Raw genomic sequence first — 72,089 nt, 5'->3', positions numbered from 1 at the left:
TGTCAATCGTTAACTTAATATGCATGCAAGCACATTATTATATACTAAACCCTATCAGCTCACGGTTGGACAGGCCCAAACCAGAGTACAAAACATGGACTATTTACCGAGCCCAATAGACGCAATACATCAAAAATGCTACGCTACGCTACCCAACAGGAGTGAGGGAGGTCGACACCATTACTTGAGTTTGTCACAAACCCACTCTGATACCAACTGAAGGTCTTTATCGATCAGATACAATTCAAGTATTAAGAACATACTTAAACCAATCTAAGAAAAATAAAGAACAAAAGTAAACAACACAGGGAGTTCTCCAAATTCTTCTTTCACCAAGAAATGGTTTTGTCTTAACAAGAAAGTCAGATTGTCATAAATACACTCACAAAGACGATCTCTACATTAGGGTTTACCCTAATGTAGAGTATATACTAATCTATACAAGTATATCCATTGATTGAATATATTGCGTCTAATCTATACTAAGAACCGATCTTATCACAAAGGTACCAGATCTTTGATCTATTCTATACTTATCTTTATCATTTCCTAATATACAAAAGATTACATAGAATAACTAATCTATAACCTGATGTTGATATGCTTGATATGATGGTGTTGTCGATGTTGTAGATGATGACATTCACAATTAGTGTAGAGTGTTTGAGTCATCCGATCATAATGTGTGACCTTATAGTGTGTCTATTAGAAGTTGATTTCATGACTCAAGATTTAGGACTGAAGGTCCATCAGAGTATAAAGGAACATGCGTAGGTTCAAGTACCACAAATGGCAAATAATTTTAGTTCTATCGACTCTCACTAAGAGGATTAAGGAAGTTGTAATCATTGTAGCTAGTATAGAAAGGCACATATAAGCACCTTTCATGCATTTGCACTCAATATTTTTAGAGGTGCTTAGGAGGATGATCACAAGAAGGACAATCGATACACGACTAGGTGATTGTCCCAGAGAAACAAAAAGGATGGAGTGCATCCAACAACCGTCATTGATTCTAGTAGTTCGACTATGTTAGGATACCCACTGATACCAAATACACATGTGTGTGCGTTAGGTCTTGTCTAGATAACTTTGTGCTTATCATGACCTTATTATGTTTTGGTAATGCTATGCAAGAATTCCATTTACGGTAGGCACAAACAGTGATGCTATGATGATAATATTACGTCATTGGATATGACAACCAAGAGTTTCTTCAAATTCAAAGGGAGCTAAAATATATATAAAGAAAGCTAGTTTGGACTTCATTAGTTACGAGTAGCATCTTATTATGGGTCAAACCTAAAGGTGGGGAGAACCGACCCTTAATGCGAATGTGCAAAGTGCAGTTTGACTATCAAATTCATCGTCGAGGTACAGGATAGTTGCAACGCAAGTATTTGGAGGTTATTACTTTATGTTTAAGGTGAAAAGAAGAAGGAAGCCTTCTGCTAGAATACCAATAGACTATGATTTTCTTGGAGTGCTCCTCAAAGGAAATGTTGGTCATTCCTCCCAAGCATCTGGAAGGATCTAAGAATTGGCTAAATTGTTGGATGCAGCTCAGATAGCCAAAAGAACCATGAATATTCGTACCATCATGGATGAGGGATTTATACTTGTAGTAGAAGATTAGTTACACAAAGAATTTAGTAGGTTGTATAGTTTTCTGTTGAAAATGTTGAGTATTCAAGACATATACAATACTTAGGGGAGCTTGGTTAAAACCATAGAAAGGATTAACTTATCCCATGCCAAGGAATATAGTAATAGGATCCATGTCAAAGGAAAGAATGTTTCCATCATACGACCATTTTAAGTCTTCGTCTCATATACGTATAGGTAAAATAAGGGACACCTAGAAGAAGGTTATTCATAATGGACTATAAGAGAGATGGTAATACCTTCCAAGGGTTGTAGATGTATCAACAATATACATAATGGGATTGGTAGATTAAGTTGTTGATCTAGGTTCGACTAGACAGTCTGCATGTTATCAATAGTAGTTGAGATTAACTAAGAATCCCTAACATAAATTGGCAAGAGTTCAATATTAGGAGTGACTAAGTGTTAGAACTTGTGTAAGCATTATGAGTTGCTAGAGATTCAATTGTGAAGACGTCTTGTCAGATGTCAATAGATGTTTGACCTATGAAAAAAGTATCTAAGGATTTCCTCTAGGAGTTAGAGTTGTAGTAAAACGACAAGGTATTGTCAAGGATTTGTTTTAACTTTCAAATTTTAGGGTATAAGGTTTCAGTTGATGTGGAACAAAAAAGGATAGTAAGCAACTAATGTAAAAAAAATTTGGATACGTTCGGAGAAAGTGTGAGTTGATAGAAAACAATAGTAAAACTATAACACTCGTAGGTTCATATAGGACATTAGTAAGCTTTAGCATCCATACAATGTAGATTAAGGACCTCTAGGCTGGTGTAGCCTCAAAAGTTTAAATAACAAATTTATATTGTGATAAGTAGATATAAAGGAAGGATCATCACTAGGTTCCTTCAGGACAGTCAAATGATGGTTATGAGTCTGTTAGGACCACCGAAGGGTTGATCGTGAGTCTTAAGGCCTGATTGGGATGATGAAAAGAATGATTTGGCACCATAATCTCAGTAGTTGGATAGTATCAGGACGTATCATGAGCAGACATAGGAATAGATTGCTCGAACGACAGTTATACCTTAATATAGGTAAGGTACTCAGAGCCTTGCAAAAAGGATATTGGTGATCTTGTGTTCGTTATAATATAAGTATATTGGATGATAATCAAGCCCTGTAATGAGTATGTCACCAGTACTAGAGTATTGGTTCTAAAGTTTTTGAACCAGTAAACCCGATATAATAACTTTGGTTGAGTTTCAGGATGATTGGAACACCTGAACTAGGTATAGAAGCCACTTGCAATCTAGATTCATGTATGTTTTAAAGGATAAACCACAAGCCTTTTTAGAGGCATGATCAAGCAAGTGGCTTCCATTAAGAAGTCGTAGATAAATTTCCCCAGTTAATCGCTTTATAACGAATCTATGGTGTTCCTAGTCAAAGGAACAAATTGACATTTAACGTCTGAAGTCAATTCTCCATCGTACATCATAAATTTTGGGAGACCGGACCGATAGATTCCCTATTTTGGAAGACTTCGTGAGAAGTTCGGGAGTACGTCTAAGGTAGAAAGCGAAGTTCTACGACTAAATAAGTACATATAGAAGAATTCAATGCAGCAACGCCAGATACATCTTAAGTTGATCTCGTGAAACCCCATTATGATAGTGTGTAGGAATTATCAAAAGGAACGCTAGGAAATGGATTTTGGGGACGAAATCTTTGTAAGTGGGGGAGGGTTGTAACACGACATTTTCTCCTTATGGTAGAATTTAATAAGAAATAGAAATATAGTACTTATTAGTCTTGGTGATCTAAATAAAAGTCATAGTAGTTATAAAAGAGAAAGCAAACGTGTAAAGACCGTCCAAATCTGACTTCATATGAGGAATTTATGATTTTTCGAAGTTTCAACGCAACATTGTGTGGGACAAAAATCAAAATTCATATCGGTCGATCATTAGGCAATACAATCAAAACGATAGCTGAACATTTCGTAAATAGGAATTCTTTGATCTAAAGACAACTGAGAATAAATGTTGTATGGAAGACTTATGATTTTTATACAAGTTTTAACAATCTAAGCCCTTTAAAAATAAAGTAAGAACTAGTCGACGAAATCCAAGTGAAAGTTATAGTACTCATCGATAGCTAAGCAACGACGTAAACAACGCCGAAAACGAACCTGATATGAAGAAGTAATGGATTTTATAAAATATGTGTTTTGTCGAGTGTGTCCAGCGCATGTGGCGCATATACCTTTTAGAAGGGAGGCGTGGACCACACGAAAAGCGACACATGATAGTAAGGCAGATGAGAGACGTTCCCGTATCCAGTGGTGTGCGTGGTAAGTATATGTGGCGCATCTCCAAAATCTGCCTATAAATATGATGGTACCCCGTATTCTTCGCCATCCCAAAGTTTCTCACATATCTCTCTCTCTAGTCTGAATTTCTGAAGTATTTTCAGGATTTTGAAAAGTTATAATTTAGCATGGCTCTGGGTCAGCAAAGAATCGGGTAGAAAGAAATGATCAGTATTGAAGTCTTTCTCACGATGTTTTAGCTTTTCACTAGGTATCTCTGTAAGTTAGGCTACACTTGTTATGCTTTAAGTGTAACTTATATTTATATTCATAATCGTTGTTATGAATGCATAAATACGATTTATCAGTAATTGTAGTCATAATATTGATCAATCTACTTATGAGAGAGGTGTCTAGAATGGGCACATTAGCTTGGTTGTTGGATTTTAGGAAAGCTATATGCTGAAATGATGCTGTCTTCGAACTGTCATGTATGGTTGATTCTTATTTGATAGAAATTTCAGTGTTTGTTAGGATTAGTGAAAGATCTATCCATCATTAACAGATTGCCATATATATATATTAAATAAGTTATAGTATTATAGGTTAATACTTGATAGGTGCGTTACCCGCTAGTCAGATCATCAAAAGGATAACTGTTAATTGTCAGAGCGATTGTTCTTATGAGTTTTCTCACTATACTGTATAGTCCAATATGTATCATATGTATGTTAGGATAGTTGCCATGTAGTATGTTATTAAATAGTTAGACCAGCTTATTGAGTTGCATGTTGTGTGGAATTGTTTGTCTATTAGATATGTATTGATATATTATGTGGGAGTTGAGGCCAGTCCATCTTCATGCTGAAGGCCAATAGACTCGGGTGGACTAGTTTCATCTTGAAGGCTAATGGGCAGACCATATTTACGTTGAAAGTCAATATGGGGTATATAGTGTTGGATTAGGTGTCTAAGGCCATAACTATTATTGGTATGTACTTCACCCAAGAGTAGCATGGTCCATTGCGGGTTGCCTTCATCAGGACAATTTGATAGGATGGATATTTGAGTAAGAGGTTATTTGTGATTTATTAATATATTATAAGTATAATATATTAATTGAAAAATCATATTATTTAATTAGTATTGATCAAGAATTAATCTGAAATTAATTTAGCCATCAAAAGAGACTAACGAAATTAACGAGGACTAGTTAAGTCAATCAGTAATGTTTATGGTTTCGACCAATGATCCATATTCGTTAGGGTGGACTAATTCTATGTGGGAGTCCATGAAGAATTAGTACATAAGGCCCATCATATGGATTATTGGATTGCTTAAAGACTTAAGTAAAGGGACTAGGGTTTACAAGTTAAACCTTAGGAATTCGAAACTATATATGTGTAACCCCTTTAGCCAAAATCAGACCTAAGAGTGAAATTGCAAGAGATGGATGATTTTGAGCTTCATAACTTCTCTCTCATTTTTCTTCGAATTGTTCATGATGTTTGTGACTTGTTTGAAGCATAACACTTGCGGTGCTAAGCTCTTGAAAGACCAATTCCTACAAGCTACAACGAAGAGGTAATCTTGTAACTTACTTTTATGATCCATATGTCAAATTTTATGCTAGTTGTAGGTTTCTAGCTTTGGAAATTTTTTTTGCATGTATAACTAGAGAAAACATAGATTAAAAGTTATTAGGGTTGTATGTGCACCATAGGAGTGTTATAGTAGATAAAACCCAACAGTGGTATCAGAGTCATGGGTAGTTTTCTGTTATATTGTTGCTTGGTTTATTCTTTAAACTGAAAAAATTGAAAAACTATTGTCTAAGAGGGGGACTCGACGAGTCCATTAATGAACTCGACGAGTTCATAAGTTGAATCGACGAGTTCAGTAGCCTGTCTCCTGTTTTTCGGGTTTTTTTTGCCTCAATCGGACTAGAATCATTATCACAAACTATTTTGTATCATAAAATCTGTTTTTTCTAATTTGATAGTGATTATTCTCATCCGATTAAAAGATAAATTGTCAAGTTTTAAGATAATTACTAGTTTACATGATAAAGCTAATTATTTGTAATTTTTTAATTGAATATATCTTACTGCAAGAATTGTATTATGATCAAATTGGTAAAAGATAAAATTGGTTATTTTATAAGTTTATAAGTTGATCTAAATTTTTTTCAAGGGTTTCAAATTTTGTCATCAAATTTGGAACTCAAAAGTTTTTAAAGGAGTTACAAATAAATTGATCTTCATTTTTTTGAAGAGTTCCATAAGTTATGGAATTTGAAAAGTCTCATCTTCATTAAACAAATTAACTCTTTTAGTTATGATGTTCAAAAGTTTTCAATCATTACAAAATTTTCCCTCAAGTTTTAATAGTTGAAAAGTCTCAATTAAGAAACATTGAATTCATACAAACCCTACTAATTTGAAAAGTTTTCAAAACTGTAACTCATGGGTTCATAACTTAAAATTAATTAAGTAGTTTTAATTTGATTTAGCATATTGATGTGTTTTGAATGGTTCAATTATTTATTATGGAGTTTATTAATAGTTAATTAAATGAGTATTATTAAATCCACAATCATATGGTTTAAGATTAATTAAATTCAGAATATAATTTATTAATAGATTAAACCATCAAGTATTTTAAAAGTTTAAAATACACCCTTGTACTGTAAAATTAAAATTCTAATATATTATATATGCATAATGAAAATCAAGTAACTAAATGCTTGATAAATTCCCAATCTTAGTTACTTAGGAAAAATGTGAATTTGGTGCTATTCCATGAAATTGCACTTTGCACCTTGTTAAGTCGCTAGGGGGTTTACCTAGGCTTTAGGGGACTCAAAAGGGGCGAGAGAGATAAAGTTCTTAGAGAGAGAGAGAGTGAGAAAATTTGTGTAAAATGCGGAGACCCTCACTCCTTTTTATACCCAGCGAGGCCTCGAATTACGTTTGTCGTAGTCCTTGGCTACGCTGGGCGTAGTGCTCGGATAAGGGTGCCAGCGAGCCTCAACATGTCTTTCACTACGAAGGGATAAGAACCGAAGTACGTTGAGCGTACCCAGGCTCGGACGCGGGGCGTAGATGCGATACGACATGTCATGATCCGAAGCGAGGCTTTCTTCAGCGATGGACGGTTCAGAACGCGCCACGTCATCGATTTTGTTCCAGACTTCGCAATTTCGAATGCAATCTTTAAAAATTCGTAACACTTGTGTACTGTCTCTGTTTTCGACGTTCTTTATATCCACGCGAAGGTGGTAACGTACTCTACAACTTTCGTTTAGACTCCTTCGGCTAATTTTGAATTGATTTTAAATTTTATATTATTAACAGGCCGGGACACGATTGGTCCGTTAAAAATTCATATCTTCTCTATCCGACGTCCGTTTTTGCCCATCTTTTTCTTGTTACGCTACTCTTAACGAGATCTTCAATTATCGTTTAGGTCGTGTCGGCTAAAAATCACTCAATCTAATATTCGAATTTCGGGCTGTACACCGCTAATCCGAAACTTCGAAAAATCATAACTTCTTCATACGAAGTCAACTTTGGGCATTCTTTTTATCGATGTTCTTAGTTTAACATACTCTACGATGTTTGTTTATATGGCTAAGGATAGAACTCGCTCTATCGTAAATTCACTGTTTACGCTTCCCGGTGTCGTGCCTGTTCTGTCGCGAAACTTCGATGGGTGATAGCTTCTTCGATATAAATCGGATTTCGGCATTCTTTATATGTATGGAAACCTTGAGATGTATCCTAAAACTTGGTTATGATTACTCCTTCTAAATAATCTTCCATCAAAAACTCATTTTTGATTCTCATTGTTCCTAAATTGACTAACCCGGATCTACGGGTGTTACAATTATCTCCCCTTAGGATGATTACGTCCCGGAATCATCAATGAAAAAGGGCTCACCAGATGACTCCATACGTTATCTCTTCATCCTAGGTAATGACTCTAACTTCTATGTCACCTTGAACAAGGATCTAACTCTTGGACTCCTTGACCGCAGGCGGTGCTCGATCTTGCACTTGCTTCTTATCTCTTTATGACCTTCAAGTCACCATCTCGATCCTTACTGGAGACTCCTTCTTTTTCTTAACAAACTTAAAATAAGTTCTTTTATGGAATGATGTGTCATATTCTAATGAACTATCATCATGTGTTGCAACGCTTAGACTCAGGTCTCTTAGAGTCAAATTCTAGAACAGACTATATCTTCCTTCATGTTCTAATGTGATATAATCACGTCTTAGAAGGTAGCATTCCTAGCTACAAGCAACTATCGTGATACCTCTACTGATCGCTTTGATTGTCTTTTATTTCAAGCTTCTAGCTTAATTTAGATGCTACATCGGACTTGGTTCTCTGAGCCACATGCCATACTCACCGTAGTCGGACTCAGTTTGATATGACCACTAGGGTCGAAATAACAACAATCTTCTTAGTCATTACCAAAACGATGGTAATGACATCCTTGAATAAAACGGAATCAATTATTGGCTTCTTGGTAACCTTGTGACTTTCCTGGATCCAAGTGTGAGTCCTATGCTTCTGGTAGTATATGCATCTACTACCTTTCACACATACTCATACTCGTCCCAGGTATTGTCTCTCAGTTTTCCAAGTCACAATACAAGAAAATCACATAACAGTTTAACACATCATATAACAAAACAATGGTTTATTATTTCTTGAAACTATTACATAGGTGTTCAAGTTCACCCTAGATTATGCCTCTAGTAGGCTGCATCATACGATACTATGGCTACTGCATGAGTTGATCTTCGGATATGAAGTCCTCATCCTTGATTCCTCGCATGGTTTTCTGCTTCATCGTGGATCATCTGGAATGCCCTTGGCCTCGGTGGCGTTTCTGGTCTTGCTGCTTTATTTTTCCCCGGGCAGTCCCTAGAAATATGCCATTCTTTGTTACATCCATAACACACCTTCTTGTTGGACACACACTTTCTAGCGTGATGCCCTGTCATTCCACATTTGTAGCAAGTCACATCCTTGCAACATTTCCTGAAGTGCTTCTTTTTACACTTCTCGCACCACTTGGATTCACCTCCTCCTCCTTCTTCCGTTTTTGAGAATTTCCTTTCTTTGTTGGATTTTGAAGATCCTTCATGCTTCCTTTTTTTTTATCTTGCCTTGTCTTTTTCTAGACCCCTTTCTCTTATCTGGGTCTCTACATTCTTAGCTGCTCTCACAACTGTTTTCAAGGTAGTTGCCATTTTGACCATTGGGCCGAAGTCTGTGGGTAGTTTTTTAGCAAACCTATCAATCTTTGAGAGTTCAGTAGGAACCAAGTAGGGAAATAGCTTCATCCTCTCGGTGAATGCGGTGACATACTCATCAACACTCATCTTCCCTTTCTTCAGGTTTTGAAACTCGTTGTTTAGGTCTATCAGACACTATCTCGGAGATCCAATCCATAATCTCAACCGGATTTGGGCTTCCCGAGAGACTTGGTGGTTTCGCACCTAAGAAATTCTTGTACATTCTCCCATCCTTGTCGTTTCTACTTTCCGGGCCATCCCTTCGTTCACCTTGAGTCCCTACTTGAATCACTTGGCGGTTGTAGTTCCCTTCATCCGATTGCTCGGGAATCAGTTCGGGCTGCTCAATGGGCATAGTAGGTTCGTCCCTATTCAACATCTGACTCATTTCTTCCCTTTGTTTAGCTAACATAGCCCGAATCATGGCTTGAACTCCAGCCATGGTGACTGGATCAGGTACAACGTCTTCTACAACAGGTATTTGGTGAACCACTGGGCGTTGGTTCCTATTCTCATTTGCATTCACGTTTCCGCTACAGGTCCTTGCCATCTTGAACTTTACACCAGATAAGGTCAATCTAGACCTTTATTTAGGATTGATATTTAAATCATCCTTATCACTCCAAAACATTTATATGCTAGTTCTAACATCATATTTCTACGTTTAGAATCCTAACACACATAAGGTTTCCAGATCCGGTCGGCAACAGACCATAGATCCGATCAAACTATAGCATAACAAATCATTTAGCACATAAAAGCAATTTAAGCATCATTCCTAAAATAATCTAGTGCTCACACCACACAATCATCGCTTAGCATTCTAAGTTTAAGTCTAGAAATAAATCCATATTCCTAGTTCGCTTAAACTAATGCTCTGTTACCAACTGTGACATCCCCATTTTCACAGCCAGAAAAGACCGATTTTGTTTATGGTTTATAAAAATCAGAGTACTTCTTTTAAGAAAAATGTTGCGGAATTTGTTCCCAGAAAAACACGATAAATACGTTATTAAAACATTTTCGAAGAAACGTATCTTATTCATTTTAAAACATTTCGGATGTCATCGTTAATACAGAAACATAAGCATACATAGAACTTACATTTATTTACACTAGTGATCTACATCTCTTTAAATCTCCCAGTGTAATGTGATTTCATATCGACACCTGTGATATAAATAAACTGAGTGGGTCAGGTTGGGAAAGATGGTGAGTACATAGGGTTTTCAACCCACAATAATATAATTATTATGTTTAAACAATCAAACAATTAAACCCCATTACCCATCCCCATTATATTCTCTATTCTTAAGGATCTACCCTATGAATCAGCTATTCCTCACTTATTCATTACTAAGGATCATCCAAAGGAATCGGCAAGAAGTCCATCGTTGCCATGATTTACACAACGGGCACTAAGTCTGGATAGTCGCCAGGGTTTAGGCACTAAGTCTGCATAGTCGCCAGTGTTTAGGCATCAAGTCTGCATGATCACCAAGGTTTAGGCACCAAGTGTGCATGGTCACCAAGGTTTAGAGTACACCGGGTGAACACATCATTCACAACACCTACAGATTGCGAGCCTGCTAGTGTTCCACTGGACTGTCTAGAATAGTCCGTGGTTGTCATCCATACTCTACTGAATGACGGGGACATCGTTTGGGAAAAAGGCCTCTCACATCGTACACCTCTCACCCATACCTCATAGTCTATATCACCTCTCAACTCATCGTCCAACTCATATTTCATCTATTATATCTACCCATAGTTTACCCCAACATTTTCGTAGATATAAAATATATATATATATATATATATATATATATATATATATATATATATATATATATATATATATAGTTTAAATCATTTAAATCATGTATAAAATCTTTCACCGAGCATAGACAGCAAGTAAATAGACAATATGCACACATAGCACGTAGTAAATACTTCATATCTATGTGTAAGTTGAAGGGGGCCACGCACTCACTTGATAGGTGGTGACTCAGCACTCGGACAACGCTTCGATACTCTGAAAACAATTTCCTTCGATAAAACCTAGTATCAATACCACTAGGTTTTAGTCTAGCGATAACCGCGACAAATTAATATTCTGACTATTATTATTATATAAGCGTTAAATAACACTCAATATAACTCACAATAATAGTCCAAATAATTATTTTAAGGACCTAATAACATTACTATAATTATTTGGAAGCTATATTAAAAATTGTATAAGCGTAGCTCACTTACAGCGGATTTTAAAGAAAAATGGGCTTTGCTCGGAGCAGCGTTTCTGAAACCGAAAGACCCTTTTTTCTCGGGACTCTGGGAGCCTAGGGGCTTCGCTCGGGTGCTAGGGGGTTTACCTAGGCTTTAGGGGACTCAAAATGGGCTAGAGAGAGAAAGTTATTAGAGAGAGAGTGAGAAAATGTGTGTAAAATGCGGAGACCCTCGCCCCTTTTTATACCCAGTGAGGCCTCGGATTACGCTGGGTGTAGTCCTTGGCTACGTTGGGCGTAGTGCCCGGATAATGGTGCCAGCGAGCCTCCAGCTGTCTTACACTGCGAAGGGATAAGAACCGAAGTATGCTAGGCGTACCCGGCCTCGGACGCGGGGCATAGATGCGAGACGACGTGTCAACATCCGAAGCAAGGCTATCTTCAGCGATGGACGGTTCAGAACGCGCCACGTCATCGATTTCGTTCCAGACTTCACAATTTCGAATGCAATCTTTAAAAATTTGTAACTTTTATGTACGGTCTCCGTTTTCGACGTTCTTTATATCCACACGAAGGTGGGAACGTACTCTACAACTTTCGTTTAGACTCTTTTGGCTAATTTTGAATCTATTTTAAATTTTATGTTATTAACAGGCCGGGACACGATTGGTCCGTTAAAAATTCATATCTTCTCTATCCGACGTCCGTTTTATCCCATCTTTTTCTCGTTACGCTACTCTTAACGAGATCTTCGATTAGCGTTTAGGTCGTGTCAGCTAAAAATCACTCAATCTAATATTCGAATTTCGGGTTGTACACCGCTAATCCGAAACATCGAAAAATCATAACTTCTTCATACGAAATCAGATTTGGGCGTTCTTTTTATCGATCTTCTTAATTTAACATACTCTACGATTTTTTTTATATCGCTAAGGCTAAAACTCGCTCTATCGTAAATTTACTATTTATGCTTCCCGGTGCCGTGTCGGTTCCGTCGCGAAACTTCGACGGGTCATAGCTTCTTCGTTATAAATCAGATTTCGGTGTTCTTTATATGTATGGAAACATTGAGATGTATCCTAAAACTTTGTTATGACTACTCCTTCTAAATAATCTTCCATCAAAATCTCATTTTTGATGCTCATTGTTCCTAAATTGACTAACCCGGATCTACGGGTGTCACAATTATCTCCCCCTTAGGATAATTACGTCCCAGAATCATCAATGAAACAGGGCTCACCTGATGACTCCATACGTTATCTCTTCATCCTAGGTAATGACTGTAACTTCTATGTCACCTCGAACAAGTATCTAACTCTTGGACTCCTTGACCGTAGGCGGTGCTCGATCTTGCACTTGCTCCTTATCTCTTTATGACCTTCAAGTCACCATCTCGATCCTTACTAGAGACTCCTTCTTTTTCTTAACAAACTTAAGATAAGTTCTTTAATGGAATGATGTGTCATATTCTAATGAACTATCAACGTGTGTTGCAACGCTTAGACTCAGGTCTCTTAGAGTCAAATTCTAGAATAGACTATATCTTTCTTCATGTTCTAATGTGATATAATCACATCTTAGAAAGTAGCATTCCGAGCTACAAGCAACTATCACGATACCTCTACTGATCGCTTTGATTGTCTTTTACTTCAAGCTTCTAGCTTAAGTCAGATGCTACATCGGACATGGGTCTCTGAACCACATGCCATACTCACCATAGTCGGACTCAATTTGATATGACCACTAAGGTCGGAATAACAACAATCTTCTTAGTCATTACCGAAACGACGGTAATGACATGCTTGAATAAAACGGAATCAATTATTGGCTTCTTGGTAACCTTGTGACTTTCCCTGATCCAAGCGTGAGTCATGTGCTTCTGGTAGTATATGCATCTGCTACCTTTCACACCTACTCATACTCATCCCAAGTATTGTCTCGCAGTTTTCCAAGTCACCATACAAGAAAATCACATAACTGTTTAACACATCAGATAACAAAACAACGGTTTTATTATTTCTTGGAACTATTACATAGGTGCTCAAGTTCACCCTAGATTATGCCTCTAGTAGGCTACATTATATGATACTATGGCTACTGCATCACTTGATCTTCGGATATGAAGTCCTCATCCTTGATTCCTCGCATGGTTTTCTGCTTCGTCGAGGATCATGAGGAATGCCCTTGGCCTCGGTGGTGTCTCTGGTCTTGCTGCTTTATTTTTCCCCAGATAGTCCCTAGAAATATGCCCTTCTTTGTTACATCCATAAGGCACCTTCTTGTTGGACACACACTTGCTGGCGTAATGCCCTGTCTTTCCACATTTATAGCAAGTCACATCCTCGCTACATTTCCCTAAGTGCTTCTTTTTACACTTCTCGCACCACTTGGATTCACCTCCTCCTCCTCCTTCTTCCGTTTTTGAGAATTTACTTTCTTTGTTGGATTTTGAAGATCCTTCATGCTTCCTTTTTTCTCCTGCCTTGTTTTTTTCTAGACCCCTTTCTCTTATCTGGGTCTCTACATTCTTAGCTGCTCTCATAGTTGTTTTCAAGGTAATTGCCATTTTGACCATTGGGCCAAAGTCTGTGGGCAATCCGTTAGCAAACTTATCAATCTTTGAGAGTTCAGTAGGAACCAAGTAGGGAAATTGCTTCATCCTCTCGGTGAATGCGGTGGCATACTCATCAAAACTCATCTTCCTTTTCTTCAGGTTCTAAAAGTCATTGTTTAGGTCTATCAGATCTATCTCCGAGCAGTACTGCATTTTCAACTGTTCCAAGAACTCCTCCCATCACATCCTTAGAGCTTCTCCTCGTGGCATCGTATCTGCCAATACCTTCCACCAGCTCATGACTCCAGTTATCAGTTGTCTTACTACGAAGGCAGTCTTTTCTTTCTCGCTACAGCTGCAGCTCTCAAACACCATCTCCATCTCGGAGATCAAATCCATAATCTCAACCGGATGTGGGCTTCCCGAGAGGCTTGGTGGTTTCGCACCTAAGAAATTCTTGTACATTCGCCCATCCATGTCGTTTCTCCTTTCCGGGCCATCCCTTCGTTCACCTTGAGTCCCTACTTGACTCACTTGGCGACTATAGTTCCCTTCCTCCGATTGCTCGGGAATCAGTTCGGGCTGCTCAATGGGTATAGTAGTTTCGTCCCTATTCAACATCTGCCTCATTTCTTCCCTTTGTTCAGCTAACATAGCCCGAATCATGGCTTGAACTCCAGCCATGGTGACTGACTCAGGTACAACGTCTTCTAAAACAGGTATTTGCTGAACCACTAGGGGTAGGTTCCTATTCTCATTTCCATTCACGTTTCCGCTACGGGTCCTTGGCATCTTCATCTATACACCGGATAAGGTGAATCTAGACCTTTATTTAGGATTGATGTTTAAATCATCCTTATCACTCCAAAACATTTATATGCTAGTTCTAACATCGTATTTCTACGTTTAGAATCCTAACACACATAAGGTTTCCAGATCCGGTCGGCAACAGAGCATAGATCCGATCAAACTATAGCATAACAAATCATTTAGCACATAAAAGCAATTTAAGCATCATTCCTAAAATAAGCTAGTGCTCACACCACACAATCATCGCTTAACATTCTAAGTTTAAGTCTAGAAATAAATCCATATTCCTAGTTCGCTTAAACTAATGCTCTGATACCAACTGTGACATCCCCATTTTCACGACCATAAAAGACCGATTTTGTTTATGCTTTATAAAAATCAGAGTACTTCTTTTAATAAAAATGTTGCAGAATTTGTTCCTAGAAAAACACGATAAATACGTTATTAAAACATTTTCGAAGAAACGTATCTTATTCATTTTAAAACATTTGGGATGTCATCGTTAATACAGAAACATAAGCATACATAGAACTTACATTTATTTACACTAGTGATCTACATCTCTTTAAATCTCCCAGTGTAATGTGATTTGATATCGACACCTGTGATATAAATAAACTGAGTGGGTCAGGTTGGGAAAGATGGTGAGTACATAGGGTTTTCAACCCATGATAATATAATTGTTATGTTTAAACAATCAAACAATTAAACCCCATTACCCATCCCAATTATATTCTCTATTCTTAAGGATCTACCCTAAGAATTAGCTATTCCTCGTTCATTCATTCCTAAGGATCATCCAAAGGAATCGGCATGATGTCCATCGTTTCCATGGTTTACACAACGAGCACTAAGTCTGCATAGTCGCCAGGGTTTAGGCACTAAGTCTGCATAGTCGCCAGGGTTTAGGCATCAAGTCTGCATGATCACCAAGGTTTAGGCACCAAGTGTGCATGGTCACCACGGTTTAGAGTACACCGGGTGAACACATCATTCACAACACCTACAGGTTCCGAGCCTGCTAGTGTTCCACTGGACTCTATAGAATAGTCCGTGTTTGTCATCCATACTCTGCTGAATGACGGGGACATCGTTTGGGAAAAAGGCTTCTCACATCGTACACCTCTCATCCATACCTCATAGTCTATATCACCTCTCAACTCATCGTCCAACTCATATTTCATCTATTATATCTACCAATGGTTTACCCCAACATTTTCATAGATATAAAATACATATATAGTTTAAATCATTTAAAACATGTATAAAATCTTTCACCGAGCATAGACAGCAAGTAAACAGACAATATGCACACATAGCACGTAGTAAATACTTCATATCTATATGTAAGTTGAAGGGGGCCATGCACTCACCTGATAGGTGATGACTCAGCACTCGGACAGCGCTTCGATACTCTGAAAATAATTTCCTTCGATAAAACCTAGTATCAATACCACTAGGGTTTAGTCTAACGATAACCGCGACAAATTAATAGTCTGACTATTATTATTCTTATATAAGCGTTAAATAACACTCAATATAACACATAATAATAGTCCAAATAATTATTTTAAGGACCTAATAACATTACTATAATTATTTGGAAGCTATATTAAAAATTACGTAAGCGTAGCTCACTTACAGCGGATTTTTAAGAAAATCGGAATTTGCTCGGAGCAGCGTTTCTAAAACTGAAAGACCCTTTTTTCTCGGGACTCCGGGAGCCTCGGGGTTTCCCTCGGGTGCTAGGGGGTTTACCTAGGCTTTAGGGGACTCAAAAGGGGTTAGAGAGAGAAAGTTCTTAGAGAGAGAGTGAGAAAATGTGTGTAAAATGCGGAGACCCTCGCCCCTTTTTATACCCAGCAAGGCCTCGGATTACGTTGGGCGTTGTCCTTGGCTACGCTGGGCGTAGTGCTCGGATAAGGGTGCTAGCGAGCCTCCAACTGTCTTACCCTGCGAAGGGATAAGAACCGAAGTACGCTGGGCGTACCCGGCCTCAAACGCGGGGCGTAGATGTGAGACGACATGTCAAGATCCGAAGCGAGGCTATCTTCAGCGATGGACGGTTCAGAACGCGCCACGTCATCGATTTCGTTCCAGACTTCGCAATTTCAAATGCAATCTTTAAAAATTCGTAACTTTTGCATACCATCTTTGTTTTCAACGTTCTTTATCTCCACGCGAAGGTGGGAATGTACTCTACAACTTTTGTTTAGACTCCTTCGGCTAATTTTGACTCGATTTTAAATTTTACATTATTAACAGGCCGGGACACGATTGGTCCGTTAAAAATTCATATCTTCTCTATCCGACGTCCGTTTTGCCCATCTTTTTCTCGTTACACTACTCTTAACGAGATCTTCGATTATCGTTTAGGTCGTGTCGGCTATAAATCACTCAATCGAATATTCGAATTTCGGGCTGTACACCGCTAATCCCAAACTTCGAAAAATCATAAGTTCTTCATACGAAGTTAGATTTGGGCGTTCTTTTTATCGATGTTCTTAGTTTAACATAATCTACGATTTTTGTTTATATCACTAAGGCTAAAACTCGCTCTATCGTAAATTCACTATTTACAAATCTGACTTCATATGAGAAATTTATGATTTTTCGAAGTTTCAACGCAACATTGTGTGGGACAAAAAATCAAAATTCATATCAGTCGATCATTAGGCAATACAATCAAAACGATAGCTGAACATCTCGTAAATAGGAATTCTTTGATCTAAAGACAACTGAGAATAAATGTTGTATGGAAGACTTATGATTTTTATACAAGTTTTAACAATCTAAGCCCTTTAAAAATAAAGTAAGAACTAGTCGACGAAGTCCAAGTGAAAGTTATAGTACTCATCGATAGCTAAGCAACGACGTAAACAACGCCGAAAACGAACCTGATATGAAGAAGTAATGGATTTTATAAAATATGTGTTTTGTCGAGTGTGTCCAGCGCATGTGGCGCATATACCTTTTAGAAGGGAGGCGTGGACCACACGAAAAGCGACACATGATAGTAAGGCAGATGAGAGACGTTCCCGTATCCAGTGGTGTGCGTGGTAAGTATATGTGGCGCATCTCCAAAATTTGCCTATAAATATGATGGCACCCCGTATTCTTCGCCATCCCAAAGTTTCTCACATATCTCTCTCTTTAGTCTGAATTTCTGAAGTATCTTCAGGATTTTGAAGAGTTCTAATTTAGCATGGCTCTGGGTCAGCAAAGAATCGGGTAGAAAGAAGTGATCAGTATTGAAGTCTTTCTCGCGATGTTTTAGCTTTTCACTAGGTATCTCTGTAAGTTAGGCTACACTTGTTATGCTTTAAGTGTAACTTATATTTATATTCATAATCGTTGTTATGAATGCATAAATACGATTTATCAGTAATTGTAGTCATAATATTGATCAATCTACTTATGAGAGAGGTGTCTAGAATGGGCACATTAGCTTGGTTGTTGGATTTCAGGAAAGCAATATGCTGAAATGATGCTGTCTTCGAACTGTCATGTATGGCTGATCCTTATTTGATAGAAATTTCAGTGTTTATTAGGATTAGTGAAAGATCTATCCATCATTAACAGATTGCCATATATATATTAAATAAGTCATAGTATTATAGGTTAATACTTGATAGGTGCGTTAACCGCTAGTCAGATCATCAAAAGGATAACTGTTAATTTTCAGAGCGATTGTTCTTATGAGTTTTCTCACTATACTGTATAGTCCAATATGTATCATATGTATGTTAGGATAGCTGCCATGTAGTATGTTATTAAATAGTTAAACCAGCTTATTGAGTTGCATGTTGTGTGGAATTGTTTGTCTATTAGATATGTATTGATATATTATGTGGGAGTTGAGGCCAGTCCATCTTCGTGCTGAAAGCCAATAGACTCGGGCGGACTAGTTTCATGTTGAAGGCTAATGGGCGGACCATATTTACGTTGAAAGTCATTATGGGGTATATAGTGTTGGATTAGGTGTCTAAGGCCATAACTATTATTGGTATGTACTTCACCCAAGAATAGCATGGTCCATTGCGGGTTGCCTTCATCAGGACAATTTGATAGGATGGATATTTGAGTAAGAGGTTATTTGTGATTTATTAATATATTATAAGTATAATATATTAATTGAAAAATCATATTATTTAATTAGTATTGATCAAGAATTAATCTGAAATTAATTTAGTCATCAAAAGAGACTAACGAAATTAACGGGGACTAGTTAAGTCAATTAGTAATGTTTATGGTTTCGACCAATGATCCATATTGGTTAGGGTGAACTAATTCTATGTGGGAGTCCATGAACAGTTAGTACATAAGGCCCATCATATGGATTATTGGATTGCTTAAAGACTTAAGTAAATGGACCAAGGTTTACAAGTTAAACCTTAGGAATTCGAAACTATATATGTGTAACCCCTTTAGCCAAAATCAGACCTAAGAGTGACATTGCAAGAGATGGATGATTTTGAGCTTCATAACTTCTCTCTCATTTTTCTTCGAATTGTTCATGACGTTTGTGACTTGTTTGAGGCATAATACTTGCGGTGCTAAGCTCTTGAAAGACCAATTCCTACAAGCTACAACAAAGAGGTAATCTTGTAACTTACTTTTATGATCCATATGTCAAATTTTATGCTAGTTGTAGGTTTCTAGCTTTGGAAATTTTTATTGCATGTATAACTAGAGAAAACATAGATTAAAAGTTATTAGGGTTGTATGTGCACCATAGGAGTGTTATAGTAGATAAAACCCAACAGTGATATCAGAGTCATGGGTAGTTTTCTGTTATATTGTTGCTTGGTTTATTCTTTAAACTGGAAAAATTGAAAAACTATTGTCTGAGAGGGGGACTCGACGAGTCCATTAATGAACTCGACGAGTTCATAAGCTAAATCGATGAGTTCAGTAGCCTGTCTCCTATTTTTCGGGTTTTTTTTGCCTCAATCGGACTAGAATCATTATCACAAACTATTTTGTATCATAAAATCTGTTTTTTCTGATTTGATAGTGATTATTCTCATCCGATTAAAAGATAAATTGTCAAGTTTTAAGATAATTACTAGTTTACATGATAAAGCTAATTATTTGTAATTTTTTAATTGAATATATCTTACTGCAAGAATTGTATTATGATCAAATTGGTAAAAGATAAAATTGGTTATTTTATAAGTTTATAATTTGATCTAAATTTTTTTCAAGAGTTTCAAATTTTGTCATCAAATTTGGAACTCAAAAGTTTTTAAAGGAGTTACAAATAAATTGATCTTCATTTTTTTGAAGAGTTCCATAAGTTATGGAATTTGAAAAGTCTCATCTTCATTAAACAAATTAACTCTTTTAGTTATGAAGTTTAAAAGTTTTCAATCATTACAAAATTTTCCCTCAAGTTTTAATAGTTGAAAAGTCTCAATTAAGAAACATTGAATTCATACAAACCCTACTAATTTGAAAAGTTTTCAAAACTGTAACTCATGGGTTCATAACTTAAAATTAATTAAGTAGTTTTAATTTGATTTAGCATATTGATGTGTTTCGAATAGTTCAATTATTTCTTATGGAGTTTATTAATAGTTAATTAAATGTTTAATTAAATGAGTATTATTAAATCCACAATCATATGGTTTAAGATTAATTAAATTAAGAGTATAATTTATTAATAGATTAAACCATCAAGTATTTTAAAAGTTTAAAATACACCCTTGTACTATAAAATTAAAATTCTAATATATTATATATGCATAATGAAAATCAAGTAACTAAATGCTTAATAAATTCCCAATCTTAGTTACTTAGGAAAAAATGTGAATTTGGTGCTATTCCATGAAATTGCACTTTGCACCTTGTTAAGTCGCTAGGGGGTCTACCTAGGCTTTAGGGGACTCAAAAGGGGCGAGAGAGATAAAGTTCTTAGAGAGAGAGTGAGAAAATTTGTGTAAAATGCGGAGACCCTCGCTCCTTTTTATACCCAGTGAGGCCTCGAATTACGTTGGTCGTAGTCCTTGGCTACACTGGGCGTAGTGCTCGGATAAGGGTGCCAGCGAGCCTCCACAAGTCTTTCACTGCGAAGGGATAAGAACCGAAGTACGTTGGGCGTACCCGGGCTCGGACGCAGGGCGTAGATGTGATACGACATGTCATGATCCGAAGCGAGGCTTTCTTTAGCGATGGACGGTTCAGAACGCGCCACGTCATCGATTTTGTTCCAGACTTCGCAATTTCGAATGCAATCTTTAAAATTCGTAGCTCTTGCGTACTGTCTCTGTTTTCGACGTTCTTTATAACCACGCGAAGGTGGTAACGTACTCTACAACTTTCGTTTAGACTCCTTCGGCTAATTTTGAATTGATTTTAAATTTTATATTATTAACAGGCCGGGACACGATTGGTCCGTTAAAAATTCATATCTTCACTATCGGACGTCCGTTTTCGCCCATCTTTTTCTTGTTACGCTACTCTTAACGAGATCTTCAATTATCGTTTAGGTCGTGTCGGCTAAAAATCACTCAATCTAATATTCGAATTTCGGGCTGTACACCGCTAATCCGAAACTTCGAAAAATCATAACTTCTTCATACGAAGTCAACTATGGGCATTCTTTTTATCGATGTTCTTAGTTTAACATACTCTACGATGTTTGTTTATATGGCTAAGGCTAAAACTCGCTCTATCATAAATTCACAATTTACGCTTCCCGGTGTCGTGCCTGTTCTGTCGCGAAACTTCGATGAGTGATAGCTTCTTCGACATAAATCGGATTTCGGCGTTCTTTATATGTATGGAAACCTTGAGATGTATCCTAAAACTTGGTTATGATTACTCCTTCTAAATAATCTTCCGTGAAAAACTCATTTTTGATTCTCATTGTTCCTAAATTGACTAACCCGAATCTACGGGTGTTACAATTATCTCCCCTTAGGATGATTACGTCCCGGAATCATGAATGAAAAAGGGCTCACCTGATGACTCCATATGTTATCTCTTCATCCTAGGTAATGACTGTAATTTCTATGTCACCTCGAACAAGGATCTAACTCTTGGACTCCTTGACCGCAGGCGGTGCTCGATCTTGCACTTGCTTCTTATCTCTTTATGACCTTCAAGTCACCATCTCGATGCTTACTGGAGACTCCTTCTTTTTCTTAACAAACTTAAGATAAGTTCTTTTATGGAATGATGTGTCATATTCTAATGAACTATCATCATGTGTTGCAACGCTTAGACTCAGGTCTCTTAGAGTCAAATTCTAGAATAGACTATATCTTCCTTCATGTTCTAATGTGATATAATCACATCTTAGAAGGTAGAATTCCTAGCTACAAGCAAGTATCGCGATACCTCTACTGATCGCTTTGATTGTCTTTTACTTCAAGCTTCTAGCTTAATTCAGATGCTACATCGGACTTGGTTCTCTTAGCCACATGCCATACTCACCGTAGTCGGACTCAGTTTGATATGACCACTAGGGTCGAAATAACAACAATCTTCTTAGTCATTACCGAAACGATGGTAATGACTTGCTTGAATAAAACGGAATCAATTATTGGCTTCTTGGTAACCTTGTGACTTTCCTGGATCCAAGTGTGAGTCCTATGCTTCTAGTAGTATATGCATCTACTACTTTCACACATACTCATACTCGTCCCAGGTATTGTCTCTAAGTTTTCCAAGTCACAATACAAGAAAATCACATAACATTTTAACACATCAGATAACAAAACAATGGTTTATTATTTCTTGAAACTATTACATAGGTGTTCAAGTTCACCCTAGATTATGCCTCTAGTAGGCTACATCATACGATACTATGGCTACTGCATGAGTTGATCTTCGGATATGAAGTCCTCATCCTTGATTCCTCGCATGGTTTTCTGCTTCATCGACGATCATGTGGAATGCCCTTGGCCTCGGTGGCGTTTCTGGTCTTGCTGCTTTACTTTTCCCCGGGCAGTCCCTAGAAATATGCCATTCTTTGTTACATCCATAACACACCTTCTTGTTGGACACACACTTTCTAGCGTGATGCCCTGTCATTCCACATTTGTAGCAAGTCACATCCTTGCAACATTTCCTGAAGTGCTTCTTTTTACACTTCTCGCACCACTTGGATTCACCTCCTCCTCCTTCTTCCATTTTTGAGAATTTCCTTTCTTTGTGGATTTTGAAGATCCTTCATGCTTCCTTTTTATCTTGCCTTGTCTTTTTCTAGACCCCATTCTCTTATCTGGGTCTCTACATTCTTAGCTGCTCTCACAGCTGTTTTCAAGGTAGTTGCCATTTTGACCATTGGGCCGAAGTCTGTGGGTAGGTTTTTTGCAAACCTATCAATCTTTGAGAGTTCAGTAGGAACCAAGTAGGGAAATATCTTCATCCTCTCGGTGAATGCGGTGACATACTCATCAACACTCATCTGCCCTTTCTTCAGGTTTTGAAACTCATTGTTTAGGTCTATCAGACACTATCTCGGAGATCCAATCCATAATCTCAACCGGATTTGGGCTTCCTGAGAGACTTGGTGGTATCGCACCTAAGAAATTCTTGTATATTCTCCCATCCTTCTCGTTTCTACTTTCCGTGCCATCCCTTCATTCACCTTGAGTCCCTACTTGACTCACTTGGCGACTATAGTTCCCTTCCTCCGATTGCTCGGGAATCAGTTCGGGCTGCTCAATGGGTATAGTAGTTTCGTCCCTATTCAACATCTGCCTCATTTCTTCCCTTTGTTCAGCTAACATAGCCCGAATCATGGCTTGAACTCCAGCCATGGTGACTGACTCAGGTACAACGTCTTCTAAAACAGGTATTTGCTGAACCACTAGGGGTAGGTTCCTATTCTCATTTCCATTCACGTTTCCGCTACGGGTCCTTGGCATCTTCATCTATGCACCGGATAAGGTGAATCTAGACCTTTATTTAGGATTGATGTTTAAATCATCCTTATCACTCCAAAACATTTATATGCTAGTTCTAACATCGTATTTCTACGTTTAGAATCCTAACACACATAAGGTTTCCAGATCCGGTCGGCAACAGACCATAGATCCGATCAAACTATAGCATAACAAATCATTTAGCACATAAAAGCAATTGAGGCATCATTCCTAAAATAATCTAGTGCTCACACCACACAATCATCACTTAGCATTCTAAGTTTAAGTCTAGAAATAAATCCATATTCCTAGTTCGCTTAAACTAATGCTCTGTTACCAACTGTGACATCCCCATTTTCACAGCCAGAAAAGACCGATTTTGTTTATGGTTTATAAAAATCAGAGTACTTCTTTTAAGAAAAATGTTGCGGAATTTGTTCCCAGAAAAACACGATAAATACGTTATTAAAACATTTTCGAAGAAACGTATCTTATTCATTTTAAAACATTTGGGATGTCATCGTTAATACAGAAACATAAGCATAAACAGAACTTACATTTATTTACACTAGTGATCTACATCTCTTTAAATCTCCCAGTGTAATGTGATTTCATATCGACACCTGTGATATAAATAAACTGAGTGGGTCAGGTTGGGAAAGATGGTGAGTACATAGGGTTTTCAACCCACAATAATATAATTATTATGTTTAAACAATCAAACAATTAAACCCCATTACCCATCCCCATTATATTCTCTATTCTGAAGGATCTACCCTAAGAATCAGCTATTCCTCGCTCATTCATTCCTAAGGATCATCCAAAGGAATCGGCAAGAAGTCCATCGTTGCCATGGTTTACACAACGGGCACTAAGTTTGGATAGTCGCCAGGGTTTAGGCACTAAGTCTGCATAGTCGCCAGTGTTTAGGCATCAAGTCTGCAGGATCACCAAGGTTTAGGCACCAAGTGTGCATGGTCACCAAGGTTTAGAGTACACCGGGTGAACACATCATTCACAACACCTACAGATTGCGAGCCTGCTAGTGTTCCACTGGACTGTCTAGAATAGTCCGTGGTTGTCATCCATACTCTGCTGAATGACGGGGACATCGTTTAGGAAAAAGGCCTCTCACATCGTACACCTCTCACCCATACCTCAGAGTCTATATCACCTCTCAACTCATCGTCCAACTCATATTTCATCTATCATATCTACCCATAGTTTACCCCAACATTTTCGTAGATATAAAATATATATATATATATATATATATATATATATATATGTATATATAATATATATATATATATATATATATATATATATATATATATATATAGTTTATGTAACAACACAAATTTTCAAACCAATTTTTTTTTTTATTTCAAAAATATATTTATTTCCATTCAACACAAGGCATAAATAGTTTAAGTATTCTGTCAAATACAAATAATCCAAAACCCCAAGATCATAAAAGCATTCTTCAGTGTGTATCGATCACGCCGGCGCCTTCCCACGGTCCTCGCTAGTACCTGAAACATATTGCACAACAACTGTAAGCATAAATGCTTAGTGAGTTCCCCAATATACATCTTACGCACATACGCCTTTCCAGGCCCTGACCTTCCGGTCCATGTGTCTCAGGGGACTTCCGTCCCTGCTGGGTAAACCTTCCGGTCCTACCCACGCCGACCTTCCGGTCCATCACACAACATATCGCCTTCCGGCCCAAAACATATTGCCTTCCGGCCCATAATATAATCGCCTTCCGGCCCATGACATACATAGCACACATATGACAAATTACTTACCACATATAGCATACATATCACATATCATATCCGACCTTCCGGTCACACAGTCAAACCCTTCCGGGTACAGTATAGTGAGAAGACTCACCTCGTAAAATCTGAAAGCTAGCAAATCCTGAAATGACCCGTGCACAATCCGACGAGCTACAACCTCCCTATAACATCACATATCTCGTTAACACTTATATCTTCTAAGTGCGACTATCCCTAAGAAGTCAGACTTAGATCAACTCTGGTCAACGGTCAACGGTCAACTCGACCGGACTCGGCGAGTGCCATGGCGACTCGGCGAGTCTAGACGTCCTCCAACTCTCTGAGATTCCCTATCTACTCGTCGAGTATCCTCCTCGACCCAAAGAGTTACTCCTGGAAGAATCGCGGGGCCACCCCGACTCCACTCGTCGAGTCTGAAGAACAGCTCGACGAGTTCCAGTGAATCTCCAAGCTACTCGCCGAGTCTGTTCATCGGACTCGGTGAGTCTACGCCATGCAGTCGATCAAACTGCTTCCTGAGATAAGTTTTGTCCCGAATACACAAACATGGGACCTTCTGGACCTCTAAAGGTCCTAATACAAGGTTATAATCGATTGGGTAACAAGGTAATAATCCATCTAATCACCAAATGGGTTCCATAAACCCTAGATCCATGCACACATCAAAATTACAGAAATGATCCGAATGATACCTGAATAACGCACCCTCTGTGTCCCCAAACCTCAGAACTCGAATCTCTTGCAGTTCCTTTAGCCAAACTCTTCTCCTCCTTGCACCACAACTTCTTCAAGTCACCAATGGCCTTCAATCTTGCTCTAGATGCTCACAGCCGCTTAGGGTTCTTCTCAATCGACTAAAAGACGAACAATGACGGCATATACTGCGTTATATACGACCCAAACCTGAACGGTTAGGGTTTTCGCTAAACAGCGTCGACTCGCCGAGTCCATATCTGGACTCGTCGAGTCCAGTCGCGATCCCGCGACCAAGTCTGCGATCCTACTCGGCGAGTCTAGGCTCCAACTCTCCGAGTCCCCTCTTAAATCACCCCAAAAAACATAGTTTAATAATACCTGAGATTCCGGGCTGTTACAACTCTCCCCCGCTAGGATTAGACTTCGCCCTCGAAGTCTCATTCTGAAAATAGTTCCGGATGCTGCTCCCGCATCTCACGTTCCGGCTCCCAAGTCATTTCCGATCCCTTACGGTGTTGCCATTGTACCAACACCAGGGGTACCTCCTTGTTCCTCAGAACCTTGATCTTCCGATCCCTGATAGCTACTGGTCTCTCAGCATAATTCAGGCTCGCATCCACCTGAATATCCTCTAATGGAACCACCACCGACTCATCGGCTATGCACTTCCTCAATTGCGACACATGAAAGGTGTCGTGGATCTGTCCCAATTCCGCTGGCAACTCCAACCGATAGGCTACCTGGCCTATCCTTGCAATCACACGAAATGGCCCAATATACCGGGGACCCAACTTGCCCCTCTTCCTGAATCGAATCACTCCTTTCCAAGGAGAGACCTTCAGGAGAACGAAGTCGCCGACCTGAAATTCAAGCTCGGATCAGCGCCTGTCTGCATAGCTCTTCTGCAGGCTCTGGGCGGTCAACAACCTCTGTCTAACTTGCTGAATCTGCTCTGTCGTCTGAAGCACGATCTCCGTGCTGCCCATCACTCTCTGTCCCACCTCTCCCCAGCAAATGGGGGTCTGACACCTCCTACCATACAACAGCTCAAAAGGTGGCATACCAATGCTCGAATGATGGCTGTTGTTGTAGGAAAATTCTGCTAAGGGTAAATATGCATCCCAGCTACCCCCGAAGTCTAACACACACGCTCGAAGCATGTCCTCCAGCGTCTGAATCGTCCGCTTGCTCTGACCGTCTGTCTGGGGATGGTATGCGGTACTAAAATGCAATTTGGTACCCAGCTCCTCATGAAACTTCTTCCAGAACCTGGAAGTGAAACGCACATCACGGTCTGAAACAATCGAGATCGGCACCTCATGCCGAGATACCACCTCTCTTACATATATCTCCGCCAACTTCTCCGCTGAAGAATTCTCACTGATGGCAAGGAAGTGTGCACTCTTCGTCAACCTATCCACAATCACCCAAATTGCATCAACTCCCCTGGCAGTCCTCGGCAATTTGGTGATGAAATCCATAGTGATTTGTTCCCACTTCCACTCGGGGATCTCCAATGGCTGTAACTTGCCATGCGGTCTCTGGTGCTCGGCCTTAACCCTACGACAGGTCAAGCACCTCTCAACGAACCATGCGACGTCCCTCTTCATACAGGGCCACCAATACTCTTTCCTCAAGTCCAAATACATCTTCGTAGCACCGGGATGGATCGAGAATTTCGATCTATGAGCCTCTTCCATCAAAGTAATACGTGTACCGCCCACGAACGGTACCCAAATCCGGCCCTGAAACGTCATAAGCCCTCGACCATCCTGAACGAACTCTGAAATTAACCCCACAACCCGCTCTTTCTTCTGCATTTCTGGTCGCACCGCTTCGGCCTGTGCCCCACGAATAGCATCCAATACAGGAGTCATCACAGTCAGTCTCAAGCATACATCTCGCAATGGAGTGCTCTCCGCCTTGCGGCTCAACGCGTCGGCTACCACATTAGCCTTACCTGGTTGGTACAGGATCTCACAATCATAATCCTTGACCACATCCAGCCACCTCCTCTGACGCATATTTAGGTTGGGTTGATCCATCAAATACTTCAAGCTCTTATGGTCCGTATAGATCGTACATCGAACCCCATACAGGTAGTGACGCCAAATCTTGAGAGCAAACACTACTGCTCCCAACTCTAAATCATGCGTGGGGTATCTCGCCTCATGAGGCTTCAGCTGCCTCGACGCATAAGCTATCACATGACCCCTCTGCATCAACACTGCACCCAGTCCCGAAATCGATGCGTCGCAATATACCACAAAATCTTCCATCCCTTCTGGAAGAGCTAATACCGGGGCTTCGCACAACCTCTGGCGAAGTGTCTCAAAGGAGGTCTGCTGCTCGGGCCCCCATGAGAATGCAACACCCTTCCGGGTCAATCTGGTGAGTGGCACTGCGATCTTGGAGAAATCCTTGATGAATCTCCGATAATACCCTGCCAACCCAAGGAAGCTCCTGATCTCAGAAGGTGACTTCGGCACCTCCCAACTCATCACCGCCTCAACCTTGGCTGGATCGACCAATATCCCTTTCTGATTGACAACATGTCCTAGAAATTGGACCTCCTGCAGCCAGAAGTCGCATTTGGAGAACTTTGCATAAAGCTTCTCCGACCTCAATACCTCGAGGACCTCCCTCAAATGCTCCTCATGCTGCTCTCTAGATCTAGAATACACCAGAATGTCGTCGATAAATACAATCACTGACCGATCCAACATCGGTCTGCATACCCTATTCATGAGATCCATGAACACAGCCGGGGCATTGGTGAGCCCGAAAGGCATCACCACAAACTCATAATGCCCATATCGCGTCCTAAACGCTGTCTTCTGGACATCCCCATCCCGTACTCTCACCTGATGGTACCCTGACCTCAGATCGATCTTGGAAAACCAAGACGCTCCCTGCAACTGATCGAATAAATCATCGATCCTCGGTAACGGGTAACGGTTCTTGACCGTCAACTTTTTCAACTCCCGGTAATCAATACACATCCGGTGTGAACCATCCTTCTTCTTGACGAACAGAATAGGTGCTCCCCACGGCGAGCTGCTCGGCCGAATGAATCCCTTCCCCAGCAACTCCTGGAGCTGCGAGGACAACTCTTGCATCTCTGGAGGTGCAAGACGATAAGGCACCTTAGCAATAGGCGCGGCCCCCGGAACCAGATCGATACCAAACTCTACTTGCCTCACAGGAGGTACTCCCGGCAGCTCCTCGGAGAAAACATCTGGAAACTCGCGCACCACAGGGACCTCCTCAACTGATTTCGGTCTCTCGGAAACCTCCCGCGTATCCATCACATACGCCACAAAACCCTTACAGCCCTGCTGTAGACACTGCCTCGCCCTAGCGGCCGAACAAAAAGCTGATCCCAAACGGGTACCCTCGCCGTACACCGAAAGAACTCCCCCACTATGGTCTCGTATAGTCACCAACTGACGCTCACAGTCGATGACAGCGCCGAATCGGCTCAACCAGTCCATGCCCACGATGACACAGACATCACCCATCGCAATAGGAATCAGGTCAATCGGGAACTCCACCCCGAAAATCTCTAGCACACATCCCCGAAGAACCTCCGTGGCACAAATCACTTTCTCGTCAGCTATAGAAACTCTCAAAGGTCGACTCAACGACTCACGAATAACGCTGATATGCTGACTAAAGACTAAGGACACAAAGGACCTACTCGCACCCGAGTCGAATAACACTAAGGCAGGCACAGAGTTCACAAGGAAAGTACCTACGCATATAATAACATAAGCATAACATCTCGACATTTAAAATAAATACATGAATTACAACATACCTGCCACGACATCAAGCGCAACGCGGACCTCCTCCGCAGTCAGCTGAAAGGCTCTTCCCCGAGCCCTCGGGGCCTCGGCCTTCACCGATCGAGTCGCAGTAGCTCCAGCAGCAGGTGCAGATCCCTGAAGAAGCTGAGGGCACTCGGCCTTCCTATGGCATGTCTGGTTGCAATGAAAGCAAACCGTAAATCCCTTGGGACACTCCCTAGCAATGTGCCCCTCCTTGCCACACTTGTAGCAAGCACCAGATCGACACGCCCCCTCATGACCCTTGCCGCACTTCCCACAAGTGCGGCCCTTCGAACCTCCTTTGCTCGCATCGGCGGACCTTATCCGCTTGGCTGCCGGCTGGAACTGAGTCGGTCGCCGGTCTACCCGCTGAGACTCGGCCTCCTCCCTGGCCTGGGTCTCCAACTCGATCTCGCGCTTCCTGGCGTTCGCCTGAAGCTCAGCAAAAGTATGGTAAGTGGAGTTTGACACAAACTCCCGGATATCTCTCCTCAACACTCCCAAGTACCGGCTCATCCGAGCCTGATCAGTGGACACCAGCTCGGGGCAGAACATCGCCCTCTCATGAAACTTTCGCGTGATCACCGCAACAGAATCAGTACCCTGCTTGAGGGTTAAGAACTCCTGAACCAATCGTTCCCTCTCCACCGGGGGAACGTACTCATCTCTGAACATGGCAGTAAACCCCTCCCATGTAACTGCTGTAGTCTCTGCCAAAGTGAAGTTCGCCGTCACGAACTTCCACCAGTCCTTCGCTCCCAGACGGAGCTGGTTCAATGCGAACTGTACCCTCAGGTGCTCCGGGCATGAACAAGTATAGAAGCACCCCTCTATATCCGCGATCCACCTCATCGCAGCAATCGGATCCTGCGTCCCATCGAACCCTGGTGGCTTCGTGTTGCTGAACTCTCGGAACAGCAACGAGTCACCCCCCTGTGGCCTAGCAGCGGCCACAGCTGCGGTAGCTGCAGCGGTTGCAGCCTCAGTCAATGCGGCGTACCGCTCATCAAATGTCTCCATCAGGGTGGTCTTAATAGACCCAAACATCTCCGGGATCTCAGCCCGGATCGCCGCCGCTACTTCCTCGTGAATCATCTGACGAATCTCCTCGTCACTCACACCGCTCGTACTCGCTCCGTGGCGTGGTCTAACCATGATGTCTCTGAAATACAACATAAAACCATCGGAGACTCCATCGAGTATAATCATACTCGATACGCAACCCTACTCAGTCCCCGACATCCAAGGATTCTTACTTGGGTCTCCCACTGACCCGGTGTCCTCGGTAGTACGGGCCCAATACTACCGACCACACCGCATCAGCGTTCATCCCAAGTCTTCCTCCCCAAACTCCGGATAGTGAGTACTCTACTTCTGATATGCACTATCTACCCGCATACTAGCAACGCATCTCATATAGGCAAACTTCCCTAGACTAAGACATCACAAATCAGGCCACCCTAGTCCTATCATGGATACCTAGTCTTCTAGCATGCATAACAATTCATATCATATAATATTGTAAGGTATTTTGGGGATCTTTACTGTTCGGGCTCTGACTGATCGTACACACTGCTTCTTTCTTGCTTACCACAAAACCATTTACAAAAGTTTATGCCTTTATTTAAAAAGTTTTCCTCAAATCCTCGGTTTGAGTTCAGTTACTCCCGAAGGTGCACCCGAATCCCTCAAACCAAGGCTCTGATACCAATTGTAACAACACAAATTTTCAAACCAATTTTTTTTTATTTCAAAAATATATTTATTTCCATTCAACACAAGGCATAAATAGTTTAAGTATTTTGTCAAATAAAAATAATCCAAAACCCTAAGATCATAAAAGCATTCTTCAGTGTGTATCGATCACGCCGGCGCCTTCCCACGGTCCTCGCTAGTACCTGAAACATATTGCACAACAACTGTAAGCATAAATGCTTAGTGAGTTCCCCAATATACAACTTACGCACATACGCCTTTCCAGGCCCTGACCTTCCGGTCCATGTGTCTCAGGGGACTTCCGTCCCTGCTGGGTAAACCTTTCGGTCCTACCCACGCCGACCTTCCGGTCCATCACACAACATATCGCCTTCCGGCCCAAAACATATTGCCTTCCGGCCCATAATATAATCGCCTTCCGGCCCATGACATACATAGCACACATATGACAAATAACTTACCACATATAGCATACATATCACATATCATATCCGACCTTCCGGTTACACAGTCAAACCCTTCCGGGTACAGTATAGTGAGAAGACTCACCTCGTAAAATCTGAAAGCTAGCAAATCCTGAAATGACCCGTGCACAATCCGACGAGCTACAACCTCCCTATAACATCACATATCTCGTTAACACTTATATCTTCTAAGTGCGACTATCCCTAAGAAGTCAGACTTAGATCAACTCTGGTCAACGGTCAACGGTCAACTCGACCGGACTCGGCGAGTGCCATGGCGACTCGGCGAGTCTAGACGTCCTCCAACTCTCTGAGATTCCCTATCTACTCGTCGAGTATCCTCCTCGACCCGACGAGTTACTCCTGGAAGAATCGCGGGGCCACCCCGACTCCACTCGTCGAGTCTGAAGAACAGCTCGACGAGTTCAAGTGAATCTCCAAGCTACTCGCCGAGTCTGTTCATCGGACTCGGCGAGTCTACGCCATGCAGTCGATCAAACTGCTTCCTGAGATAAGTTTTGTCCCGAATACACAAACATGGGACCTTCTGGACCTCTAAAGGTCCTAATACAAGGTTATAATCGATTGGGTAACAAGGTAATAATCCATCTAATCACCAAATGGGTTCCATAAACCCTAGATCCATGCACACATCAAAATAACAGAAATGATCCGAATGATACATGAATAACGCACCCTCTGTGTCCCCAAACCTCAGAACTCGAATCTCTTGCAGTTCCTTTAGCCAAACTCTTCTCCTCCTTGCACCACAACTTCTTCAAGTCACCAATGGCCTTCAATCTTGCTCTAGATGCTCACAGCCGCTTAGGGTTCTTCTCAATCGACTAAAAGACGAACAATGACGGCATATACTGCGTTATATACGACCCAAACCTGAACGGTTAGGGTTTTCGCTAAACGGCGTCGACTCGCCGAGTCCATATCTGGACTCGTCGAGTCCAGTCGCGATCCCGCGACCAAGTCTGCGATCCTACTCGGCGAGTCTAGGCTCCAACTCGCCGAGTCCCCTCTTAAATCACCCCAAAAAAACATAATTTAATAATACCTGAGATTCCGGGCTGTTACAGTTTAAATCATTTAAATCATGTATAAAATCTTTCACCGAGCATAGACAGCAAGTAAACAGACAATATGCACACATAGCACGTAGTAAATACTTCATATGTATGTGTAAGTTGAAGGCGGCCATGCACTCACTTGATAGGTGGTGACTCAGCACTCGGACAGCGCTTTGATACTCTGAAAACAATTTCCTTCGATAAAACCTAGTATCAGTACCACTAGGGTTTAGTCTAGCGATAACCGCGACAAATTAATAGTCTGACTATTATTATTATTATATAAGCGTTACATAACACTTAAGATAACTCACAATAATAGTCCAAATAATTATTTTAAGGACCTAATAACATTACTATAATTATTTGGAAGCTATATTAAAAATTGTGTAAGCGTAGCTCACTTACAGCGGATTTTAAAGAAAAATGGGCTTTGCTCGGAGCAGCGTTTCTGAAACCGAAAGACCCTTTTTTCTCGGGACTCTGGGAGCCTAGGGGCTTCGCTCGGGTGCAAGGGGGTTTACCTAGGCTTTAGGGGACTCAAAATGGGCTAGAGAGAGAAAGTTATAAGAGAGAGAGTGAGAAAATGTGTGTAAAATGCGGAGACCCTCGCCCCTTTTTATACCCAGTGAGGCCTCGGATTACGCTGGGCGTAGTCCTTGGCTACGCTGGGCGTAGTGCTCGGATAATGGTGCCAACGAGCCTCCAGCTGTCTTACACTTCGAAGGGATAAGAACCGAAGTACGCTGGGCGTACCCGGCCTCGGACACGGGGCGTAGATGCGAGACAACGTGTCAAGATCCGAAGCAAGGCTATCTTTCGCGATGGACGGTTCAGAACACGCCACGTCATCGATTTCGTTCCAGACTTCGCAATTTCGAATGCAATCTTTAAAAATTCGTAACTTTTATGTACGGTCTCCATTTTCGACGTTCTTTATATCCACACGAAGGTGGGAATGTACTCTACAACTTTCGTTTAGACTCTTTTGGCTAATTTTGAATCGATTTTAAATTTTATATTATTAACAGGCCGGGACACGATTGGTCCGTTAAAAATTCATATCTTCTCTATCCGACGTCCGTTTTATCCCATCTTTTTCTCGTTACGCTACTCTTAACGAGATCTTCGATTAGCGTTTAGGTCGTGTCAGCTAAAAATCACTCAATCTAATATTCGAATTTCGGGCTGTACACCGCTAATCCGAAACATCGAAAAATCATAATTTCTTCATACGAAGTCAGATTTGGGCGTTCTTTTTATCGATGTTCTTAATTTAACATACTCTACGATTTTTGTTTATATCGCTAAGGCTAAAACTCGCTCTATCGTAAATTTACTATTTACGCATCCCGGTGTCGTGCCGGTTCCGTCGCGAAACTTCGACGGGTCATAGCTTCTTCGTTATAAATCAGATTTCGGTGTTCTTTATATGTATGGAAACCTTGAGATGTATCCTAAGACTTGTTTATGATTACTCCTTCTAAATAACCTTCCATCAGAATCTCATTTTTGATGCTCATTGTTCCTAAATTGACTAACCCGGATCTACGGGTGTCACAATTATCTCCCCCTTAGGAAAATTACGTCCCAGAATCATCAATGAAATAGGGCTCACCTGATGACTCCATACGTTATCTCTTCATCCTAGGTAATGACTGTAACTTCTATGTCACCTCGAACAAGTATCTAACTCTTGGACTCCTTGACCGTAGGCGGTGCTCGATCTTGCACTTGCTCCTTATCTCTTTATGACCTTCAAGTCACCATCTCGATCCTTACTAGAGACTCCTTCTTTTTCTTAACAAACTTAAGATAAGTTCTTTAATGGAATGATGTGTCATATTCTAATGAACTATCAAAGTGTGTTGCAACGCTTAGACTCAGGTCTCTTAGAGTCAAATTCTAGAATAGACTATATCTTCCTTCATGTTCTAATGTGATATAATCACATCTTAGAAGGTAGCATTCCTAGCTACAAGCAACTATCACGATACCTCTACTGATCGCTTTGATTGTCTTTTACTTCAAGCTTCTAGCTTAATTCAGATGCTACATCGGACGTGGTTCTCTGAACCACATGCCATACTCACCGTAGTCGGACTCAATTTGATATGACCACTAGGGTCGGAATAACAACAATCTTCTTAGTCATTACCGAAACGACGGTAATGACATGCTTGAATAAAACGGAATCAATTATTGGCTTCTTGGTAACCTTGTGACTTTCCCTGATCCAAGCATGAGTCCTGTGCTTCCGGTAGTATATGCATCTGCTACCTTTCACACCTACTCATACTCATCCCAAGTATTGTCTCGCAGTTTGCCAAGTCACCATACAAGAAAATCACATAACTGTTTAACACATTAGATAACAAAACAACGGTTTTATTATTTCTTGAAACTATTACATAGGTGTTCAAGTTCACCCTAGATTATGCCTCTAGTAGGCTACATCATATGATACTATGGCTACTGCATGACTTGATCTTCGGATATGAAGTCCTCATCCTTGATTCCTCGCATGGTTTTCTGCTTCGTCGAGGATCATGTGGAATGCCCTTTGCCTCGGTGGTGTTTCTGGTCTTGCTGCTTTATTTTTCCCCAGAGAGTCCCACGAAATATGCCCTTCTTTGTTACATCCATAAGACACCTTCTTGTTGGACACACACTTGCTGGCGTAATACCCTGTCTTTCCACATTTGTAGCAAGTCACATCCTCGCTACATTTCCCGAAGTGCTTCTTTTTACACTTCTCGCACCACTTGGATTCACCTCTTCCTCCTTCTTCCGTTTTTGAGAATTTACTTTCTTTGTTGGATTTTGAAGATCCTTCATGCTTCCTTTTTTCTCCTGCCTTGTTTTTTTCTAGACCCCTTTCTCTTATCTGGGTCTCTACATTCTTAGTTGCTCTCATAGTTGTTTTCAAGGTAATTGCCATTTTGACCATTGGGCCAAAGTCTGTGGGCAATCCGTTAGCAAACTTATCAATCTTTGAGAGTTCAGTAGGAACCAAGTAGGGAAATTGCTTCATCCTCTCGGTGAATGCGGTGGCATACTCATCAAAACTCATCTTCCTTTTCTTCAGGTTCTGAAAGTCATTGTTTAGGTCTATCAGATCTATCTCCGAGCAGTACTGCATTTTCAACTGTTCCAAGAACTCCTCCCATCACATCCTTAGAGCTTCTCCTCGTGGCATCGTATCTGCTAATACCTTCCACCAGCTCATGACTCCAGTTGTCAGTTGTCTTACTGCGAAGGCAGTCTTTTCTTTCTCGCTACAGCTGCAGCTCTCAAACACCATCTCCATCTCGGAGATCCAATCCATAATCTCAACCGGATTTGGGCTTCCCGAGAGGCTTGGTGGTTTCGCACCTAAGAAATTCTTGTACATTCGCCCATCCATGTCGTTTCTCCTTTCCGGGCCATCCCTTCGTTCACCTTGAGTCCCTACTTGACTCACTTGGCGACTATAGTTCCCTTCCTCCGATTGCTCGGGAATCAGTTCGGGCTGCTCAATGGGTATAGTAGTTTCGTCCCTATTCAACATCTGCCTCATTTCTTCCCTTTGTTCAGCTAACATAGCCCGAATCATGGCTTGAACTCCAGCCATGGTGACTGACTCAGGTACAACGTCTTCTACAACAGGTATTTGCTGAACCACTAGGGGTTGGTTCCTATTCTCATTTCCATTCACGTTTCCGCTACGGGTCCTTGGCATCTTCAGCTATACACCGGATAAGGTGAATCTAGACCTTTATTTAGGATTGATGTTTAAATCATCCTTATCACTCCGAAACGTTTATATGCTAGTTCTAGCATCATATTCGTACGTTTAGAATCCTAAACACAGAAGGTTTCTAGATGCGGTCGGCAACAGACCATAGATCTAATCAAACTATTGCATAACAAATATTTAAAACATAAAAGCAATTTAGGCATCATTCCTAAAATAAGCTAGTGCTCACACCACACAATCATCGCTTTACATTCTAAGTTTAAGTCTAGAAATAAATCCATATTCCTAGTTCGCTTAAACAAATGCTCTGATACCAACTGTGACATCCCCATTTTCACGACCATAAAAGACCGATTTTGTTTATGCTTTATAAAAATCAGAGTACTTCTTTTAATAAAAATGTTGCGGAATTTGTTCCCAGAAAAACACGATAAATACGTTATTAAAACATTTTCGAAGAAACGTATCTAATTCATTTTAAAATATTTGGGATGTCATCGTTAATACAGAAACATAAGCATACATAGAACTTACATTTATTTACACTAGTGATCTACATCTCTTTAAATCTCCCAGTGTAATGTGATTTCATATCGACACCTGTGATATAAATAAACTGAGTGGGTCAGGTTGGGAAAGATGGTGAGTACATAGGGTTTTCAACCCACAATAATATAATTATTTTGTTTCAACAATCAAACAATTAAACCCCATTACCCATCCCAATTATATTCTCTATTCTTAAGGATCTACCCTAAGAATCAGCTATTCCTCGTTCATTCATTCCTAAGGATCATCCAAAGGAATCAGCATGATGTCCATCGTTGCCATGGTTTACACAACGAGCACTAAGTCTGCATAGTCGCCAGGGTTTAGGCACTAAGTCTGCATAGTCGCCCGGGTTTAGGCATCAAGTCTGCATGATCACCAAGGTTTAGGCACCAATTGTGCATGGTCACCACGGTTTAGAGTACACCGGGTGAACACATCATTCACAACACCTACAGGTTCCGAGCCTGCTAGTGTTCCACTGGACTGTATAGAATAGTCTGTGGTTGTCATCCATACTCTGCTGAATGACGGGGACATCGTTTGGGAAAAAGGCTTCTCACATCGTACACCTCTCATCCATACCTCATAGTCTATATCACCTCTCAACTCATCGTCCAACTCATATTTCATCTATTATATCTACCCATAGTTTACCCCAACATTTTCGTAGATATAAAATACATATATAGTTTAAATCATTTAAAACATGTATAAAATCTTTCACCGAGCATAGACAACAAGTAAAAAGACAATATGCACACATAGCACGTAGTAAATACTTCATATCTATATGTAAGTTGAAGGGGGCCATGCACTCACCTGATAGGTGATGACTCAGCACTCGGACAACGCTTCGATACTCTGAAAAGAATTTCCTTCGATAAAACCTAGTATCAATACCACTAGGGTTTAGTGTAACGATAACCACGACAAATTAATAGTCTGACTATTATTATTATTATGAAAGCGTTAAATAACACTCAATATAACTCATAATAATAGTCCAAATAATTATTTTAAGGACCTAATAACATTAGTATAATTATTTGGAAGCTATATTAAAAATTGCATAAGTGTAGCTCACTTACAGTGGATTTTTAAGAAAATCGGGATTTGCTCGGAGCAGCGTTTCTGAAACCGAAAGACCCTTTTTTCTCGGGACTCCGGGAGCCTCAAGGCTTCCCTCGGGTGCTAGGGGGTTTACCTAGGCTTTAGGGGACTCAAAAGGGGCTAGAGAGAGAAAGTTCTTAGAGAGAGTGAGAAAATGTGTGTAAAATGCGGAGACCCTCGCCCCTTTTTATACCCAGCGAGGCCTCGGATTACGTTGGGCGTTGTCCTTGGCTACGCTGGGCGTAGTGCTCGGATAAGGGTGCTAGCGAGCCTCCAGCTGTCTTACCCTGCGAAGGGATAAGAACCGAAGTACGATGGGCATACCCGGCCTCAAACGCGGGGCGTAGATGTGAGACGACATGTCAAGATCCGAAGTGAGGCTATCTTCAGCGATGGACGGTTCAGAACGCGCCACGTCATCGATTTCGTTCCAGACTTCGCAATTTCGAATGCAATCTTTAAAAATTCGTAACTTTTGCGTACCATCTCCGTTTTCAACGTTCTTTATCTCCACGCGAAGGTGGGAATGTACTCTACAACTTTTGTTTAGACTCCTTCGGCTAATTTTGACTCGATTTTAAAATTTATTATTATTAACAGGCCGGGACACGATTGGTCCGTTAAAAATTCATATCTTCTGTATCCGACGTCCGTTTTCGCCCATCTTTTTCTCGTTACGCTACTCTTAACGAGATCTTCGATTATCGTTTAGGTCGTGTCGGCTAAAAATCACTCAATCTAATATTCGAATTTCGGGTTGTACACCGCTAATCCCAAACTTCGAAAAATCATAACTTCTTCATACGAAGTTAGATTTGGGCGTTCTTTTTATCGATGTTCTTAGTTTAACATAATCTACGATTTTTGTTTATATCACTAAGGCTAAAACTCGCTCTATCGTAAATTCACTATTTACGCTTCCCGGTACCGTGTCGGTTCCGTCGTGAAACTTCGACGGGTCATAGCTTCTTCGTTATAACTCGTATTTAGGCGTTCTTTATATGTATGGAAACCTTGAGATGTATCCTAAAACTTGGTTATGTTACTCCTTCTAAATAATCTTCCATCAAAAACTCATTTTTGATGCTCATTGTTCCTAAATTGACTAACCCGGATCTACGGGTGTTACAGAAGATCTGCTTCCCAAACTTCCATGGATAATGACAATGGAAACATTGGAAGTACAGAAAAGATTTCTCTTTCCAAGGGAAAAGGAAAGGCTAAGTTTGTGATTTTCCGGTGTACCATTATGAAAGAGTCTGTTTGCTTCTATTGCCAAGAGAATGGGCATTGGTTGCGAATTTGTCGTACCTGAAGGACCACAAAGATAGTAAAGTCAAAATGTTTGACTCTGCTTCAGGTAAGTCCATTATCTAACTCTATTAATTTCCTATTTGGAGATTCTTAATACATGATGTGATAAGATTACATTTTGATGTTTTATAGGATTGAAGAAGAGAAATGAATCTTAAAGAAAGAGCAGGCTGAGTCTGATCGTGAAGAGATGGATTTCGATCGCATGGTTCAATGATCAGGTTTGTGAAGCTGCTACTAGGAGTTATGATAGGTTGCTTAGGAATATGTACTAACATTGTTTTCATTTGTAATTGAGTCAAGTGAAGGACTAGTGGATCAAGTACACCTTATTGTGCACTGGTCAGGTCCACCACAAAGAACGATAAGACTATTCGTCATGATTTACTAAACTTAGTAAATATTGTTATACTTACAAGATTAAGGGTAATTCTTAATCATTGAAAAAGTTTCAATGTATATCAGGACAAATAATAAGAATCAATTAGGCAAAAAGATAAAAGTTCTCCAATCTGAAAGGAAAGGAGAGCACTTTAGCATCATGTTTTATGATCATCTTAATGATTATAAAAACCATATCACAGTTGATCCTCTAAGTGCACTTGTATGGCTCAGAAGAGGAATCGGGAATTATTGAAATGGTTAAATCAAAAGGTGAATCATACTTCTTTCCAAAATCAAGTCTTAGAGTCATACTCCAAGAATGTAACTTGAGTGACATAATCTTAAGAAAGGTTTATAACACTTATCAAATGTAGAGTAAAATGTTTCTAACTCTTGTACATTTGAAATTGGTAAGTTGTGATGTCTTGGACAAGACAAAGACCAACTAAGACCAATTGTGTGAAGTGTTTGTCTCGTTATGAAACCGCACTAACGCTTGACTATTTGTTTGTCAAGGAATGAATCTTGACAAGACAATCTTATATGTCAAGAGGTCAGTGAGAGTCTTAAAGATCTTAAAAAGGTTTCACGAACTAATCAAGAATAAACATGTTGTTAAACACTAACATACGAATTAAGGTTTGTAATCTATCGTGTTGACATATTCGTGTTTCTATGCCCATTCCAGTTAAAGGTGACTATGCATGTGAGTTATATGAGTTCTTAATTGTTTGTATAACAACCTGGAAGCAATGGTAGGCCCTTGTACTTCCAAGTGGCAAGAAATTAAGATTGAACAAGTTAAGTCCATATGAGTTTGAATTTTTCATAGACCTTGTCCTATTATAGTGGTTAGAAATAACAAATTCACATGGATAGGAACACATACACCATAAAATCTAAGTGTCGTAAGCTTTCTCTCGAATTCATGAAAATGATTGTGAGGAAACACTTTAACTAAGAAGATTTTGAGGAAATAGAAATTGTGGTTATTTCATTCTCAAATTCGATTATGATTACGGCATCCATCTTCATAGTTCGAATTGTGAGAAATGGCAAATATTCCGAACATTCGGAACATATTGATGTTAATTCTCAAATAGTTTAGACACACATATGAGCTTTCTTATAAAAGGTGTATTAACATAGATAAATGATTATCGAAGCATCTCGTATCAGAAATCTGAACTCAGGAAAGAAATCCAACAAGTATTGATTTCTAGACATCCAAATTATTTATGAGTACATGTCAAAGCTAGTGGGAGCATAAGTTTTATGCTATTAAAGAAATAAGTGTTATGCTAGTGGGAGCATAATTATTATGGTAAGTGTTGCAAGTTAGCAATGTTAATTATAGAAAACAAAAGTTTCAATTCACAAAGTTGTAGAGTTTGAAAAGTTGTTTTAATTAAGGGAGAGGAACTCATACTTCATTTCAAATCTAAAAGCTTACATTGAGATTTTAATCAAATTTAGTCGACGATATATATATATATATATATATATATATATATATATACACACACACCATGCTGGAATGCTACAATATTGGAAATTCTATGTATGGAAAATATTATAGTAAAAGAATGGTCAAGTATCATGTATTTATGTAAGACATTATGAATTGTATCTCATATGCTTCAGGTATAGGATTGATTGCATATACTATAATACTTATGTGTTCTAAATTTTCCGAATGCCAAGGGTATTAAGAGGGAAATAGGACCAGAACCATATATGACTAAAGTAGTTAAACAACTATCAAGGACAATTTAAGGTTCGCTAAGGATTGATCGCTTGAAGCTGGAAGTATAGTAATGCATGGACCATATTGACATTATTATGAATAGACAGGATTCTATTAATAATGATTTGTCGTATGGCTAATATGGAAAGGTTTCCATATTGGGAGTTAGATATTAGGAATCTATGTGTAAGTTAGAAACCTTTTGTGCAAGAAGGATGTTCAAAGGAATGTACATTGAATGTGAGACTTCACATCCATGGAATTTTTTTGTTATCAATCTCCAGTGGAAAGTTTTGTAATATTGTTGGCAAAGTCTTTGTGACTTTGCCACCTCGACAATACAAAAGGTTACATTGAATGATAGTTTAGAATCTAACACGTTCTAATAGACGCAAGAATTTGGAATTATTACACTTACAATAAGGATTTGAATTTGTGAAATGAGTATCATTGTAAATATTTTCAATTGATCTATTTCACATAGTAAGGACCATAGATAAACATAGTGTGCATGCTTGGAGCATGAGATAACTATTGTTTTAATTCAAGTATAAAGTTGATAAATCAAAACAATATACAATGAATAATGTGTAATCAATATGGTGATTAAACAAAAGGTGTTTTATTTATATTCAAAAGGTTGAGACCATATTGAATTCAATTATTCTTGTGTGTCACTTTGCATGTTTTGACTTCCCGAATAATAAGATTATTCAAACTATCCACAATCGATCATACTTTGGAAGTAGGTATTGAAGCTAGAATGTCATGAATGGGTCTGTAGATTTTCTAAAGGTGTTTAGACATAGCACAAGTTTGATGCAGTATTCATAAGTACTCGTGTAATGAGATTTGAGTATTGGACGAAACTTATGCTCATTTGAATCACTTCATGGATTTTATCACGAGTGAGCATGAGACGATAATATCTTATATTCTTGAAACCATGACATGTGAGTTGTAGTTTACAAGTCGGTTGCACATTGTCATATGTAAATGCGCCAGTAACCTAGTGTTATAAAACATATTATTGTGTGTGATTTGATGAGTAAGTACAACAAATCATTTGATTCAAAGTTTATCCATTCCTTTTACCCAATGCGGAATAAAAGCGACCCTCGATGATTTAGTGATAACAACCCTAAGCGCTTGGCCAAGCCTGGACTGATTTGATTTGTTCAATTAGTCGGTTGTCATAAATCGAAAATCGGGAAACAACAGACGAACAAAGATAATGATTATAATCCATGTCTCAGTTCATACCATATCTAGAATGGAGAAATATATGATCCCTTATCTAATGAACACGTTATTGATCAGAGTTCGACAGCGACTTTTGAGAGCTACGATTGCTAGACGGGTTTTGATTTCGTACTTACAATTATAGTTATTAGACTTATCCAAGTGGGAGACCGCATTGTTGGATTAGGTGTCTAAGCCCATAAGTATAATTGGTATGTACTTGACCCGAGAATAACATGGTTCATTTCGGGTTGCCTTCATCAAGACAATTTGACAGGATGAATATTTGAGTAAGAGGTTATTTGTGATTTATTAATATATTATAGGTATAATATATTAATTGAGAAATCATATTATTTAATTAGTATTGATCAAGATTAATTTGGAATTAATTTAGTGATCAGTCGGTAATATTTATAGTTTAGACCAATGATCCATATTGATTAGGGTGGACTAATTCTATGTGGGAGTCCATGAAGAGTTAGTACATAAGGCCCATCATATGGATTATTGGATTGCTTAAAGGATTAAGTAAATGGACTAGGGTTTACAAGTTAAACCTTAGGAATTCCAAACTATATATGTGTAACCCCTTTAGCGAAAATTGGACCTAAGAGTGATACTACAAGAGATGGACGATTTTGAGCTTCATAACTTCTCTCATTTGTCTTCCAATTGTTCATGATGTTTGTGACTTGTTTGAGGCACCATTCTTAGGAAGCTAAGCTCTTGAAAGACCAATTCCTATAAGCTACTACAAAGAGGTAATCTTCTAACTTACTTTTATGATTCATATGTCAAATTGTATGCTAGTTGTAGGTTTCTAGCTGTGAAAATTTTTGTTGCATGTATAACTAGAGAAAACTTAGATGTAAAGTTGTTAGGGTTGTATGTACACCATAGAAGTGTTATAGTACATAAAACCCAACATATAGTATTTTGGGAATTCACTAATTAAGCTTCATGTTTACCTAGCTGATGATAAATGTTTTACATGTACTTAATTGATTCGTGAGAAAGAAAAGGACCGACTGTACATACACTCATTCACAACATGGTTTCCGCGTAATGTAATTATATTTGATATATTGAATAAATAAAAGTCAAAAATTTGTGTTAGAAATCGGAATGTTAAACTATAAAATAGGAATGCAAATCTTCTTGGGATGTATCTTTAAAAATAAGTTTTGATTAAATTTGTAGCTAGTCATAATTTTGGTTCTACTATGTCAATCAAGGCTGTCGTAGTTTGTGATGTTACATAAATATATATTTTTCGAGTTTGTTATGAGCATGAGTTGAACGTCGTTTAATAAATTATATATAGTATTAGTTATAAATGAAATAAAGTTTCTCAAATTAATTCATTAATTTAATTATAACATTAGACGTAATTTGGAAATGAATATATTAGGATACATTTAGAAAATTTGTTAGAACACCTCATGTGCTTAATAAGTCATTTTTACTAACTTTTTCGAAACTAGTTTGTATATTATTTTAATAGTCTGATTAAGCATTAAATTACAATAAATTCAAAATATAAGTTAGCTTATTACCTATTAGTGTGAAAACACAACAAATCTTTAGAGATGGCTCGAGGGCATGTGAAGGGAGAAATAGATGACAAAGAGGAAGGTTGGTGTTCCTTGGCAGAAACTAGAATAGACATGTATGAAGAAGAATGTGATGACTAATATAATTGACAAATATACGGTTGATTTTTTTTTTCAAAAAATATACAAAAAAATGAAATTTATATTTTTTTTATTTAAATTATTTTATATATATATATAATAAAAGCTATCTCTATTCGAACCTCTTCTCTTTTTAGGGCATGAAAAGAATACCAAAAATATAGCAGCTCGTGAATTGTTTTAGAAAAACAAGAATCGGGAACGAAGAATGCGAAGAAATATAACAAATAAATAAATAGAATAGAATAAGAAGAGAATAAAACAGGGAGTGGCATACGTAAAAGACAAGCAGCCTCCGACAAAGATTTCAACAGTACGGACCAGACATCCCATATTCCATAGCCACCGTCTCTCTCTCTCTCTCTCTCTCTCTCTCTCTCTCTCTCTCTCTCTCTCTCTCTCTCTCTCTCTCTCTCTCTCTCTCTCTCTCTCTCTCTCTCTCTCTCTCTCTCTCTCTCTCTCTCTCTCTCTCTCTCTCTCTCTCTCTCTCTCTCTCTCTCTCTCTCTCTCTCTCTCAACACACAGTCATCTTATTCTCTCTCTCTCTCTATAGATTTAAGGGTTTATTTGTTTTGTAGTTCCGATATTAAAATATAAGTTATAGTTATAGTGCTATCAGAGGAATGTATGCTAATATATATATTATGCTACAGAATAATTTTGATGATATACTATTTAACTACTTGAATTTCATAAGATTTCATAATTTTTTTGACATATCCGAACATCAATTTGTTCAAAGACGATAATACCCTTGGAATATAGTATCAAAGATCACGGTTATATATATATATATATATATATATATATATATATATATATATATATATATATATATATATATATCAATGTTTTAAAACCCGGGTTTTTAGTTGACCCAGTGTGACGATCGGTTCACGGGTCAACCGGTTGAGCCGCCGGGTCAACCCGATTTATGACTTCTATTTTCATATATTTTTGCTTTCATGCATACTACATAGACATATAATACCAATAATTTGATGTCAAGAAAGTTTAATCTAAACCCAACAAACAATATAAACACAACAAACAACGAAATAGAGTATTAATAACATGTTATAGATCAATCTAAACATAACAAACAACCACATAAAGTATAAATAATAAAAGAAAACATAGTTGTAGACAAATCCAAACACGTTACGACCAAACCAAATCATGGATCTTGAGAAATTGGAGTATTATAAGCATCGATCTCGTGGTCACTTAGCAACTGAAATTCACTATCAACTTCATGATCAACATGGTCACCTTGTGATTCAGAAGCCGGTTCATGCTCTTGCTCATCAAGCATATTTTCCAAATCATCATAATTAAGTTCTCCTTCCCGCTCTTCTTCAACCACCCAAAATTCCGTCTTATCAATATTTTCATAGTCAACAGGATCGTAAGACCTCATATCAACCTTCAATCTACAAAAACATTCAAAAAAATCTCAAATATAACTTGGTCATTTTATAACATAGTATATCTTAGCAAAATACCATACCTATTTTGTAAACGCAAGTTGTAATGAACAAATACAAGATCATTTAGCCTTTGATGTTCCAATCTATTCCTCCGTTTCGTGTGAATCCTTTCAAATACACTCCAATTACGTTCGCAACCGGAAGAAGATGTCGTTTGACTTAATATTCTAATAGCAAACTTTTGCAAAACCGGAATATTTCCGCCAAATAACTTCCACCACTCATCTACAAAAGATATAGTTAGAAAAAAAAATATATTAGAAAATATAATATTTTATATATAATAATGACACATCAAATTTAAATCATACCTGGACGAGTAAGATTACGAGAAGCAACGACACTGGATCTACCAAAGGTACCTTCAGCATCACGAAACCTGCTTAAATTCAATGTAATATTTAGCACGTCATCACCTTTAAAAGTCTTCTCAACCATTTCAAGAACGCCTTGAAACACCTCATTCTTCTGACAAAGATTTGCATGATCATATTGAAAAACGGGATTCAACCAATAAGCTGCATGATCATTATGTTAGTGTAAGGCCTATATAATTCCTTCTTCTTCTTAAACAATTCCTTAATCCCTCTTCTTTCCCGACGCATTCCCTCGTAAACATAACCAATTGCAGGTTTTTCATCCGAATCACACAACCGCAAAAGCTTTAACAAAGGAGTCATTACTTTCACTATAATCAAACAATTCTTCCAAAAGATTTCATTCAAGACAATCTGTTTACATTCAACCGCATTTCCCACTTTCAACATCTTCTTAAACTCATTAGATATGACCATTGCTTGTAAATCTTCTTTATGGTCATACAAACTTTGCTATGCAATGAACACGGTACCAAACCGAGTAGCACCTGGACGGATAATTTCTTTCCAACCGGGTCTTTTTCTTAACCAATTCAAGGGCCACTTATGATTATAAACAAAAATAGTAACCCTTGATGCAAGATTGACCAAACTTTTCACATTATCCAATTCTGAAAGATCCTTTAATACAAGATTAAGACAATGCGCTGCACATGGAGACCAAGTAATAGAAGGATATCTTTCACATAACTTAGTACTAACAAGCTTGTAATTAGCAACATTATCAGTTACCATTTTCACCGTATTTTTTTCTCCTACCATTTCAACAATCTCAGCAAACAAATTACATAAATTTGTAGCATTGCTCTCTATATCAGATGCATCAACAGATTTAAGAAATGATATCCCTTTCCGGCAATAAACCAAGAAATTAATCAAATGTTGTTGTGAAACATCCCTCCACCCATCATTCATAATTGTGCAACCCGTATCAACCCATTGACTTCTTAACGAATCAATTATCATAGAAACGGAGTTTTTTGCATCTGTCAATAAATTAACCCTCAGATCATGATAATTAGGTGCTTTGTACCCATAACCAATACTTGCTATTTTATCTACCATATGTTGAAAAAAGGAGAGTTGCAAGCATTCATAGGTATACATGCATCATAAAACCACATAGCAATAGCTAAATCCACATCATGTATTTTTGCCTTACTTTGCGTTGTAGATTTGATAGTGGTTTGGGAAGGATCATTTATACCTTTGGTAAAAAATGGATGCAAGTTTGAAGTAGATTTCCTTTTTCCCTTTTTCACAGTTGAAATTTCTGCTTCCTCCATCTCTTCATCATCATCCAAGATAGTAACACTAGTGGTACGTTTTTCTTTTTCTTTTTGAGCGGTCTTTTTCAATTTCCCTTGCATAGTAAACCACACTTCTGGACTAACTTTTGGGAATGTTGCTACCTCACCTTTAACACTAGCAAGATGTTTCTTAACCTTGTTTATTCCACCACCACCTATAAATTTTTGACAAAAGTTACATATCCATGCCTTTTTCCCCTTCTCATCAACGACTTGAGTAACATGTTCCCATGCTATATCTGTCTTTGTTCGTACATTTGATTGAAACGAAGAATGGGATTGAGCTTGAGATTGTGCTTGTAATGGTTCTTCTTCCCTTGATTCCAAATGTAATGTTACAATAAAAACCTTGAAACAATAAATGAACTATAATTGATAATTAACAATAAATAAACTAACAAAATAACAGCGCCTATCACACTTGGTTAGCAGGAAGAATGGAAGCCATAGAAGAATTGATATATGATATGCATACAACCAAATCTATTCATATAACTCATATAGTGTTGTGAAATGGCTGAATTGATTTGATATAAATGGGACAAAGCTGAAAGTGGGGTTCATTAAATCCTAAAATGCCATTGGAATGGAAAATATGATTACACGATAAGTATAGTTCTTTATTTTTTATCATATTATTTAATGAAGCCATTCTCATTTGTTGAAGCAATCGTAACAAAACCTTAACTAACATAGAAAGAACAAAAAGAAAAAGAAAAAAAGATTATGTTTATTATGCCCCTGTACGTGAAATGAAAAGAAAAGAAAGAAAAGAAGGAAATAAATAGAGCAGTTGGGCCATTCTCATTAGGAGAATAATGGGGATAGATTCAAGAGTTCTAAATCAAATTAAATAAAATTAAAAAGTAACAAAAAAAAGAAGCAAAACAATGTTCATGTGTTTGTCATTGAGCATTTGGGTCTCTAATCTATCACTTGATTTCGATGTAGAAGGAAAAAAAGTCGTTGTTTTCATAACAACTAACAACAATTGCAGGAAAAAAAACTCACCTGGAGAAGAATGGAAGTTGCCGGAGAATAACCTTCGCAGTTGGAAGTCGTTGCCTTCTTTCAGTCGCCGGAGAATTGCAGCGGATGCCTTCTTTCAGTCGCCGGAGATTTGCAGCTGATGCCTTCCTTCGGTCGCTGCTTTCGTTTCCCAGAGAAGAGAAGAGAAGAACGGCGTTTGTTACTTAGTTTTGAGGCCTGGAGCAGCGATACCCACTTAATTATCCAAGCCCTAAAAAACGGGCCAATCCGGTTTTTTACCGGTTCAAATTACCCGGTTCAACTACGGTTCGTGGTAAACCCGGCCGGTTCGATCCGGTCGTTATTTCTACAAAAACCCGGTCTTAATTGACCCGTCTTCTCACCCGGGTCACGGTCCAACCGGTTCAACCGGCCGGGTCAACCCGGGTTTTAAAACATTGATATATATATATATATATATATATATATATATATATATATATATATATATATATATTACAAATAAATCCCGCTATTACAAAACTGATTTTTTGCGCCAGTTTTTTAAAATAGGATGGCGTCTGTTTAATAATTCTCGACCCCAATGGTCATAAACTAATTTCCAAGATTGTTTCCATGATGGTTTACTCAAGACGAGTCACAATTGTAAATCAATCTTCACACAGAAACGTCGGTTTTACATAGAAATAGTGACAAGTAGTGTCATGGTCGAATACCCATCGCCAAATGTCATATCTTATAATGAGTTATTTTATTTTATTTTATATGTGCATTTTCATTGTCTCGGTTATATTGAAATTTGTGACATGAAATAACCCTTGAAAAATCTGTGATCGAAAACGATGGTCAAATTTCATCTTTTATAACAGAGTTGATATATATATATATATATATATATATATATATATATATATATATCTTGTGTCGGCTATTAAGTGAGACATAAAGACATCAGGTAATAAACTTAAATTTTAAGTGACTAAAATCTTATATTGAAATTTGTTACTTGAAAAAACTCGGAATAAGTAGTGTGAAGGTCGGAATTGGTGGCCAAATGTCATGTTTTATAACATGTGTTTTTTATTTGTGTAACACTATAAATTTTCAAATAAAATTTTCATTTTTAAAACCACAGAAAACACCATTTCACATTTCTCAAACCCAAATGTATAAGTTGTTCAAAACACAAGACAATAAAATGTTTAACAATATCCCAAAAATCCTCGAAAACATAATCTCTAGCTTGTGTGTAAAATCATGTTAGTGCCTTCCAGCGATCCTGAGAGGTACCTGAAACACATTTAACACAACACAGTAAGCACGCAAATTAGTGAGTTCCCAAAATACCACACATAAATAATTAGCCTCTCATGGCTATATCTCGATAAGGACCCTCCGATCATGTGTCTCAGTGAAGACCCTCCGGTCTTACAATCTGGGTTGGACCTTCCAGTCTGGTATCTCAATGAGGACCCTCTGGTCTGACAACTCAGTTTAGCCCTCCGGTCCTAACTCAATAAGGCACATAATAATATACAACATAAATCACAAAGACAAAATGCATGATATCACATAACTCAGTATAAGCACATAAGACCCTCCGATTAATAACTCAAATAAGACCCTCCGTCACACAACATTACCACTCAGGTAAGTATAGTGAGAAGACTCGCATTGTAAGTAAGCAAGTAGGTCTCGTACTCAACGATCGGTCTAGACTCCGCCTACATACCATAATCGTCTCTAATTAGCAATTTATAACAACGACTCCATAGATGTTAACTTAAACCCTTTACTAATTCTTGGAAAGGGTGAAAGACCATTCTACCCCACCATGGTCTCCTGGGTCCATCACTTGACCAAAGCCTAAAAGTCAACGAAAGTTAACCCTCAAGTCAACAGTCTATGTTGACCCAATTCTTCAAGTGCATCTATGCTACTCGTCAAGTTCCTTTATTTCTATGAAATATCGGGAAACTCCAACTCAACTCGCCGAGTTGTCTCACCAACTCACCGAGTTTGTAACGCGTCCAGACTATTGGGGAAAACCCTAACCAACTCGTCGAGTCCCTTCAAACCATTCTCTCGATTAGACACTTTTCAGCAAAATGCTTTGGATCTATGTTTTCTCTAATTATACATGCAATTTGATTTTCCAAAGCATTATCCTAACTAGCATACAAAGCATGGGTACGAGAATAACAAAAAACTAGTTAGATGACTTACCTTTTCTAATAGCTTGTTAACTTGGTCCTTTGAGAGTCTAGCACCCCAAATGTGATGCCTCAAATTGTTCACAAAACACCACCAACAATGGAGGACTTGAGAGAGAGCTACTTGCACAAAAAACGGCTCTTATGAACTCTTTGAACCACTAGTGTTGATTTTAGGAGCTAAGGGGATTCTTATATATTATGGTAAAGTCTACGGTTACATCCATGTAATCCCTAATGGATATGGCCTTTCATATTACTTAGGATCCATGGGTTAAACCTCCATGGACTATCCATGGACTACCATATTGGTTTCCCCATCCTAAATAACCATAGGATTACACTATAAGAGTCATTGATTTACCGAATCAATCCCCGTACATTTAATTAGTCTCTTTTGATCACTAAATTAATTCCAAATTAATTCTTGATCAATACTAATTAAATAATATGATTTAATATTAATATATTGGAACTTATAATATATTAATAAATCATAAATAACCTCTTCTTAAAAGTCCATCCTTACAAATTGTTCCGGTGAAATGCAACCCAAATGGACCATGCTACTCTTGGGTCAAGTACATACCAATTATAGTTATGGACTTAGTCACCTTAACCAATAGTCTCCTACTTGGATAAGTCTAATAACTATAGCTTTCAATACGACTTCAGGAACCGACTAGCAATCGTAGCTCTTAAAAGCCTCTGTTAAACTCTGACATGCCATGTAGATAAGGGATCATATAATCCTTTGTTCTTCAAGATATCAGCTGGAAAAATACATGGAACAACGTCATACTTATTGTCCAACAATTTGTTTCTCGATTTTCCGATTTGTTTGACATAGAACTTAATCGAACACATCAATTGAGCTCTGACCGGGCCCATCACATAAGTAAAAAAAAACATCTAGGGGCCCAAGTTATCGCTTTTAATCCTCCAAGGACTAAAAGGAACAGATAAACTTTGACAGTATATGTTTGTACTAACTACTTGTTAAATCATACACAATAATCGTTTTATAACATCAAGTTGCTAATGCGGTTTCGCAATATCAATGTGCAACCAACTCATAGTTATATATCTTGGTTTGAAGACATATATGATATTATCGTCTCACGATCACTCGAGATAAATTCCATGAAGTGATATAAGTGAGTGTGAGTTTAATCTAATACTCAGACCTTATGAGCACTCATGAATGTTGTAGCAAACTTTGCTATGTCTAATACAATTCAGAAAATCTACAAGCCAAATTCATGAGACTCTTGCCTCAATACCTACCTCCAAAGTATGATCGACTGTGGACAGTTTGAATAATATAATTATTCTGGAAGTCAAAACATGCAAAATGAAACAATAGTAAATGATTGACACAAGATAGTAACATTACTTATAAATAAAAAACACCTTTTATTTAAACATCAAATGTCAATTACATTTCGACTATTACAAGTTTCTAAACAGCGCTCTAATCATTAAAACTAATATCATCCTTCAGCCTGATGCGCCTCGCATGATGTAAGTGCTTAACCCTACTCAGTCCCTTCGTGAGGGGATCTGCTAGGTTCTCCTTTGACGATACCCTCTTTGCTACGAGGAGTCGTTCTTTTATTTGATGTATTATGAAGTGATATTTTATATCGATGTGCCTAGATCTGCCATGATCCCTTGGTTCCTGGGCTAAAGAAATCTCACTCTCACTGTCACAGAAAATCTCCATAGGCTCCTTTATAGTTGGTACAACTCTAAGATCTCTGATGATGTTTTTTAGCCATATTGCCTCCTTCGCCGCTTCGCTTGCATTTTATGTACTCTGATTCGAACGTTGAATCAACTACTATCTACTGATTTGAACTTTTCCAAGTTATTGCTCCTACATTCAGGGTAAAAACCCAACCCGACTGAGAGCAAAAATTATCTCTGTTGGTTTGAAAGCTGGCATCACTATACCTTGTTACTCTCAAGTCATCACTCCCACCGAGGGTAAGGACACAATCCTTAGTCGTCCGTAGGTACTTGAGAATGTTCTTTACCGCAGTCCAATGAGCCTTACCCGAATTCCCTTGATATCTGCTGACCATGCTCAAAGCAAAGGCCACATCAGGGCGAGTACAAGTCGTAGCATACATGATCGAACCAACTGTGGAAGCATATGGTACTGGAGTCATCTCAGCTATCTCAGCCCTTGTACTCGGACTCTGAGTTTTACTCAGTTTGGTATTACCTTGGATGGGTAAGTCACCTTTCTTGCAATCGATCATGTTGAACCTTTTCAACACCTTTTCCAAGTAGGTAGTTTGACTAAGTCTAATTAGTCTTTTACTTCTCTGAGGTCCTTCATAGAGAAACACTTCCCAAGCCAAGACTTAACCTCCTACAAGGTTGGGATGTCATTTCCTATGAGATGTATGTCATCCACATACAACACCAAAAAGCTAATTGTACTCCTACTAGCCTTGACATACACACATGACTCATCCTCGCTTCTCGAAAAATCAAACTCTTTGACTTTCTCATCGAAACAAATATTCCATCTGCAATATGCTTTTTTCAATCCATAAATGAATTTATCAAGCTTACACACTCTATTAGGATACTTTGGATTGACAAAACCCTCTGGCTGACTCATGTAAACATCGTCAGCCAACTTTCTAGTAAGGAAAGCGGTTTTGACATCCATTTACCATATTTTATAATCATGAAATGCATCTATGACTAGCATAACCCTAATAGACTTAATATTCACCACTGGCGAGAAGGTATCATCATAGTCAACTCCCGGAGTTTGAGTAAATCCCTTTGCAACTAGTCATGCCTTATATGTGTGTACTTTCCCGTCCATGTTGGTCTTCTTCTTGAAGATCCATTTGCACCCGACTGTCTTACGACCCGGTACATTGTTAACCAAGTTCCAAACGTGATTGTGATACATGGACTGAATCTCGTTGTCCATAGCCTCTTTCCATTTAGCGGACTCGAGTCCTCCCATGGCTTCCTTGTAGTTGTTAGGTTCATCTAAATTTATCAGTGTGCTATCACTGATAAATGTATCACCCTTATATGTTATATGGAAACCACATAACACGGGTGGAACCGTAATTCTACTGGAACGCTTAGTGGTATAGAATCATCAATCGAGTCTACAAGAGTTTCCTCCTCAGGTTGATTGCTAGTGTTTGAGGTTCCTTCACCGCTTGACTCTTGAAGCTCTTCAAGGTCAAGTTGCCTCCCATTGTATCCTTGGCCTATGAGTTCTCTCTCGCGAAGACTCCTCTCCTCGCAATGAAGACAATGTTGTCACTCGGTCTGTAGAAGAGATAACCAAAGGATTTATGTGGGTAGCCGATGAAAATACACCACTCACTACAAGGTTCGATCTTTTTGTGAGTCTCGCGTCTCACGAAAGCATCGCAATCCCAAACCTTGATGTGTGCTAATGAGGGAACCTTCCATGTCCAGATCTCGCGAGGTGTTTTGGCAACCTTCTTAGTTGGGACTAGATTAAGGATGTGGGCGGTAGTCTCTAAGGCATACCCCCATAATGAAATAGGTAACAAAGCTAGACTCATCATGGAACGAACCATGTCCAACAAGGTTCGGTTGCGCCTCTCAGCCACACCATTAAGTTGTGGTGTCCTAGGTGGTGTCAATTGTGAAACAATTCCACATTCCTTTAGATAGGCTTGGAACTCGATACTAAGATACTCACTACCCTGATCAGATCGTAACATCTTTATCTTCCTGCCCATCTGATTCTTCACTTGTTGTTTAAACTCTTTCAATCTCTCAAAGGTTTCTGACTAATGTTTGATTAAGTATATATAGCCATATCTGATGTAATCATCAATAAAAGTCACATAGAAGCGGTTAGTATCCCTTGTGGCGGTTCTGAAAGGTCCACACACATTGGTGTGTATGAGATCCAACAAAACTTCACCTCTTTCACAAGTACTGGCGAAGGGTGACTTGGTCATCTTTCCAAGTAAACTAGATTTGCATGTCTCATTCGACCTTAAGTCAAATAACTCCAAAACTCCAGCCTTTTGGAGTTGCCCTATGCGCTACTTGCTGAAATGCCGAAGACGCCAATGCCACAAGCATGCCTTATCGAAATCATTGGAAGAATCAATGTGCAATACATTATTTCCTAAGTTCTCTACAACCATCACAATTTCATATACACCATTACAAGTTAATGCTTTAAAATAAAAAACAACATTATAAAAAGCATTAATAGCACCAATTTTATTATCAAATGAAAAACTAAAACCTTGTTTGTACAAACCATGAAAGGAAATAATATTTATTGCCATTTCAGATGAGTAGCAACAATTATTCAAATCTAATTCTAACCCACTACTAAGCAATGAAGAATAAACTCTAATTGTGGTGACAGGTGAAACCTTCCTATTCCCCTTGATCAAGTTTATCTTCCCGTGCTCCACATCCTTACTTCTTCTTAGTCCCTACAAATCAGAACAAATGTGAAATCTGCAACCTGTATCAGAGACCCAAGAAAAAGAATGTGATGAGTTATTAGATAGAATAGTATAAATACCTATATCGATGGCCTTAACTTTCCCATCTTTGACATCCTGCAGGTATTTGGGGCAACTTTGCTTTCCAGTGCCCTTTCTCATAACAATAGAAACACTCTGCTTCCTTAGGAATGGTAAATGTGACATCCCCAAAATCTCGGCCAGAAAAGACCGTTTTCATTTATGCTTTTTAAACATTTTCAGAGTAAATCCTTTTGATTTTAAAAGAGATACGGAATTTGTTCCCAAAAACAAAACATGATAAAATAGATCTTTTATTAAATCATTTCATAAAGAAATATAATTTCATTTTATAATCAAAATCAGGATGTCATGTTCCGATACAGACCATAAAGCATAAACGATAACATTACAAGTCATTCAACAAATATATACATATACGACTTGTAAACAAAACAACTCGATGATTCATCCATCTTATGCCCTTGCACCAATTCCTGTAATACAAATAAACTGAGTGGGTCAAGCTTGGGTGCCTGGTGAGCATGTAGGGTTTTCAAACCACAATAAATAATTATATTTAATTCAACAATCAACAATAACCCGATTACCCATTCCCGTTATCCTCACTTTACGTCCCTAAAACAATATCTATTATAAGGGACCTAATCTAGGATTTTCATCGGGACGGACGTTACTGCAAAGGGGCTTCCTTAGCAATAAATATCCTAAAGGCAACCATGAGGGGTATAGAGTACACCGGTGAGCACGTCGTTCACAATACCTATAGGTTATGAGCCTGCTAGTGTTCCACAGGACTGTCTAGAATAGTCCTTGGTCGTCATCCATACTCTGCTGAATGACTAGAATAACACCAACAACATCGAGGCCTCTCATCTGTTTATTACACACCAACTATCTACCCATGTTCTACCCAACATACTAGTAGATAAAAATATACATTTTTATACATAGTTTAAAACCTGTATAGCATGCTCGATCAATACATTTTTCCACATAACAGACGAGGCACACACACATAATACGTATTTCATAGAGAATATATCAGATCTATGAGATAGAAGAAAGTGAATATACATTCACACATATAATCAATAAAGTATACACGTAACACGTATTTCGTATGAAATACTTCATAATAATGTGTTAGAAGAAAATGACTACACACTCACTTGATCAGAAGATAATCGGGCATCACTATGGCTTGCAGAAGTAGTGTTTCTCCATAGATCTGGAAGATCTTCACAAAAACCGGGCTCCTCGCGGGCAGGGCTTCGGCTCGAAAATCTCACTTCTCGGGATCCTCGGGGCTTCAGAACTTGCTTCGTGGCTCGGGAATGATACTGGGGCTTTGGGATATGATTGGCATGCAAATCGAGGCAAAAACTAGAGAGAAGAAAGAGTTTGAACAAGAGAAAATGGTTGATCTCGGTTTCTATTTATAGGCTGCTGGGTCTGGGATTATGCTGGGCGTAATTTCTAATTACGCTGGGCGTAATCTCCAAGTACACTGGGGGTAATTTAGTTACGCTGGGCGTACTTCGACGTCACTGCGTGTGTCAATTGGTGGCACTCAAGTATTGGTTAGACAAGTTGCACCCCTCTGAGTACGCTGGGCGTACTCAAATTACGCTCGGCATAATTTGACTCGTCAAACTTCTAAATTGCGTTACGAGCTCCGTTTTCGACGTTGTTTATATCCACGCGTAGGTCAGACCATTCTCTACAACTTTCATTTGGACTCCGTCGGCTAATTTTGAATTTTTTTATTATTTATTTTTAGAAGGCCGGGACAGAAAAACTTTGTTATAAATTTATAACTTCTTCGTCCGACGTCCGTTATCGCCTAACTTTTCATCGTTTCGCTACTAACAACGAGATCTTCGATTCTCGTTTAGATTGTATCGGCTAAAAACCGCTCGATCTCAAATTGAGTATTCGGGCTGCATACTGCCAAGTCGAAACTTTAGATAATCATAACTTCCTCATACGAAGTCAGATTTGGGCGTTCTATATATATTTGGAAACCTCGTTTCGGCCACTACAACTTTATGCAAAGATATCGAGTTTATTTTACACTTAAATTGTGACGCTCATTTTATTCTTAATTCATTACATTATAATAATTAAGAAAATACACACATAATTCACATAATTCACAAATAATACATTTTTATTATTTCAAATTGGGTTACAAAGGTTAACCTAGACTATTACATTGCTAAAAAATGGCAAGCCCAGAAACACGGGCGTTACAATTCTCCCCACCTTAGAATGATTCCGTCCCCGGAATCACACATCAACAAACAAATGCGGATAGCGACCCATCATGTCACTCTCCGTCTCCCAGGTGAGATTTGGCCCATTCGTGTGTTTCCAACGGACAAGCACTAACTCAACCATCTTACGTCGCACCTTCGTAGTCTTTCGGTCAACGATTGCCTCTGGTTCTTCAATTAACCTTTTGTTTTCATCAATTCTTAACTCTAAAAGTGGAATCATGTCGGGAACTTCTCCCGTTAACTTCCTCAAGTAACACACATGAAAAGTGTTATGAATTCCATTCAATTCTTTGGGTAGTTCGAGCTTGTAAGCTTGGTTCCTAATTCTATGAAGAACTTTAAACGATCCAATAAACCTTGGACTTAACTTTCCCCTTTTTCCAAATCTTATAAGTCCCTTCCACGGAGGGAATTTAAGCAAAACCGAATCTCCAACTTCAAAAGCCATCGGTCTTCGCTTTTTGTCAGCATAGCTCTTTTGACGGTCCTGAGCAGCTAACATTCTTTCCCTAATTATTTTCAACTTTTCAGTAGTTTGATGGACTATCTTTGGTCCCATAAACTGTTTTTCCCCAGCCTCAAGCCAACAAGACGGCATACGACACTTTTGTCCGTACAAAGCTTGATAAGGTGTCATCTTAATGCTCGAGTGGAAACTATTATTATCGGAAAATTCTAGCAACGGTAAATGCTCATCCCAATTACCTTGGAATTCTAGGGTACCTGCTCTCAGTATATCTTCAAGTGTTTGTATCGTCCGTTCGCTTTGACCATCAGTCTGCGGATGGTAAGCTGTACTTAAACACAACTTGGTACCCAGTTCCTCTTGTAGACTTTTCCAAAATCGTGAGGTGAAACGACTGTCACGATCTGACACAATCGTTAACGGAACACCGTGAAGCCCCACAATTTCCTTTACGTAAGAATTCACAAGCTTTTCCATAGACCATTCTCAGTGGCTGCTATGAAATGTGCACTCTTAGTGAATCGATCAACGACCACCCAAATCATGTCGTGACCACTTTTTGTTCTGGGTAGTTTAGTGACAAAATCCATCGTGATGTCCTCCCAATTGCCCATAGGCATAAGAAAAGGTTCTAAACTCCTGTATGGTTTCTGATGTTGTGCCTTGAATCTTGCACAGGTCACACACTCCGCCACATACTTCGCAACATCAAACTTCATCGTCGGCCACCAGTAATAGGGTTTCAAGTCCCTATACATCTTTGTGCTACCGAGATGAAAGGAGTACATGCTTTTGTGAGCTTCTTCCATCAGAAGATCTCTTATTCCTCCTAACTTAGGTACCCAAATCCGATATTGGAACACCTTCAGTCCATACCAACTGTGACATCCCCAAAATCTCAGCCAGAAAAGAACGTTTTCATTTATGCTTTTTAAACATTTTCAGAGTAAATCCTTTTGATTTTAAAAGAGGTGCGGAATTTGTTCCCAAAAACAAAACATGATAAAATAGATCTTTTATTAAATCATTTCATAAAAAAATATAATTTCATTTCATAATCAAAATCGGGATGTCATGTTCCGATACAAACGATAAAGCATAAACGATAACATTACAAGTCATTCAACAAATATATACATATACAGACTTGTAAACAAAATAACTCGATGATTCATCCATCTTATTCCCTTGCGCCACTTCCTGTAATACAAATAAACTAAGTGGGTCAGGCTTGGGAGCCTGGTGAGCATGTAGGGTTTTCAACCCACAATAAATAATTATATTTAATTCAACAATCAACAATAACCCGATTACCCATTCCCGTTATCCTCACTTTACGTCCCTAAAACATAATCTATTATAAGGGACCTAATCTAGGATTTTCATCGGGACAGACGTTACTGCGAAGGGGCTTCCTTAGCAATAAATATCCTAAAGGCAACCATGAGGGGGATAGAGTACACCGGTGAGCACGTCGTTCACAACACCTATAGGTTATGAGCCTGCTAGTGTTCCACAGGACTGTCTAGAATAGTCCGCGGTTGTCATCCATACTCTGCTGAATGACTAGAATTACACCAACAACATGGAGGCCTCTCATCTGTTTATTACACACCAACTATCTACCAATGTTCTACCCAACATATTAGTAGATAAAAATATACATTTTTATACATAGTTTAAAACCTGTATAGCATGCTCGATCAATACATTTTTCCAGATAACAGATGAGGCACACACATAACACGTATTTCATAGAGAATAAATCAGATCTATGAGATAGAAGAAAGTGAATATACATTCACACATATAATCAATAAAGTATACACGTAAACACGTATTTCGTATAAAATACTACATAATAATGTGTTAGAAGAAAATGACTATACACTCACTTGATCAGAAGATGATTGGGCATCACTACGGCTTGGAGAAGTAGTGTTTCTCCGTAGATCTGGAAGATCTTCTCAAAAACCGGGCTCCTCGCGGGCAGGGCTTCGGCTCGAAAATCTCACTTCTCGGGATCCTCGGGGCTTCAGAACTTGCTTCGGGGCTCGGGAATAATACCGGGGCTTTGGGATATGATTGGCATGCAAATTGAGGCAAAAACTAGAGAGAAGAAAGAGTTTGAACAAGATAAAATGGCTGATCTTGGGTTCTATTTATAGGCTGCTGGGTTTGGGATTACATTGGGCGTAATTTCTAATTACGCGGGGCATACTCAGTACGTTGGGCGTAATCTCCAAGTACACTGGGCGTTATATGGTTATGTTGGGCGTACTTCGACGTCACTACGTGCGTCAATTGGTGGCACTCGGGTATTGGTCAGACAAGTTGCATCCCTCTGAGTACGCTGGGCGTACTCAAATTACGCTCGGCATAATTTGACTCGTCAAACTTCTAAATTGCGTAACTTTCGCATATGAGCTCTGTTTTCGACGTTCTTTATATCCACGCGTAGGTCAGACCATACTCTACAACTTTCATTTAGACTCCGTCGGCTAATTTTGACTTTTATTTTTATTTTTTATTTTTAGAAGGCCGGGACAGAAAAAATTTGTTATAAATTCATAACTTCTTCGTCCGACGTCCGTTATCGCCTAACTTTTCATCGTTTCGCTACTAACAACGAGATATTCGATTCTCGTTTAGATTGTTTCGGCTAAAAACCGCTCGATCTCAAATTAAGTATTCGGGCTGCATACTGCCAAGTCGAAACTTCAGAAAAACATAATTCACATAATTCACAAATAATACATTTTTATTATTTCAAATTGGGTTACAAAGGTTAACCTAGACTATTACATTGCTAAAAAATGGGAAGCCCAGAAACACGGGCGTTACAGTAAAGGGAGCAACAGAACCAACCTTGGTCCCACTTGAAGAGGATCCATCAAGAGACTTTCCCTTGCGGCTCTTAGAGGGAGCCTTCCTCTTCTTCCCTTTTCTATGTCCAATTGCCACGAGAGGGGCAGTAGCTATAGGAGTAGAAATAAATTTACCTTTGAGACTACTTTCAGCAGTCCTCAAAAGGCCTTGAAGCTTGCTAAGTGTGACCTCCTTCTTGTTCATATGATGGGTCATACGAAAGCCTTCATAACATGGAGTTAAGGATTGTAGAATGATATATATGGCCAAATCCTCATCGAAGTTCACATTTAACTTCAGCAAGCAGTCCACAAATCTTTGCATTTTATGCAAGTGTCCCTTGGTGGGTTCACCATCATTCATCTTTGTTGTCATCATGGATGCGATAATTTCCTACCTCTCTTGACGAGCACTCTGATGGTATCTTTACATCAAGTCGTGGTGCATCTCAAAAGGGCAAAAGTCCTCATAGGAATTTTGGAGTTAAGCTGTCATGGTGGCTAACATGATACAAGACACCCTGGTGGCATCCTTCTCATGAGTCCTGAACTCAACGATCTCCTTAAGAGTAGCATACAACTCATCGATTTTCTAAAGCTCCTTATCGATGATATATTCCTTGTCTTCATAGTGAGTGACCATCTTGATGTTCCCAATCCAGTCATTGAAGTTGGTACCATCAAAGATGACTCTCCCACACAAGTTGATGAGAGAGAAGGAGCCAGTAGGGTTTGATCCAGAAGTAGTGTTGGAAGACATCTGAAAAATAAAGACAAAGTTTAGATTAGATAATAATCCTTAATATAACAGTCAAAATGAAACATTAAGGGTAGGACCCAACACAATATTTTACAATTTGTAAGAGGGGTGTCGTAGTCCAGATGCAATATATTTGAAGGTAGGTAAATGACGCTTTACCAATTACCACCATGAAAAAACGAAATTGATTATTAAGTTTTAATTGGATTGAAATTCCTAGATTCCTTTAAGATTCATTGAACTTTTCAATGACATGTTTAAATGTTGATTATGCCCTTCAAGTTTGTGACTAGGATACTGAGGATCACAAATAAGGTGTGAATAACCATGCAAATGTGCTTGGTACACTTGATGTCATTTATTACCTAATGAATGTGCCGGTTAACCACACACACTCCATCAATCTTTAATAAACATCAAGCTACACTTTGCTACCCTTACTAGTCAAAGTTAATATGCCGGTTAACCACACATGCTCCATTAACGACCTCGCAAGGTGCAAAGTGCAATTTCATGGATTAGCATCAATTTCACATTTTTCCTGAAGTAACTAAGATTGGGAATTTAATAAAACATTTAGTTACTTTATAATTTGCATTATACTTTTAACGAGAATTAATGTCCTATCCTACCCATTCGGTTGACGACCCTTCACCAGTCAAGGAAGCGGTGTGTGAGAGTGGGCACCCATTAAACCACCATTTTATAGGCAGTAACCTTATACCCCCCTTATAGATCGGCTTCGTGAATGAGACCTACTAACGGTAAGACTGACTTGTCTTATATATATATATATATATATATATATATAATTATTAAACATTTAATATTATAATAGTATAAGGGTTGAATTTTAATCTATTAAAATTCTAGGATTTGGAATTAAAGTAATCATAAGAGTGACTTTACAAATTCCTAAACTTGAGGGTAAGTTTTGAAACTCTTCAAAGCTTTTCATTTCCATAACTCATGAGTTTAATGACTTTTTAAAGAAAAGACTCTTCATTTTCCATAACATGAGGACAAGTTATGGAGTTGCATTAAAAGCATTTGGATCATTATTTTAATTAACACAATAATCAAATAATTTTTCCATGATCTAATTAAACTCATAAGAACAAGATAATTCCTATCAACAATCTTCCAGAAATTAGCCTAATCACATAAACTAATATAAATCTTGAAATTATGACAATTATCTTTTAATTGGACAAGCATGATCATTACCATATCAAAAAACAGATTTCATGGTTCAAAAACAGTTTAGGGTAATGATCCTAATCCAATTCTGGCCAAAAACTCAAAATTATGCACATAGGAGCACCAACTCGGCGAGTACATGAACTAGACTCGTCGGGTGGGTCAGTTTTTGAGTGGACTCGTTAAGTCATCCAGTGCACTCGACGAGTTCACCAGTCAGAAGGCAGAAAATTGATTTTTTCATCTTTGAAAACCAACAAGTATCAAGTATAATAGAAAACAATCCTAGTCTATGATACCATTGAAGGGTTTTGAGCACTCTAACAACCTTATGGTGCACATGCAATCCAAAATGCTTTTGATCTATGTTTTCTCTAATTATACATGAATTTTTATTTTCCAAAGCATTGTCCTAACTAGCGTACAAAGCATGGGTACGGGAATAACAAAAAAGTAGTTAGTAGACTTAACTTTTCTTGTATCTTGTTAACTTTGATCTTTTAGAGCCTAGCACCCCAAATGTGACGCCTCAAATGCTTCACAAAACACCACCAACAATGGAGGACTTGAGAGAGAGTGACATGCACAAAAAACGGCTCCTATAAACTCTTTGAACAACTAGTGCTGATTTTAGGAGCTAAGGGGCTTCTTATATATTCTGGCAAAGTCTATGGTTACATCCACGTAAACCCTAATGGACATCACCTTTCATATTACTTAGGATCCATGGGTTAAACATCCATGAACTATCCATGGACTACCATATTGGTTTAGCCCTTCCTAAATAACCATAGACCCACACTATAAGAATCATTGATTTACCAAATCAATCCCCATACATTTAATTAGTCACTTTTGATCACTAAATTAATTCCAAATTAATTCTCGATCAGTACAAATTACATAATATGATTGCATATTAATATATTAGGACTTATAATATATTAATAAATCATAAATAACCTCTTCTCAAAAGTCCATCCTTACAAATTGTTCCCCGGGAAATACAACCCAAATGGACCATGCTACTCTCAGATCAAGTACATACCAATTATAGTTATGGATTTAGACACCTTCTCCAACAAAACTGAGGCACCATAATCTAGATCTAGCCTTCTAAGGCTAAAATACCACGTAAAGTTGCAAGCTTTACGTCCATTCATGGCATCTAGGGCTAAGTTGCCAACACAAAGCTCAACAAAGGGTTTACGGCATAACGGTTGGCCAAAGCTTGATAAAGCTTGAACCTTTAGGCCTAAAGGACAGTATTGTCCAGATCTGAAGTCTCATCTTCAAGGCATGATCAAACAACTAAATGACTCAAAGAGAAGACGGAAATAGGCATAAACTCTCTAACAGAGAGATCTAACAAACAATTGGTCAAGGTAATGCCTTTTTACCTTCAAAGGGATGCTACAACTCAATAAATTCCGGATCCAAAGCATCCTCCTCGTTCCAAGACCTCTACTCTTCAAGCTCCTTCAAATAATGCACAAAAACACACACTCTTCGCCTCTTTTTCTATCTATCTCTCTCTCTCTCTCTCTCCCTTAGATGATAACAACTCGATTAGGGTTTCTCTCAAGGTAGTAAGGTAATGACGGAGGTATGGTAAAGGACTTAAGGTCCTTTAAATAGGGTACAAGCCCTGAAAATTATGGTTTTCACACTCAGCTCCTACTCGTTGATTCAGGTCCTCCGACTCGTCGAGTAAACTCTAAAAACCACGCGGCTATCTCAATCGCTACTTGACGAGTTGGGATCCTCCAACTCGTTGAGTTGCCTTGTCAAAATGAATATAAATTAATTAAATATTATACATGGGAGTCGATATGTTACAATTCTCCCCCACTAGAATCAGACTTCACCCTCGAAGTCATTTTCCGGAAACAGCTCTGGGTACTGCTCACATATCTCTGCCTCCGACTCCGAAGTCCACTCGGATCCCTTTTGATGTTGCCACTGAACCTGAACCAAGGGCACCACTTTATTCCTCAAGACGTTTACCTTCTTATCCAAAATTACCACCAACTTCTCAATGTAGTTCAGGAGATCATCAACCTGAATGTCCTCTAAAGCGACCATTGCCGCCTCGCCGGCTATACACTTCCTCAGTTGGGATACATGGAAGGTTTTATGAATCTGGCTCAAATCTACAGGCAGCTCTAGACGATAAGCCACCTTACCTACTGGAGCAATCACTTTGAAAGGACCAATGTATATAGGGCCCAACTTGCCCCGCTTCCTAAATCGGATCATCCCTTTCCATGGGGATACCTTCAGGAGGACAAGATCGCTGACCTGGAATTCTAGCTCGGAACGTCTCTGGTCTGCATAAGTTTTCTGACGACTCTGGGTCATCAGTAACCTCATCCTGACCTGTTGGATTTGCTTTGTCGTCTTGAGTATTATCTCAGTGCTCCCCATCACTATCTGCCCTACCTCTCCCTAAAAAATGGGAATCTGGCACCTCCTCCTGTACAAAAGCTCAAAAGGAGGCATACCGATACTGGAGTGATGGTTGTTATTGTATGAAAACTCAGCCAAGGGAAAGTAAGTGTCCCAACTTCATCCGAAGTCCATAACACATGCGTGTAGCATGTCCTCGAGCGTCTAAATCGTCCATTCGCTTCGCACGTCTGTCCGTGGGTGGTATGCGGTGTTGAAATGCAACCGGGTACCTAACTCCTCATGAAAATTCTTCCAGAACCTGGAAGTAAAATGAACATCCCGATTTGATACTATTGATATAGGCACCCCATGTTGTGCCACCATCTCTTTAAGATAGACCTCGGCTAATTTCGGCGCAGAAGAGCTCTCACTTATAGCAAGAAAGTGAGCATTCTTCGTCAACCGATCTACAATCACCCATATCACATTGACACCTCACGCAGTCCTCGGTAACTTGGTAATAAAATCCATGGAGATTTTTTTCCACTTCCATAGGGGAATCTCAAAAGGTTGCAACTGGCCATGGGGACGCTCGTGCTCTTCGTTGACCTGACGACAGGTTAAGCATCTCTCGACTACCCGTGCCACATCTCTCTTCATACAGGGCCAACAATAATCCTTTTTCAAGTCCAAATACATCTTGGTGGCCCCAGGATGGATCGAGAATCTCGACCTATGAGCCTCTCCATCAAAACACGTCGAGCTCCACCCGAATTGGTCACCCATATTCGACCACGAAAGGACATAAGCCCCCGACTATCAGTCTCAAACTCAAGAATCTGCCCAATCACCCGCTCTCTCTTACGGTTCTTTGGTCTCATGGCCACCACTTGGGCATGTCGGATGGTATCTAAGACTAGAATGATCACCGTCATCGTCACACACACACACACATCTCGGATCGGAGCCCTCGATGTGCTATGACTCAGGGCATTGGCTACCAAATTAGCCTTGCCAGGGTGATACAAAATCTCGCAGTCATAGTCTTTCACTACATCCAGCCACCTGCTCTGTCTCATATTCAGGTTGGGCTAATCCATAAGGTACTTCGGGCTCTTATAGTTCGTTTATATGGTACATCGGACACCATAAAGAGAGTGGCGTCAAATCTTGAGGGCGAATACCACCGCCCCCAACTCCAAGTCATGGGTAGGATACCTCGTCTCGAGAGGCTTCAGCTGCCTCGACGCATATGATATCACATGAGCCATGTGCGTCAACACAGAACCCATACCAGATATAGATGCAACACAGTAGACTACAAAGTCCTCTACTCCCTCCGGAAGATCTAGCGTTGGAGCTTCGCACAATCTCTAGTGAAGAATCTCGAATGAAGCCCGGTGCTCAGGCCTCCAAACAAAAGTAACACCCTTCCTGGTTAATTTGGTGAGAGGAACAACAATTTTGGAGAAGATCTCTAATAAACCTTTGATAGTAACCCACCAGACCTAGAAAACTCCTGATCCCGGATGGGGATCTGGGCACCTCCCATCGCATAAGTGCCTCAATCTTAATCGGGTCGACCAAAATGTCATTGTGGTTAACGAGGTGTCCAAAAAACTGGACCTCTCATAACCAGAAATCACACTTGGAGAATTTGGCATAAAGCCTATCCATTCTCAACACCCCAAGAATATCCCGAAAATGCTCCTCGTGTTGTTCCCTAGACCTCTAGTACACCAAAATGTCATCGATGAACACAATCACCGTCCGATCCAACATGGGCCTGCACACCCAGTTCATGAGGTCCATGAACATTGTCGGTGCATTGGTGAGCCCGGAAGGCATCACCACCAACTCATAGTGCCCATAACGAGCCCGAAAGGCCATCTTCTGAATATCCTCCTCGCAGACTCTCATCTGATGATACCTATATCTCAAATCATTCTTGGAAAACCAAGACACCCCCTGCAACTGATTAAACAATCGTTGATCCTCGGTAGTGGATAACAGTTCTTGACCGTCCGCTTGTTTAACTCCCGGTAGTCGATGCACATCCGGTGTGAACCATCCTTTTTCTTAACAAAAAGGATCGATGCTCCCCACGAAGAGGTACTCGGTCTAATGAAACCCTTCCCCAACAGCTCTTGGAGCTGCGAGGATAACTCATGCATCTCGGGCTGTGCAAGGCGATAAGGTGCCTTCGCAATAGGCGTTGCCACCTGAATCAGATCGATCTGGAACTCCACCTGCCTCTCAGGAGGCACACGCGATAATTCCTCGGGGAAAAATTAGGGAACTCACACACTACTAGAACATCAAAAATAGAACTCCGCCTCTCAGTGGCAACTCGCGTATCCATCACGTATGCTAAAAAGACCATGCACCCTTACTGTAGACTCTGCCTCGCCTTGGCGGCAGAGCAGAAAGCGGATTCCGATCTAATTCCCTCGCCATACACAGTAAGTACTCCCTTACTAAGGTCTCATATGGTCATCATCTGATGCTCACAGTCAGTCATGGCTCCAAACCGGCTCAACCAATCCATGCCACTATGAAATAGACATCACCCATCGCTATCGGCACCAGATCTATCGGAAACTCAACATAATCTCTAATACACATCCCTGGAATAAATCAGTGGAAAAAACTGCATGCTCATCGGCTATAAAAACCCTCAGATGTCGAGTTAACGCCTCACGTCTAACACTAATGTGACGACTAAAGGATAAGGACACGAAATATCGACTCACACCCAACTCAAATAACACCAAGGCAGACATAGAATTCACAAGAAAAGTACCTATATGCAACAGAGTATAAGCATAATCAAATCTCAAAATAACAGGAATAAAGAGATACATACCAGCAACAACATCATGTGTTGCACGGACCTCCTCTACAGTCAGCTGGAAAGCTCTCCCACGAGCACTCAGAGCCTCAGCCTTCCATGGCCGACCATCAGTAACACGCAAAGCAGTAGGAGCAGAAGCCTGAGCTAGTCTCTGGGTCAGCTGAGGACACTCGGCCTTCCGGTGGCCAGTATGCTTGCAATGAAAGTAAACCGAAAATCCCTTAGGGATGTCCTTCGCCATACGCCCCTCATTGCACATTTTTAGCAAATCCCTTATCAGCAAGATCCCTCATGACTCTTTCCGCACTTGCCACAAGTGCGGCCCTATTAGCCTCCTGCTCTCATATCAGTTGGCTTAGCGCACTTCATCACTGGTTGTGACTGCACCGGTCTCTTGTCCCTCTCCTGAGGCTCTCCCACTTCCCTGGTTTGAATCTCCAGCTCAATCTCCCTCCTCCTGGAATTGATTTGTAACTTAGCCAGTGTCCAATATGATGAGTTCGTCAAGAACTCCTGAATATGTCTCCTCAAAATGCTCAAGTACCGGCTCACATGTGCCTGCTCAGTGGACATCTGCCCAGGGCAGAACAACGCCCTCTTATGAAATATCCTCATAATCTATGTCATTTTTTTCTGTCTTCTGCTTGAGAGACAAAAACTCCTACGCCAATCATTCCCTCTCCACCTGGGGAACATACTCGTCTCTGAACAACTGTGTAATCCTCGCCCAAGTCATTGCAGCATGATCTGCAAGACTGGAATCAACCGTCATGAACTTCCACCAGTCCTTCGCTCCCAAGCAAAGCTGGTTCAACAAAAATCGAACTCTCAAGTGCTCCGTTCATGAACATGTTAAGAAACACCCCTCAATGCTGCAGATCCATCTCATGGCAGAAATTGGATCTTGGGTCTCGTTAAACTATAGTGGCTTTGTGTTGCTGAACTCTTGGAACAACAACGAGTCACCCCATTGAGGCCTTGTATGTGACAACCCGATAGTTCAACTCTTTGTAAATGACCAAAAAGGGTCAAGTATTGTAACCACTTTTGAGTAATAAAATTTACTTTCATAATAAAATGTACAAATAATTCTATTTAATTTCCTTCTATGTTTAAATGTCTTTGAACCATGATCGTACGTGAAAAGAACGCCCAAATCCGACTTCATATAGCGAAGTTATGATTTTTCCAAGTTCGGCTTAGCAACAGACATCTAAAAACTCGAATCGGAGATCGAGCGACTTTTGGCCGGAATGACCTAAACGAGAATCGAAGGTCTCGACAATGGTATTCCAGCGGTAAAAAGTCTGGCAAAAACCGACATCAGATAAAGAAGTTATGAATTTTCAAAGAAATTCCTTAAACACGATGAGTTTATAATAAATAATAAAAAAATAATTTCGGAATTTGCCGACGGAGTCTAAACGAAAGTTGTAGAGCGTAGTCTCACCTACGCGTGGATATAAAGACCATCGAAAACGGAGTTCGTATGAAGAAGATATGAATTTTTGAAGTTTATTAAATAAATTAATTATTTATTTAAATCAAAATTCGGACATTATCCGAAGGGGAGTCAGCGTCCTCATCCGAGGTACGCGCTGCGTACCCCTGTACGCCCAGCATACCTGAGAGACTTGGCCTCTGATCGTCCACGTCGCCCTATCCGAGGCGTCCGACCCGTCCGACCCGTCCGAAGCATCCGACCCGTCCGACCCGCCGTCCCATCCGACCAGTCTCCCCAGCAACCCGTCCCATCCGACCCGCGTACCCAGCAACCCGTCCCATCCGAAGCCGAGGCAGTCGAGGCTTCGGTCATGCATGACGTACGCGTACGCGCTGCGTACGAGCATACGCCCCGTGTACCGAGGCTGACCAGCCTTCCTATAAATAGGATGCGAGGGCTTCCGAGAAAAGGGCTCATTTCTCTCCTCTCTCTCACAATCTTGCCTCGTTTTCCGTGTCTGTTCAAACCCGAAGCTCTGGTCTTTTTGGCTCAAGTCCCGAGGGTCGATTTTACTCCCGAGATTCCCGAGAATCCCGAGGAAAATCCGTTTCCCGAGACGAAACTCTGCCCGGTTTCCCACCTCGCTATCTCCAAAACTTTCAAGTGAGTTTCATACCCCTTAATCAACCTTTTTAAATATTTTAAATTCTTTTATATGCTTTCAAGGGGGGGGGGGATTACAAGTAAAACACACGAGTATTATCGTGTGTTACATAAAGAAACTCTTTTATATGCTGTTATATATCCAAATCACATGCAATTTATAAACCTTTAAGGAACTTATATATATATATATATATATATATATATATATATATATATATATATATATATATATATATATAACATATGTTAAAATAGTATTCTATCTTTTGAAATATAAATTTGTTGTAATGCATGTATAAACTAAACTTTTCTTAGATTATTCTTGTCTATCTTAGACTCTACACCAAAAATCTATGCTTTCATAAACAAGTGATTCTTTTTCTAGGTATTTCTAAACAAACAAGACACACTTTTTGAAAACTATAATAGGTATAGTTTTACGAACAGATTTCTAACTCTTATGTACTAGAAACATGAATTTCAAGAAGTTTACTTTCGTATACAAGAACAAAAGTAACATTTTAACAAGTAAATCTGTTTTTAAACCACAGTTTTGTGAGACACTAACTTCATGTACGTTCGAGTACACATTTCATGTCCTGTATTATATACCAGAATCCCTTGAAGGGGGAGCATGGTGTTTGTGTATAGATCTATACGGGCTTGACAACCCGCGCCCTGACTGTTAGCTGCAGTCCACCGTTTGGGGTAACAAACGTCATAACATTCCAACGCCTGAAGAACGTTGTGTATAGGCATTCCGAGTCAATAGTATGGTTATAAAACTCACATGGGGTATTAAAAAGGCATTGATTTACAAGGTTTTCAAACTCATTGGTTATTTTACACTTACATACATTTTGGAAACAAACATTGGTCTTGAGTGAAGGCTACTTTTATACTAGTAGAAAATATAGGAATTTCTAAACACAAACAAACAAAGATAAAACATTTCATTTCATTCAAACATTGTCTTATGTACTAGAAACATGAATTTCAAGAAGTTTACTTTCGTATACAAGAACAAAAGTAACATTTTAACAAGTAAATCTGTTTTTAAACCACAGTTTTGTGAGACACTAACTTCATGTACGTTCGAGTACACATTTCATGTCCTGTATTATATACCAGAATCCCTTGAAGGGGGAGCATGGTGTTTGTGTATAGATCTATACGGGC

At 39.3% G+C, this 72,089-nt stretch overlaps 1 pseudogene; it reads right to left on the bottom strand.

Moving 5' to 3' along the window:
• Positions 1-46,251: 46,251 nt before the first annotated feature.
• On the bottom strand, positions 46,252-69,059 carry LOC145067481 (uncharacterized; annotated as a pseudogene).
• Positions 69,060-72,089: the final 3,030 nt, after the last annotated feature.

This window comes from Lactuca serriola, chromosome 8, assembly GCF_051521515.1.
Source record: "Lactuca serriola cultivar US96UC23 chromosome 8, Lser_US96UC23_V15, whole genome shotgun sequence".
Lineage (NCBI taxonomy): Eukaryota > Viridiplantae > Streptophyta > Magnoliopsida > Asterales > Asteraceae > Lactuca > Lactuca serriola.
The sequence above is the reverse complement of the archived record's forward strand: the minus strand, read 5'-3'. Positions and strand labels throughout refer to the sequence as shown.